General features: G+C 35.0%; 1 protein-coding gene and 2 long non-coding RNA genes across 3 annotated transcripts; all 3 read left to right on the top strand.

The window, feature by feature from the left end:
• The first annotated feature begins 27,820 nt into the window (after window positions 1–27,820).
• Window positions 27,821–34,605, top strand: LOC103504067 (IAA-amino acid hydrolase ILR1-like 6). Its single transcript, XM_008468501.3, has 5 exons — window positions 27,821–28,615; window positions 30,346–30,471; window positions 32,667–32,981; window positions 33,096–33,224; window positions 33,887–34,605. Exons 1-5 carry the CDS (start codon window positions 28,136–28,138, stop codon window positions 34,247–34,249), a joined length of 1,413 nt encoding a protein of 470 aa, XP_008466723.2. The 5' UTR covers window positions 27,821–28,135; the 3' UTR covers window positions 34,250–34,605.
• A 557-nt stretch (window positions 34,606–35,162) lies between these two features.
• Window positions 35,163–41,774, top strand: LOC103504068 (uncharacterized). The gene is made up of 2 exons (XR_540934.3): window positions 35,163–35,622; window positions 40,685–41,774. It is a non-coding gene; the product is annotated as an uncharacterized LOC103504068 (long non-coding RNA).
• Window positions 41,775–66,747: 24,973 nt separating this feature from the next.
• LOC127148547 (uncharacterized) lies at window positions 66,748–69,604 on the top strand. The gene is made up of 2 exons (XR_007819596.1): window positions 66,748–69,287; window positions 69,379–69,604. It is a non-coding gene; the product is annotated as an uncharacterized LOC127148547 (long non-coding RNA).
• Window positions 69,605–72,089: the final 2,485 nt, after the last annotated feature.

The raw sequence follows: 72,089 nt of genomic DNA, 5'->3' as shown, positions 1-72,089 counted from the left end.
AGCTAGCTTTGAGTGCTCACAATCCAAGATTGAGGAACAAAGAAGCGAACTTGAAGAAGTTAAACGCTTGATTGAAGAACAAAGAAGAAAGTCGGAGATACTTGTTCTACAAATGCAAGAAAATGTCCGATAGATGGAAGAAATGAAGAAGATGATTGAGGAAATTAGTCGAGCACAGAGAGGACGTGAGTGCTTGCGGTACGTATTTTTCAACTTTTAAGTTGTTTAATTTGCCTTCGGTGATATATATCTAAAAGAACTTTTATGTCATTGTAGATGTGGACTTGTGGGAATATGGCATATGCGGCCATTAGGAGATCAAAGTAGTTTTCTCACATGTAGTGACCTTTGGGGTCCAGTGTGACAGGTACACTACAACATTTGGGTGTCAAGGAAACGTATAGGAAATTAATTTATGGGTAGGTTGGCCACCATGGATTGAACCCATGACCTCTTTGTTAGATATTGAAACTATGTCTCTCTTTTTACCACTAGGTCAACCTATGATGGTCTATTTAAGATCTATGATCTATCACTTAATGGAAAAAGAAGAAGAAAGAAGAAGAAGAAGGACACAATCGTATAATGGAAAAAGAAGAAGAAAGAAGAAGAAGAAGGACACAATACATGATAATGAAAAAAGAATAAGGAGATAACACCAAAAATGACAAATGAAAAAGAAGGAAGAAATTCTAGAAGAGGAGTTGAATAAATCGTGAACAAGAAGTGGGAATATGAAGAAGGAATAGTAATAACATGAAGAAGATTTGAAGGTATTCAACGTGTAATTCAAAACTAACAAAGGCTTAAATTTATGAAAATACAATGGTGTCTCTATAAACTAAATATTTTGTTACACTGACCGTAATTGATTATGTTCTATACACGTAAATCAAGCTTAATGATATAACTCTTAATAACCATTTGTTATTAGAAAACTAAAATGTGAGAAGGTTAAATAAGTAATTTAACTCTAAATTCAATGAAAATCCTGCAAAATTCAATTAATTTAATCGAATTTTTTCTTTTACGAGGATTTCAAGTCACCTTCTTTCTTAAAATAACCCAGCGCAACTTCCAAATTAATCAAAATTGATAAGTGTTTTGTAACGACCCAACTCTTTATACTAAGTCGAGGTCATCACTAATTAAAAGATAAATAAAATTTCTTTAATTAAAATAGAAAAAAAACCTTAAATTACTCATTAAAATCATAAGCAAATGTATATAGAAATAAAATTTAAAAAAAAATCTTAATTTAGGCCCAATCAAGTTTTAAAGAAAAAAAATAAAAGAAATATAAAAAGTGCATCTGATCAAATGACATAAGGCGGAAGCATGATCTCCATGGCTCGCCACGATCACTTCTTGTCATTCGTCAGTTTCCCTCTGCCATTACCTCTACCTCTGCCTATAAAATTAAATAAGAAAGAGTGAGTATAAAAAATACTCAGTAAAGAACCCACTATAAAAAAATACTCAGTAAAGAAAGAGTGACGCACGAACGGCTTGAGACGAGCGGCTTGACTTGCAACGAAAACCACAGCAGTCGACAGTCGTCGGAGAAGGTGGCGGCGACGACGGGTTGATTGGAGCTTGAGATTAGGGTTTCTTTAGGGTTGCTTGAGGAAGAAGATGGGTGAATAGTAATCCCACATTTTCCAAGGCTATTTAATAATAATAAATATTTTTTTTCTTTTTCTTTTTCTTCTTTTCCCAAATAAATCAATCATATCTTCTCTCACTTCATTTAAAACCCATCAAATCCCTCTTTTAAATCAATTATTTTCCCTCTCTCCAATCACCTCAACTTTTTTCTCTAAAAACAAACTACCAATATTAAATAATTATATTACTTTCGCAATATAATTATTTTAACTTTAAACCTAAAAAAAAATAATTATATACTCCTAAATATAATTATTCAAAATTCTCTAAACCTATACCCTTAAATAATTATATTATCCTCATAATGTAATTATTTTTAACTTCCAATCAATTAATTGTACAATCAAATATATAATAAATCGAATTTCCTCAAATACAAACAATTAGATATTTTTTCAAAATATCTAATAAGTTTCAATTTCTACCAAACAAATATTTCAACAATTAAATAACACCCAAAAAATTTAAATAAATTAAACATAAGATAATTACAGATAAATTATCTTAAATTTGGGGCATTACAAGTTTAGATGAGTTCAATTAGTAATGAAGGTAGTACGAAAGTTGGCTAAACATTTTTAGTAAAATAAGTAAAAACTACCCTTAAAATTTGGTGGTTGTCGTAATTATATTTTTATATTTTCATTTAATTTCAAAAAAAAATGGGCTACATGATAATAAGAACTTAAACTTTCAAATCAAATATGTTAAAATTAGACCAGTAAACTTGTCTAAGATCCGTCTTGTTTGATTTATAGAAAAAAACATTTTTTAAAAGACCCATTTTTATTTACACTTTCAATAAAAACAATTTCTAATGAATTTTAAAAACTATTCTAAGTTGTTACCAAATCCTACATTTTTTTATATAAAACATCTTAATTTTAATTTAAATACATGAAAATGTATTCTAAACACGTCTAATATAATCGTAGAAATTATAATAATTTTATAAGTACATGGGCGCAACTTTTCTCACTAAAAATTTTGAGTGTACAATTCCAAACTATCAACTATATATCAACCTACTTAGAAAATTGTATTTCTTTTTAATTTCTACATTTATTACTTTTGGGACAATTTTGCACGTGGTATTTAGAATAAAAGTAATAAACAAAGTCTTGTGTGGTGAGTTTCTCTCACTGCCTTTTGAATTGATGGTAATAATACATACTCTTGGTTTGGCAGACAATCATGGTCGTACTCCTCGTATCTAACAAAATCGTTTAGGAAAGGTCGCGATGCTAAAAAAGTTTATGCTAATTTTTATGACATTTCTCCCTTTTCCTTTTTGACAAATTATCCGGTGGTGTCCTTGGTAATTTATATGTAAAGGCATCTAAGTTGTACGATAGTATGAAAATTTTATTCATCGTATTAAAAGGAGGTGTCGAGAAAAGGTTCATAGGACAACAAAAATGTACTTGTTTTTACACTACGATGTTCCAACTCGAGATCACATTATTTATACTCACGTGGAGACTTTTGAATTGATTTAAAGGTCCAAATTTGTTAACTCGAATAAAGTTCTCACGAAATCAACATGTACGTCACGATAAATATAATATTCTAAGTTTAATACTTATTGTCTACTGCCCCTATTTATTGTTTTCAATGTTAACATTCTTATTAAAATAGTGTGGAGTCCGTTATAATTAAAAATATATTTACGTAGATAGATCTCTAGTGTGAATAAAGAGAATTTATAACTATCGTATAGTTCTAGTAAGTTTTTTCTTTTTTTCTCTTTTTTTTGTCACAATGAGGTTAGTTGTGATTTACTAATGATGTAAGAGAGAAATAGATTGAAGAATCTATATTTGGTAATTTTTATTTTAGTATAACAATAATGGCAAGAAGAATCCAACATCTCTTACATTGTATGGAAGATCATACCAATTACCGCTACATTAAACTCATTTTGACCTAATAATTATTATGTATTTAACAGTAAGAAAATCACATACTAGTGACTCCATTATAGAATATGTATTTTAAGACAATTTAGATATCTTTTTCGTTAAAAAATTATTCATTCTTTATATTGTTGACTTTTGTACTAAGTATTTTAGTACGTTAGATCGGAAGAAATTAATTCAACCGGTCTCTTAAAAATAATACAAGGAATTTAAACAAAATTAAAAGTTGACAAAATCCTTAGCTTGTGTTGTTAACTAATAGGAATTAAAATAAATCACATTGCATACACATTTTATTTTAGGTTATTATTTAAAGTTGTGATCTAATTTTATTTGAGTCCGATTCTTTATTTTATTATCATTTCATTTTGGTTTAAGGAGGCATGTTTGTAACCATTTTTGTCCTTAACCATTTTTGTCCTTAAGACCTTTCATTCAACACTCAACATCGATGATTTTGTATTATTTTTTCCTTCTTTTATTAACTTTTTTCATATATGTTTAATAGTTTTTTCCTTTCTTCACTTTTTGTGTATTTATATGTTTAATTTAATTTTGGATTTTGAACCTTTTAATATTTAGATTTAGGTATTACTTTATTTTTAAATTTTCTTTTCTATTTACCTACATTTATATATATATATATATATATATATATATATATATATATATATATATATATTTATTTATTTATTTATTTAAAATATTTAATATGTTTATTTAAAAAAATCTAAATTTTTAATTTTTAATTTTGTAATAGACATGTTTATATGTTATTTTAAATTTAAATTTATTATTTTTAGTTTCTTTTAAATTAGAATTTTACCTTATATAAATTCTTTTACTAAAATATTTCTTTTAGATATTTTTAATATTTTATAATTATTACATTTACATAAAATTGAGTTGATTAGAACCAATGTCATTTAAGAAAAATGAATTGAATGAGAAATAATATTTCAAATCAAAATTAAACAACATATGATTAATAAAAGAAGTTTTTTTATAAAATATAACAAACCGACAAAATATTTACACTATATAGAATAATTTTGAAAACGGGAAAATCTCACAACTCATGAAGTGAAATCAAATACGCTGCTTAACAAAGAGGGTCGTCATTTCCTCTTTTATACTTTCTTTTCGATTGCATTTCTCGAAAAAGTTAAGGCCGCGAAATAACTTTATTGAAACAAGATAGTACCTTTCTTTTATCTTACACGTGTTTGAAGTTTAATCTTTCAAGTTTAACCTTTCAAGTTTAACCATTTTTGATGCTGAGAAAAATAAATAGTACAATAGTCTTTTTCAAGCGTAGGTTATAAAATGTTTCTTTTCTTTTTTGTTGGCCCAAAAAAGTAAATGGCTTAGGGGTCATAAACCCAAATACCCAATTAAAAATTGGAATAACAACGAATATAACATGCTTTTGAGGGGTCATTTTGGAAAATGACAAAACTACTTTTCTTTTGATTTTTAGCAAATGACATTTTTTGTACGTGCATGGTATTTTGTAAAATACCAAAATTAATCTATGTTATCTCTATAGTGTAATTAATCTATGTTATCTCTATAGTGTAATTAAAATACCAAAATACCCTCATTTTTGAACTGTAATTATTTTATCTCTATAGTGTAATTAATCTATGTTATGGATTTATGAGCTTTTAATTATTTTTCGACGTGGTAAAGATATAGCAACCTATATCATAACTTGTTCCTAATATCTTCGGACTCAACTAATTGATTCAACATTTTAATAACTTTATTCAATCTTACTAATTTCAAAATAACCAAATTATTAGTTTTCATTTTGGAGAATCTCAATTGATTTTATATTAAAATAACATTAATTTGTTGAATCTCAAAATAACCAAATTATTATTTTGAATTCCAACAATCTCAACCATTAATTTGTTTACCAATTACCATACTTGAATTCAAAATAACAAAATTATTATTTTTCAAAATTGAAGAATCTCAACGATAGATTTTATACCAAAATAACACTAATTAGGAATTTCAAAATAACAAAATTATTATTTTGAATTTGGGAAAATCTCAACCATTGATTTTATTTCAAAATATCTTTACTTGAATTTCAAAATAACCAAATTATTATTTCTTTTATCAATTTTCTTTTTCATGCCTTTTTTATTTAAGTGAGAATTCGCACATTTGTTTCTCAAGGTTTCTTATTAAATTCAAATTAACTTATTATAAAATATAGCATGGTATGTATATATATAATTAGTTTAGTACCATTAATTCGTACAATGGTGGAAATAAATTAAAACTAGAAAACTATTGCATTAGTTGTGTTTAGAAAGATTTTTAAACCAAAACATGTTCATTTGACTGAATAACATTAATTAAATTGTAATTTCTATCAATATTGTTTTGATATCTATAATTTGATGTTCATCTGATCGAAGAAATAACAAACAACTAACATGATTCCAAAGTGCCACATTTTCATGGTATTTTATAGAATACAAAAATACTCACATTTGCGAACCGTAATTATTTCAATATATGTGGTTTTATCAAAAGTCTCTCAAGTGTAATTAATTGGTGATATACATTTATGAGTCTAGAATTAATTTTGACGTGTTAATAAGGTATACAACCACTATCATAACCTCTTCCTAATATCTCGAGATTTAACAATTTTGTTGAAGGATAAAACAACTTTATTTAATTTTTTTTATTTCAAAATAATCATATTATTATTTTTTTTATTGGCTAAATCTCAACCATTTTTTTATTTCAAAATAATCTTTAATCTTTCGACCCTTAATAATTTGGAAATTAAAATTAGTTTTCTTATTAGATCTTAATTTATTTTTAAAATTTAAATATTTAATTTGGAAATTAAAATTAATTTTAATATTAAGATCTTAATTTATTTTTTAAATTTTAATTTTTATTCCAACAAAATAGGCTATGATATTGTGTTTTTTAGATAAAATCTCCCAAATTTCATCTACATTTTATTAATTAAATAATATAAATAATTTTTAAAAAAATAAGCTAAAATTTCCCTAAGAGACAAAGAAGATGCAACTTTTGTATTTTTATTCTACCGAGTGAAGGCTTTTGTTCTTCCACCCCAAGCATATTTTCAGGTTAAAGACTTGCAAATCAAAGATGGAAAATGAAAAATGGAGATCCATGTTTTATCACAGCTTAGGACATTGTGGAAGAGGATATGATTAAAATTTGTTGGAAGGTCCTTAATGAGAGGGCTAATGTTGGCCGTCTTCAAAGAAACTTTTATTTCAATGATCCCCGATGTTAAGAAATCAAAACATATGTCAAAATTTAGGCAAATTAGCTTGTGTCACATGAGTTATAAAATTATTACTAAATCATTGGCCAATAGACTAAAAGACAATTCGATGAGATTATCTCTCCAACCCAAGCTGCTTTTGTTCTTCGAAGAATGTTTATCAATTATGTTATTCTAGACTTCAAATGCATACATGCTATAATAATAAAATAGTTAGGTGCTACAGAAGTTGAGCATGAGCAAAACTTATGATAGGGTAGAATGCTTGTTTCTGTGTGCTATTCTTTTCTCCATTGGCCTCAATAGCGGTTGAGTCCTGAGTATTATGAACTATGTGAAATGAGTTTGATTTTTTGTTCTAAACAACTGTCATGTCATCTCCCAAAGGTCACTCTATACGACCAAGTAGGAACGTGATAGCCTAGACGTTCTATGTAAGTCTCTCTGCGAGATATAACGCAGAATGCCTAGTAAGCAGAAATAAATGCAACCAACAACTTAAATGTGGAATGTGAACTCAAATGCAATAAGAAGAAATCTTTGATATTTCAAATAACATAGTACATTCAATACTTAATACAAAGTTTCTTTCAAAAGAACTATATACACAACTCAAAACAACACTTAGACTCTTCTCGCCTAGCTTCTACATGTTATGTGAGCTGATAGTGGCCACTACCAAAATGATGTGTTTCACGAATGACACAGTAGGCGATCAAGGTTGCAAGTTCAACATTGGATGTCCTTCGTTACCTTGGGAGGATTAAAATAAAACATTTGAAAGGTTAGACTGACATGTCTAGTGTGAGTGGGGTCTTTTATCATAACTTTGATAAATCAAAATTTTCCTTGACACATTATAATTATTTTTCCAAATCATGTGATATAGATAATTTACAATGCAATCAGTAAGACATTTGAATTTAAATCAAATCATTTCAATGCGTTAGGTGATTCACAACATCTCAATTTTATCAACAACATTTATAAATCATATTTTATATAGAAATCATTTTCTTTTCAATTCTTTCATTGTAAATCATATCACATTGTATGCATCTCGCATATAACATAAACACCTCACAAAATTATTCCATTGGTTTAATTACATCTTTGTACCATTTCCTCAGCTCAAGCTTTACCATACTCTTTAGCCAAGTTGCAGCTATACGGAGTAATCTAAACGCATTTAGTAAGTTCCATCTATTCTATTATGCATAATGCGTCTTCCAATGTCGGATCACACTACAAGCAAAGGGTATCCCATACTAGATCACAAAGCAAGTATGAGGCATCCTACTTAAGATCACACATCATGAGTAGAGCATTCTATTCCAAAACACACAGTAAGAATAGAGCATCTTATCTCAAATCACACAACAAGGATAAGACATCTCATTGCATAGAGTACAAAAGATCATCTCCTTTCGCCATTTCAGTTTATATCAAATCTTATGCATTTCTCAAATACACGCAATCTCATCACATTGTTTTAGTTCATAATAAGTTCAAGTCATTTATAAACCACATACATTTTAAGAATTGTAAAGCATAAGAGAAATCATGTTGTTCATGCTCTCATCAGAAACATAATAAAGATTTTAAACACATTTTACAAATCTTTTTTATTTTGAAAGAATTTTATATGAAGAACCAATCACAATCACAACCAGCTAGTTTCTTGGTCATGAGCTCCTTTGCAGTTCTTTACAATTCTTGTTGAATTAGAGCTCGTTTTGGATTTCTAAAAACCTTGGAAATTCTTTCAACTCCTTTGTAAGCTCATGGTAAAAGCAGCTTTAAAATGACCGGATCTTCACTTATTTATAAGTCTTTTTCAATAAAGTTTTCCATGTTGGATGATTACTTCTGTCCGCAATGAGAATTGGTCCAATAATAGAATGACATGTGTCTCTACCATTTCCTTATCTTGGAGTCGAATTGGGTGACAAGGTCAAATTAGTCGCTGACCTTCTTACACAAGGATGACATCACTACTTCCTAATGAATAAAGCTTAAGACACATTATAGTTCATCACATAACCTTCTCGATACATGATGGTCTCATCTCATAGTCCAATCTTATTGTATGAATCTCATTGCATGCATAAGATAGATCGTGATTAGGGAAGTGTCAATTTTTTAGGGAAAGTATATCAATAAAGCCTCAAAAGTGTATGAAGAAACTTTTGGTCAACAAATCAATCTAGACAAGTTAGAATGTATGTTTAGTAAGAATATGAGGCAATAGGTTGCAAGAGACACTAGCAATGTCTTGGGTGTGAGCAAATTTGACTCCTTGGGTATCTATATGGGAATGGTGATCCATGATAGCAAAAACAAATCTCAGGTATTCAATAGGTTGAAGTATAGAGTCTAGAAGGTGATGCAAGGCTAAAAAGAATTGCTATACTAAAATGCTAAAAGAGTTTCATGGCTCGAACTGGGTCGTTGCTACCATCATTTGGTGGGATGTTTGTCGTATGAAATTACATGAATCTTTTAAAGTAAAGCAAAAATACTCTAATGCACAAGGTGTTGTTAGACATGATCTCCTTGCACTTGAAGGAGTTCGTTAGGGGCTATTATGTTGATCAATAACTCTTATGGACAGGGATTTTGATGAGTTAGGAGCCATGGAAGTCGTCAGATGCTAGTTTTTAGAAGTTCAACTCTGGTGCCTCAAGGAACAATTGTGAGGAGGAGGGCAGGATTATCTTGATGGTTCATAACTCTTCTGATTCTCTCATTCTGACGGAATGTGAGAAAGTGTTTTCCATGTGGCCCATCAAGATTCTTGAAGCCTTGGTCGTGATTAAAGGTATGAAAGTTCTTTGTAATCTTATAAATGTCAACATGTATAAGGATCAAAATCTGTTAGAGTTGTTGGATTTTGTTGAAGAGATTGTGGGAGTTGTTATGTATGCCCGTGTTATTTCTTTTGTTTAATGTGGCCATTTTTGTGAATGAAATGGCCCACCATTTGGCTAATGATGCCTTGTTGTATGGTGATTGGATGAGTCTTTTATTGCTAATTCTTCTTTCAGCTTTGAAGAGGTGACTAAGATCCCTTGTAATATTTCAAACTCTCTCTCCCCTGCTTTTTTTTTTTTTTTTTTGGTGAGGTTTGTGGTTTTCGTTAGTTTATTGTGAATGCATTTCTTTTTTTTTCTTTAAAAAATATTAGTTTTAAGTACAAAATTTATAGCAATTAGGAATCAATATTCCAATTCAATAAATGAAGTATTATAATTGTTCAAGCTTAAATGAATTGAAATATGTTTGTTCCATGAACACTATATAGTTTAATATAATACATTAAATAAAAAAAATTGCATCATATGACAAAAAAATTTAGAAAAAAAGCAGCCCCTAGCACCTCTTTTTTGCATATTGCAAATATGACAAATATGACAAGTAATCATATATATCATGGAGCTATCAGAGAACTATCCACTTTTAAATTTGCTACTTTTGCAATTTAAAAAATGTAATGACATAAGCCCTATTATCATAAAAGTTTTTGCTATTTTTGAAACGCCCTTAAGTAAAATAGAATTCTTTTCATTGATGTGACTAGTGATGAAATTGTCGAACCCGTCTTTCGTCCACCTTTGAGGCAAGCTTGCTTCTGTCAGGTCTATCTTTATTTCTTGCTTAGTCATTTTGGTAAGCGGTGTAGTGAAGCTTTCTTTTAGGACTTCAATGTCACCAACCTTCAAGCCTTGTGGGGACTCTACAAATGGTGATTCGCTTTTCTTGTGCCTCGACAGGGGGACATAGTGCAAAATCAGTGGGTTTGAAATCTTTTCATCCATCAAGATCATACTTTTTGTGGTGCTTGTGGACGCCTCACCTTTTCCAGAATGAAAGGTTCCTATAATTTTATGTGGTTCCCTACTTGCAAGTAATTTAAGCTGTAAATTATCTTCTTTGTTTACAAGAGGAATTTCTACAGGCACGACTTCTGGGCTATTGTCATTCTTCAAATAAAACTTTGCATCTGCAAAGTGAGACTCAACCTTTGAGAACGGGTTAGGGTCTACCTCAACCTTCTTTATACTGTCTTGATAAAATTTAAAGCATTGATCTAGTGTCGAAATTACTACTCCATTTCCATGAATCTAAGGACGATCGAGTAACAACTTATAAGTGGTCCTTGAATCTATAACATGAAACAATGCACTAGCCTTCAAGCCACCAATTATGAATTCTAAGCGTATCATACCTATTACTCTTTGGCTGCCCTGGTTGAAACCTTGAATTACCAGTTTACTATTTGAGAGTTCATCCATTAAGATGCCTAATTGCCTCATAGTCAACTTTGGCATTATGTTGACAGCTGATCCATTATCAATGAGAATTCGGTCGACTCTCTGTTCTCGAACATATCCAGAAACATATAAGGGTCTATTATGAAGTTTAGATCCTAATAGTAAATCCTCATTTGAGAAGTCTATAGACATGCAATAAGAAGTACTCTCGTATGTTACAGTTGGAGCACTCGAACTTGATGCTGTTGAATTCAACACTACATTAATAAGGATGGTTTTAGTTTCTTGAGGAAGTGATAACAAATCATCCACATTGAACCTCGATATGTCTTTTGACACTTCTTCCTCCTCTAACAATCTTAGCGGGATGCTTTTTTCCTCCGTTGCATTAATAGCATGACATGCAACAACTCCTGGGTTTTTATCCTGATGATCACAAAGGAGTCTTGTTGCAAAGAAGTCTGCCAAGGTTACTAAATGCTGAGGTCGAGGGAAATCCTTATCTTCCTCGTACACAAGCTTAAGCTTTCGAGTCTTCTTCTTTTTCTTATTCTTTTGAGCCTTATTCCCTTTTCTATAATTTCTGTAGAAGCAAGACTCTTTTTGGATCGGAGTTGACTTTCTTTTCTTTTGGCGGGTCACAACGATCCACCCTTCACCGTCTTCTTCAATCGATCTTTCTTTTTCTCAAGAATCCTCGAGTGTAACTTCTTGATGGAATTGGACCACTACAAGCTCGAAGGTTCCGAACTGAACCAAGCTTTCCCTTTGCTCAAAAAATCAATCTTGGCGAAAGAGCCTCTGACATTATCGTTACTGCAACATGGTTTGTTTGAGCTACCTCCTCCAGGTCTAGCTCAATCTTTTTTTCACAAGTTAACCTTAGAATTAGCTCTTTCAATACGAAACATTTCTCTACTAGGTGACTGATGACTCGATGATATTTGCAGTAGTTGGGATCGTCCACCTTTCCTGCTTACTCAGGTCGCTTACATTTTGACAGTTGGATCAGATGCTTCTTCAATGGTTGCTCTAGCATATCAGCAATATCTGAATCAGGAAATGGGTAAACTTTTTCTTGTCTTTCTTTTAAAGTTAGACGTCGTCTCTCGCTTTCATCATCCTTCTTTTCTTTTAAAAAACTTCAGTGGGATCGTGTTTACGACCATAGATTCTTTCACAGTACTCTTCACTACCTTTTCAACACTCTTCGTCTCCTTCTTATCTTTTCTTACTTCAGGAACAGGAAAATCCTTAGTTCCTCTACTGGCGATGGTCAATTCTATATCATGAGCGCGAGTTGTTAACTCTTCAAATGTGCGTGGCTTTATTTCTTGTAAAATGTAGAGGAATCCCCAATGCATGCATTGGGTGCACAGTTCTATAGCTGACAGTTCGGTGAGTTGATCTTTGCAGTCAAGACTTAGAGCTCTCCATTGGTTTATGTAATCGATGACTGGCTTTCCCTTTTGCTGTTTGATGTTTGTAAGCTTCATCATGCTTACGGTACGTCTGGTGCTATAGAAACGGTTGAGGAACTCCTTTTCTAACTGTTCTCAGCTGTCAATGACTTCTGGCTCCAAATTGGTGTACCACTCGAAGGCATTTCCTTTCAAGCTTCGAACGAATTGCCTGACAAGCTGGTCTCCACTTAATCCTGTATTCTCACATGTTTCGACGAAGTGGGCGATATGCTGCTTTGGGTTGCCCTTTCCATCAAATTGTTGGAATTTTGGAGGTTGGTACCCAAGTGGCATTCTCAAGTTATCGATTCTCTTGGTGTACGGCTTAGAGTACATGAAAGTAGTTTGCGGCGGTCCTCCATACTGAGCTCTAATGGAATTCGTGATCATATCATGTAGTTGTTGAACTGAAAGAGAAGCAACAGAGGCTGATTGTTATTGTGGTTGGTTTTCCTGCACCACATTCTTCCCTTTATCAGTAGCTTTGTCAACAGGAGTTTGACTTGACTCAGCAGTTTCACGAGTCCGCATTTACTCCCTCAAAGTTGTGATTTCATGATCTTGTTCCTCCATAACCTTCATCAAGAAGTTAACTTTCCTCTCCATCTCTGCCATGGCAGCCTCGACCGTTATATCAACCATCATGACAGACATCAGTCATGGTGTGCTTCTTTCTTTGACTTGCTAGAGGCAGAATCAAAATTATCATACAAAGAATTTTCTTTGAGGACAATCCCAGCTTTAGCAGATTCCATCAATTGCTTAAGAATGCTTTGAGCGACGTTAGAACCTTGATCCTACTCTAGAGTGATTCCCTTAGAACGACTGCGGGTGATGGGTCCTGTATAAGCGTTGCTTGCAACAGAAGATTTTGATGTAGTCTTCTTTGACGCCATTGATTTTCTTGTAGATTTGAATAATGAGAGAGAGATGAGAGGTAGAGAGGTCCCACTAGGCGGGCCAATTTGTTCACAGGAGATTTAGGGAGAAATTTGATTCGTGAAGTTGAACTCGTGTTGGTGTTGTATTTATGTTGATTTGATGCGATGTGATTCGATCTCTAGAATTTGATCCTCTGATTCTCTCTCGGCTTGATGCTTATGCTTGATTTGAGGAAGCGAAACACGTGATGTTCTTGAAGTTTGAGTCTTGGAAGAAAGCTTGGATCTTCAAAGGAGCTTCAATCTTTGAGGGTGTTCTTGAAGTTGGAGTCTTTGAAGAAAGCTTGTATCTTCAATCTTCGAGGGTGTTCTTGAAGTTGGAGTCTTGGAAGAAAATTTGTGCTTCAAAGAAGCTTCAACTTCGAAGAAAGCTTGTATCTTCAAAGGAGCTTCAATCTTCGAGGGTGTTCGACTTCAGGAGTTGAAGAGTCTTCTATCTTGGGAGAAGACTCTAGACCTTCTGAAGTTCAAAAAAAAATTCTTATTTGACAAATGAAGAGAAGTCCTCTATTTATAGAGTTTCCTAGTGGGCTTTTATGAACTCATGGTCTGGTCCATGACTCATGGGCTCAATCACATGGATTTGGGTCATATTTTATTTTGTTTAATTGAACTAAAATAATTAATTTGATCCAATTACTCATGATATATCATTAGAATTGTCCAATTTTTCAAACTCAAATTTTGAACTATTGTTACTGCTAACAAATAAGAATTTTAATTAAAAAATAATTAAATTTGAAAATATAAATCCGTATATGAACAAAGAACACATGATTTAATAATGTTCTCCACTAAGAATTGCTCTCATGGAAAAATTTCGATCTCTTTTTCATTTATTTAAGAAAAGCAACTACTTTTATTTTCTTAAGTAAAGCAATTTGTTTTAAGGAATATTTTTAGTAAAGTTTTAGAAAAAGAATCTTCATACTATTATCGAAATTCCACTATAATTTCTCCTCCCTACAGTAATTTGAAAATTATGTAATAGGAAATAACAATTAAATTGAAGGCGTGTGTAACAAAATTGATTGTACTGTATGATGTACTTTATATTAATAATTTATTTCAATTTTCTCTCTCTACTTTATTAAAATTTATTTATTATTATTTATCAATATTAATGAGTTCATTTCCGACCACTATTGACTTCCAAACGTTGATGTTGATTTAGACTGAAATGATTTTCAGCATGAAAGGAGATAGATATTATTTAATTCAATTGCCAAATTGCTTGCTTAAATTTTGAACTTTTTTAAAATTGAAATTAAATCTAAAAATAGAAAATATAAAATTATCGGCAACGTCGGAAGATGAGAAAGAAACACACGTCTTATTCCTAACCATGTTTGATTAAAAGAATATATATATATATATATATTTAAACTTTATCGTTAACTTTAAAACAAATTATATAGGATTCTCTAACTTTCTAATATCACTCTTTGTAACGACCCCACTTTCCGGACTAAGCTGAGGTCACTACCAAATACCAAAACTCGACCATTCAACATAAAATTTAAAACGGACCAGTTACGATTCATTAAAACATTAGAAACCTTACAAAAGACAGTTTCGGGCCCTATTTTAAATAAATAAAAAAAAGTCACAAAATAAAAATATCAAGTCACCAGTTCAAAATTACAAGTCAAAATATTCTGACAAAATACATAGCGGAAGCGATAAGAAAACCAGACGCGTCTATATGGCCTTCACGCATCCTTCCTGCCTCTCGTCGGTCTGCCCCTCGCTGTACCCCTACCTGAAAAGTTAAAGAAGAGAAGGGTGAGTATAAACATACCCAGTAAGGGACCCACTACTGGGCCCGTTAGGGGACAACAGTTAACTTCCTATTCGGGGGTACCCTACATATCAGTCTAGTGGTCCCGTAGAACGCACATATCAGTCTAGTGCTCCCGAAGGATGCACATATAAGTCTACTGCTCCCGAAGGATGCACATATCAGTCTAGTGCTCCCAAAGGATGCACATATCAGTCTAGTGCTCCCGAAGGATGCACGTATCAATCTAGTGCTCCCGAAGGATGCACGTATCAGTCTAGTGCTCCCGAAGGATGCACATATCAGTCTAGTGCTCCCGAAGGATGCACATATCCGTAAGGCACACTACCCCATAGATGAAGCTAACCGTTACCCCTCAGCCCATACTAAACTGTCTACATCAGTCACATCCCAACAGCATTCATATCACAGTCCCGCCATAGGCTTTGTCAGTCAGATAGTATAGGTTTAAACATCTACACCCTCAGTTCTATATGCATTACCAATTCGCACACCATTAGGGAAAACCCTAGATCCAATCGACTAACCAACCAAAAACCGGACTCACTGTCCTTCCCTGTCCAAACTCCATGAACCACATCCAGACCAGTGTTTTACTACATACTGAACCGTAACTTTAAGGCCCATCAACATAAAATCTCAATCCACAATTAGCAGTCACAGTAAATTTACATCAGACAAAATATAATATCAGTACTTAACAGTCAACACGCATGCAGTTATTCAGTACAGTCACTAACGTGCAATCCCCTGTGGATTACTACGTTTTCAGCCTGGACTCGGGGTCCAGTAGTAGGAAAACCCTTACCTGATACTCGGTTATGCCCCTCGATCGAATCCACGCTCAACAGATCAACCTAAACGAAAACACAACGGTTTTAGTTGATGACTTTAGTAGCAGTTGTTTTAAAAGGTCATCCGTTGACTTACCCAAGGAAAGGAAAACTACCTCCAAACAAGCCTACCGCGAGACCCGAGAACTCAAGCGTCAACTCTGTACTACCTTCGAGGGAGAAAAGTAGGGCCATATCTTATTCCAATATTCAAACTCTAATCGGATGTAGCAACATTAGGGAATTCATCGAAAACAATCCTTACCGAAGACTCACCGTGACCCGGAGCGGAGGAAGGAAGGCTTAGGTGGCTTGGTGAAACAAGGAGCTCGGCTCGGCTTGAAGGCGTTCGGCTCGGCTCGGCTCGGCTCCACCTCGGCTCGGCTCGGCTTGGCCTCGGTTCGGCTCGGCTTGTGGCTCGGCTCAACTCGGCTCGCGGCTCGGCTCAGTCGGCTCGCGGCTCGGCTCAGTGCGGCTCTCAGCTCGGCTCACTCGGCTCGCGGCTTGGCTCGCGGCTCGCTCGGCTCGGCTCGCGGCTCGCTCGGCTCGGCTCACTCGGCTCGGCTTACTCAGCTCGGCTCACCCGGATTTGTGTGGCTCGGACTGGAAACGGGTTCGGGTCGGTCAGCTTGGAACCGGGTCGGGTTGGACGAAAACGGCAGCCACGGTTGGTTTATTATCTTCCGGCGAACGAGGGCGGCGGCGACTTGCAGACAACGCACGAGGCACGACGCTGAAAGGAAGGGACACCACCTGCGGTTGGGACAGAGGCGGCCGGCAGGTCTGTTGTTGTGTGAGGCCGAGGAGAGATCGGAAAAAGGATGGGCGCGGCAGACGAAGGCTGGGGCGGTGGGATTCCGACGACGGAGACGAAGGCGGCAGTGCTGGCGCTGTCGGAGAATAAGGAGAAGATTGAAGAGGGCAGTGGTGGCGTTGTCGGATGGAGAAGAGATGAAGAAGATGGAGAAGGAGGAACGTCGGCGTCGGGCGTGGAAGGGAGAGGAAGAAGAAGAAGAAGAAAAAATCGGGGGGGGGGGGGGGGGGGGGGTGGGCGGCGCGCGCGATTAGGCTAGGGTTCTTTTCTTTTCTTTTTTTTTTTTTTTTTTAAAATATATATATATATATATATATTTATATATTAAATTAAGAAAATAATAATAATAAAGTAATAATAATAATATATTAATAATATTAATATTAAATAAATAATAAATTAATATTATGTAATAATAATGTTATTGTTTTAATTTAATAATATTACTATAATATTAAATAAAAATAATAATTATAATATTAATATTATAACAAATAAAATAAATATTAATAATAATAATATAACTAATATTATATTATTATTATATCAACTTACACCAACATTTTAGAATTCCGAATAATTTACATAAAACGAGAAAATTTTACCTTAAATTTTTCGGAGCGTTACACTCTTCGTCCTTTATAAACCTCTCCAAATTATAAATGAATTATAAATTCTTAAAAATATCAGACAAAAATTAAGACTAGAGAAGATGATTTGTAAGTTAAATTGGATCTCAAATATGCCAAGGCATTCTTGATAATCTTTTACCTATAAGTCTATAACATAATTTCTACTCTATAATAGTTTTAAAATGAGACAAAATAGATCAAAGAAAAAAAGATGCTTTGTGGTTTTCTTTTTCTTTTATTTTAAATTCATCCACTTATTTAATCATAATTTATAATATCACAACTTGGTTGTCTGTTTTAGAAAGATATTTTTCGATTTCTCTAGTTTTGTAAATAACGGAAACTAAAAAAAAAATGATGTATAAATTGAATTGAAACTCGAATTCTACCTAACCATATTAGATAACTACCACACTTGTATCATGTTCTAGTTTTAATCCATACTATGTAACGTTTAAAAATATCTATAAATGTAACGACCCGACTCCTTATACTGAATCGAAGTCATTACTAAATATAGAACAAGTGGTTTAAGTCATAAAAATTATTAAAACGCATACGGTTTAAGAAATTTCATTTATAAAAATTTAAACAAGGTAGTCATGCAGAAAAAGTAAAAGCGTTCTGAAGTCTTACTCGGGCCCTATCTACATAAAAGATGGTAAGTAATGAAAAGTACTCAAATTCAAATGCGAAAATCTGAAATAAGAATAAGCGAAAGCGGTAGTCCCTATGGCCCTTCACGGTCTCACTTCGGGTCGCTCGCCAGCTTGCCCTTGCCCTTGCCTCGTCCTCTACCTGAAAACATAAAGTGAAGAGAGTGAGTATAAAAATACTCAGTAAGGGACCCACTACTAGTCCCACTAGGTGCCTGTTAACTTCCTGTTAGAGTCCTGATAACTGGTACCCAATCTCTGGCACGTTCCCGAACACGTGCAATCATGCGCTCCCGTAGGAACGTAACTCTGGTCTTCGGTGCCCCGGGGGACACCTAGGACAGTCGGGATGCGAGGACCCCGTCGAGTCACTCGAGTCACATCTATATCCATGCTAGACTGGTGTCCCGTCGGACCACACAGTCCTCAATAGGTGGTGATCCCGAAGGACACCCATGCAGGTACGACTCTAACAGATTAAGCTAACAGGTACCCTAATTGCAGTATACATACACATGGCATCAGCATATAACATGTCACATAATTCATCTCTACACTCTCCGTCCCGACATTCGTCGTAGCCATAACAGCTCTTGCCACACATAATAGATTATAGCATAACTATATCGTCATTTACATCATACTAACGTTTATCTCAGACAATGTACTGTCTAATCCTTAACATGAAAAGTCGGGGCATACATGGTCTCATACTTCTAAACATGAAGCTAGTAGTAGAATCTCTTACCTGGAGATCTACTTGTCGAGTCCTAACCGCGAGGCAGTACGCTTTCCAAGCGACGAAGTCCTAACCTAGAGAGGTTGCAGTGCTCGAGCCCCCCCTGCTGAAGAATTCCCGCACTGCAGCAATTACTTGGTCCAAGACGTCCCTTAAGGAAAATAACTTAATTTTAGTCCCAAATTAATTTAATTAATGCCCGAAGCATGGAGTCTTACTGGGAAATGCCACAATAATTAATTAAATTACCAAAATTTAGGTGGATGGAGCCAAATTAGTCCTGGCGGCTCGGTTGGAAGAAGACAGGACCGGCTCGGCTTGGGCAGGCGCGGCTCGGCTCGGTACAGGAAGCTACGCGGGCGGCTCGGCTTGCAACAGGGAGGAGATGCGGCTCGGCTACGCGGAAACGCGCGGCGCGGCTTCCCACGTGGACGCGGCTTCACACGCGGAGAGGGCTGGACGCGGCGCGGCTTCAGTTTCGGCTTCGGGCGCGCGGACGTGGAGCGGCTCCGGGTTCGTTCGTCGGCTGGAGGCACGCGCGGCGGATCGGCTTCGAGTGGCGGCTGCGGGAGACGGCTGGGCGCGGATCGAAGCGGCTCCCTTCGGCTCGATCGGAGCGGCGCGGCTGACGGAACTTCTCGGATCGACGCGGCGCGGCGAGCTTCGGCTGCACGGATCGGCTTGATCGAAGCGACGCGACGCGGCTCGGCTATCCTTCTGATCGGAGCGGCGCGGCGTCGGCTGTCCTCCTTAGGTCGAAGCGGCGCGGCGAGTTCCGGCTCGGCTGGCGGCTGCGGATTCGGCTGCAGACGCGCGGAGGATGGTTCGGCTTCCACTCGGCTTGCAGACGCGCGGTGGATCGGCTCGGCGCTTGCTTGAAACTGGCGGCGTGCGGCGGCGGGCGGCGGCGGCGCGGAGAGTGGCGGCGGCTAGGGTTTTCTCCTTTTTTTTTCTTTTCTTCTTTGGGGAGATGAGGGGTCTCACGTCTCCCAACGCCTCTTTTTAAAAGAATTTCCAAAATAATAAAAGAATTTAATAGCCCCCTTTTTTCTCTCTCCACCCTTGACCCTTTCCAAGGCAATTAATTAATTTGCCATTCCACTAATTGACTAATTTACCCCTAACTTCAATAATTAATATAAAAAGAGAAACAACTTTAGTTTAATAAGAATAATATTAACCATACTTAGTATTAATATTAATGGTCAAAACCACAAAAGAAAACCGAAATTGTTGGGCGTTACAATCTTCCCTCCTAAAAAAAAACTTTCGTCCTCGAAAGTTCTAATCCTCGAACAGCTCGGGGTGTTGGGCTCTCATGTCCTCTTCTTTTTCCCACGTTGCCTCTTCCACTCCATGGTTCTGCCAAAGGACTTTGACCAGTGGAATTTCTCGACTGCGAAGCTTCTTGACCTCCCTTGCCAGGACCTCGACAGGCTGCTCTTCGTAGCTCAGATTCTCGCTAATCTGCAGTGGCTCGAAGTCCACCACATGTGTTGGGTCTGCGACATATTTCCTCAGCATGGAGATATGGAATACGTCGTGCACTGCAGCAAAAGATGGGGGTAGCGTCAAGCGGTAAGCCACGGGGCCAATCCGCTCCAATATCTCGAACGGCCCTACGAAGCGTGGACTCAGCTTCCCCTTCTTCGCGAACCTCAGAACACCCTTCATGGGTGCAACCTTCAGAAAGACCATATCTCCCACTTCAAACTCGAGGTCCTTACGTCGTACATCAGCGTAACTCTTCTGTCTGCTCTGGGCTGTCAGCATACGAGCTCGGATCTTCTGTATGGCTGTGTTGGTCGTCTGCACTAACTCGGGGCCTAGCATCCTCTGCTCTCCAACCTCGCCCCAGCAGACAGAGGATCTACAGCACTTGCCATACAGAGCCTCGAACGGTGCCATACCGATAGTAGCCTGGTAGCTGTTGTTATAGGCAAACTCCATCAGATGCAGATGGGAGTCCCAACTTCCTGAAAACTCTAGCACGCAGGCTCGCAGCATGTCTTCCAAAATCTGGTTCAATCTCTCTGTCTGACCATCAGTCTGAGGGTGGAATGCCGTGCTGAAGTCCAACCTCGTACCTAATGCAAGTTGAAGTCCTTTCCAGAACTTCGATGTGAAACGGGCGTCTCTGTCTGAAATGATGGATACGGGTACTCCATGTAGTCTCACAATCTCTGTCATATATAGCTGCCCCCACTTACTGGCAGTGTAAGTGGATTTCCCTGGCACGAAATGGGCCGACTTCGTGAGTCTGTCGACCACAACCCAGATCACCGTGTAGCCCCTTAGGGTCTTGGGCAGTCCCGTAATAAAATCCATCGACACACTCTCCCACTTCCACCCTGGCACACTCAAGGGTTGCAACAACCCTGCTGGATGCTGCCTAGGTGCCTTCACCTGCTGGCACACCAAGCATCTACTGACGAATTCCGCCACATCCCTCTTCATGCCCCTCCACCAATAGACACTCCTTAAGTCCTGGTACATCTTCGTACTCCCAGGATGCATGGTAAACGGGGAACTGTGAGCCTCAGTCAAAAGCTCCGTCTTAACTGCGCTGTCTTCCGGCACACACAGGCGTCCCTCAAACATAAGGCCATCGTCAGAGGATATGGAGAAGTCTTCACCTTGCTCTGTCTCTACCACACGACGCTTCTCTGCCAAGTAAGGGTCATTCAGCTGAGCAGCAATGATCTTTTGCCTCAAGGTTGGCTGAACTGTCAACTGAGCCAACTGTGCGGTCACCTCACCTACTGAGACTGCAATCTCGGCTCTCTCAAAATCCCTGAGTAAGGGGGTCTGCTTGGTGATTAGCGCTGCTGAATGTGCAACTTTCCTACTCAGCGCATCAGCCACTACATTTGCTTTACCTGGGTGGTATAGGATCTCGCAGTCGTAGTCTTTCACCAACTCGAGCCACCTCCTCTACCTCATGTTCAACTCCTTCTGAGTGAAGAAGTACTTCAGGCTCTTATGGTCGGTGTAAATCTGAATCTTCTCACCGTACAGATAGTGCCTCCATATCTTCAGTGCAAAGACTACAGCTGCCAACTCCAAGTCGTGGGTAGGGTAGTTCTGCTCATGAATCTTCAACTGGCGGGAGGCATAAGCAACTACCTTACCTTGCTGCATCAGGACACAGCCCAGTCCCTTCTTAGAGGCGTCACTATAGATTACAAAGTTTCCCGAACCATCGGGCACTGTCAGGACCGGTGCAGTCACTAGCTTCTGTTTGAGCTCCTGAAAGCTCCTCTCGCATGCTGGGCTCCAGACAAAAGGGGTTCCCTTCCTGGTCAACTGGGTCAACGGGCTGGCTATACGTGAGAAGTCTTCCACGAACCTCCTGTAGTAACCTGCCAAGCCCAGAAAACTTCGAATTTCACTAACCGTGGACGGTCGGGGCCAGTTGGTCACCGCTTCAATCTTTGCAGGATCTACTGAAACTCCCTCACTGGAAACCACGTGGCCAAGAAACGTCACCTTCCTTAACCAGAATTCACACTTGGAGAACTTGGCATACAACTTGTTGGCTCGAAGGGTCTCCAAAACCTGGTGTAAGTGCTCCTCGTGCTCCGCCTCAGTTTTTGAGTAAATGAGGATGTCGTCAATGAAGACTATGACGAACGAGTCTAGAAAGTCCTTAAACACCCTGTTCATCAAATCCATGAATACTGCAGGGGCGTTAGTCAAGCCGAAAGACATCACAACGAATTCGTAATGTCCGTACCTCGATCGAAAGGCCGTCTTGGGAATGTCACCGTCCCTAATCCTTAACTGGTGATAGCCTGATCGCAGGTCGATCTTGGAAAAGACGGTGGCTCCCTGCAACTGATCGAACAGGTCATCAATCCTGGGCAAGGGGTAGCGGTTTTTGACTGTCACCTTGTTCAGCTCTCGGTAGTCAATACAAAGGCGCATCGACCCATCCTTCTTCTTCACGAACAATACTGGGGCTCCCCAAGGCGACACACTGGGCCGGATGAAGCCTTTGTCCAGCAACTCCTGTAACTGGACCTTCAACTCCTTTAGCTCGGCTGGAGCCATTCTGTAAGGGGCCCTCGAGATAGGGGCAGTGCCCGGCTCTAACTCGATGGCGAAGTCTACTTCTCTGGGAGGCGGAAGTCCTGGAAGTTCATCTGGGAAAACGTCGGGGTACTCCCTCACCACTGGTTCAGACGATAGGGAAACTTCTGGCTCTCTAATATCCACTACGCTTGCCAAGATGCCCCAAGTACCCTGGCTGAGTAGTTTACTAGCCTTCATGGCTGAGATGACCTTGGGTATACATACCATGCCTGCCCCCCTAAATTTGAAGCTAGCCTCGGAGGGAGGGTTAAAGACAACTTCCTTGCCAAAGCAGTCTATATTTGCATGGTTGGCTGACAGCCAATCCATGCCTAGTATCACATCAAAATCCTGCATGTCTAACACTAGCAAGGTCACGTCTAACATACGATTCGCTATCTCTACCCGACATGCCTTTATTTGTTCTTTGGACAACAGGACCTCCCCAGATGGAGTAGAAACTGACAAAACACTACCCAAGGGTTCTACCTCCAAACCCACATGCTGAACGAAAACGGAGGATATAAACGAGTGGGATGACCCAGAGTCAAATAGCACAAAAGCATAATGCCCCAAAATTGGGAGCGTACCTGTCACCACAGTGCCAGCTCGCTCGGCCTCCTGCCGGGTAGTGGCGAAAACTCTCCCCTGCTGGGCCGCAGAAGGCTGGGGCGGTGTCGTCTCAAAGGGTTTCCGAGGACACACATCAGCAGTGTGCCCCGGCTGTCTACATCTGAAGCAGACTCCACTTCCAGCTAAGCAACGACCTCCGTGGACTCTCCCGCAGGTAGTACAAGCGGGTAGCTCTCTCAGAGTCCTCCCGGCTGCTGCAAGCTCCCGTCGGTGTCTCTGGAAGACACCTCCTGACCTCAGTGTTCGCTGCGGTGCTACGTCAGGCTGCGTCTCAACCTTTCTCTTCTGTCCCAAGGCTGACCCTCTGCCGGCAGCCTTAGACGAATCGGCTCTCTCAGGCAGGCTCAAATCCAGTGCTATACGTAGTGCATCAGCATGCGTGGCTGGGCGGAGAGCTCTGACAATGCCCTGAAGGTCTAGCCTGAGTCCTCTAACGAATTTCTCTGTCCTGGCAGCCTCATCCCTTACCATGTCGGGAGCAAAGCGGGACAGCATATCGAACTCGGCGTCGTACTGCTCCACCGTCATGTCGCCTTGCTCCAAGTTTAGGAACTCTTGCAGCTTGGCGTGCTTCACATTGGCAGAGAAGAACTTAGCATAGAAGTTCTCCTTGAACTGCTCCCAGGTTATTTTGCTGACATCGCCCCCCAGCATTCTCTCAGCGGTCTCCCACCAGGCGGTACCCCTGTCCTCCAAGAAGAAGACTGCACACTGCACCTTCTGGTCTTCTGGGCACTTCATGTACCGGAAAATAGTCTCTATGGACGTCAACCACATTTGGGCCTTTGTGGGGTTGTCCATGGATCCGTCAAAGGTCTTAGGATTATACTTCCTGAAATCCCGTAAGTGTTTCGCCTCGGCCGACAGTTGAACTGGTACTGGTTGAGCTTCCTCAGGGGCTGGAGGAGCGACGGCCTGGGCCTGAACAGGGGCGGCCTGGTTCTGCTGGGCGGCAAGGAAGGGCGCCAAAGCAGCTTGCAGCATGTCCTGATAACGCTGCTCCATCGCGGCGAGATCCGCCTGGGTGACCGGTGCGTTTGGGTCGACTGCCGGTGCAACAGGTGGCGCCTCCGGCTGGCCACGACCGGCTCCTCTGCCTCCCCTACCACCTCCTCGGCGTGCACCCCTACGTGGCGGCATTCTCCCTAAAATTCACCAACAAACTTTTCACCACAAGAACTTAACACTCTATATCTAGGTCTTAGACTATTCAGGCAAAATTGAAATCTTAACATTAGCAAGGCTTTAGACATACCTGGCGAGTGCCGAAGGACCGTATAGCCATAGGGTGAAGTAAAACCAAAACAAAAAAAAAAAAAAAAGACTTACATCGTAGGTCAGTCTATAGAACCTAAAACACTATGCTCTGATACCAACTGTAACGACCCGACTCCTTATACTGAATCGAAGTCATTACTAAATATAGAACAAGTGGTTTAAGTCATAAAAATTATTAAAACGCATACGGTTTAAGAAATTTCATTTATAAAAATTTAAACAAGGTAGTCATGCAGAAAAAGTAAAAGCGTTCTGAAGTCTTACTCGGGCCCTATCTACATAAAAGATGGTAAGTAATGAAAAGTACTCAAATTCAAATGCGAAAATCTGAAATAAGAATAAGCGGAAGCGGTAGTCCCTATGGCCCTTCACGGTCTCACTTCGGGTCGCTCGCCAGCTTGCCCTTGCCCTTGCCTCGTCCTCTACCTGAAAACATAAAGTGAAGAGAGTGAGTATAAAAATACTCAGTAAGGGACCCACTACTAGTCCCACTAGGTGCCTGTTAACTTCCTGTTAGAGTCCTGATAACTGGTACCCAATCTCTGGCACGTTCCCGAACACGTGCAATCATGCGCTCCCGTAGGAACGTAACTCTGGTCTTCGGTGCCCCGGGGGACACCTAGGACAGTCGGGATGCGAGGACCCCGTCGAGTCACTCGAGTCACATCTATATCCATGCTAGACTGGTGTCCCGTCGGACCACACAGTCCTCAATAGGTGGTGATCCCGAAGGACACCCATGCAGGTACGACTCTAACAGATTAAGCTAACAGGTACCCTAATTGCAGTATACATACACATGGCATCAGCATATAACATGTCACATAATTCATCTCTACACTCTCCGTCCCGACATTCGTCGTAGCCATAACAGCTCTTGCCACACATAATAGATTATAGCATAACTATATCGTCATTTACATCATACTAACGTTTATCTCAGACAATGTACTGTCTAATCCTTAACATGAAAAGTCGGGGCATACATGGTCTCATACTTCTAAACATGAAGCTAGTAGTAGAATCTCTTACCTGGAGATCTACTTGTCGAGTCCTAACCGCGAGGCAGTACGCTTTCCAAGCGACGAAGTCCTAACCTAGAGAGGTTGCAGTGCTCGAGCCCCCCCTGCTGAAGAATTCCCGCGCTGCAGCAATTACTTGGTCCAAGACGTCCCTTAAGGAAAATAACTTAATTTTAGTCCCAAATTAATTTAATTAATGCCCGAAGCATGGAGTCTTACTGGGAAATGCCACAATAATTAATTAAATTACCAAAATTTAGGTGGATGGAGCCAAATTAGTCCTGGCGGCTCGGTTGGAAGAAGACAGGACCGGCTCGGCTTGGGCAGGCGCGGCTCGGCTTGCGCAGGCGCGGCTCGGCTTGCGCAGGCGCGGCTCGGCTCGGTACAGGAAGCTACGCGGGCGGCTCGGCTTGCAACAGGGAGGAGATGCGGCTCGGCTACGCGGAAACGCACGGCGCGGCTTCCCACGCGGACGCGGCTTCACACGCGGAGAGTGCTGGACGCGGCGCGGCTTCAGTTTCGGCTTCAGGCGCGCGGACGTGGAGCGGCTCCGGGTTCGTTCGTCGGTTGGAGGCACGCGCGGCGGATCGGCTTCGAGTGGCGGCTGCGGGAGACGGCTGGGCGCGGATCGAAGCGGCTCCCTTCGGCTCGATCGGAGCGGCGCGGCTGACGAAACTTCTCGGATCGACGCGGCGCGGCGAGCTTCGGCTGCACGGATCGGCTTGATCGAAGCGACGCGACGCGGCTCGGCTATCCTTCTGATCGGAGCGGCGCGGCGTCGGCTGTCCTCCTTAGGTCGAAGCGGCGCGGCGAGTTCCGGCTCGGCTGGCGGCTGCGGATTCGGCTGCAGACGCGCGGAGGATGGTTCGGCTTCCACTCGGCTTGCAGACGCGCGGTGGATCGGCTCGGCGCTTGCTTGAAACTGGCGGCGTTCGGCGGCGGGCGGCGGCGGCGCGGAGAGTGGCGGCGGCTAGGGTTTTCTCCTTTTTTTTTCTTTTCTTCTTTGGGGAGATGAGGGGTCTCACGTCTCCCAACGCCTCTTTTTAAAAGAATTTCCAAAATAATAAAAGAATTTAATAGCCCCCTTTTTTCTCTCTCCACCCTTGACCCTTTCCAAGGCAATTAATTAATTTGCCACTCCACTAATTGACTAATTTACCCCTAACTTCAATAATTAATATAAAAAGAGAAACAACTTTAGTTTAATAAGAATAATATTAACCATACTTAGTATTAATATTAATGGTCAAAACCACAAAAGAAAACCGAAATTGTTGGGCGTTACAATAAAGATAATTTTTTTAACAAATGATAATGTTTAATTAGTCTTTCTTAACTTAATTCACTTAAATTAAATATGTTCTTTAAAAAGAAAGAATAAAAGAAAAATATTTCTTTTTGTTTGTTGCCGTCCACTTAATTATTGAATTATATATATATATATATATATATATGACTAGATATCATTGTTTTCTTTATATGTATATATATATAAATAAAGAAAAAACAAAAAAGATTTTGATACACCTTATAGTTCATCCCTTTTCTCTCTCTTTTCTTTTTCCGTCCACATAATTATCCAACCATATATCACTCCATCTTAGAATTACGTTTGTCCTTTTTTATTCTTGAATTTCTCTACTTTTTGTAATTGACATAGAGACGCAAAAAGATAATTGAAGTGAGACTAAAAAAACAGTGAGTTGTAGGTTAATTTGTAACTAAAAAAGTATTAAAGCATTCAAGATAAACACCACATCCTAATCTTCTTCAAATTTGTACTGAACAATTATTTTGAAACCATCAAATGGCATTGATTTTTAACGAAAAGAAAGATGAATAGAATAAGATAGAAATGAAAGCGGTGGTCCTATCAGCTTTGATTCGACGCCCTCTCTTGAGTAACACATCATATTCTACCACGTGCGCCAAATTCGCCTGCCCCTTTTTCCCTAACCACTTTTCCATTCCCACGTGCTTAAAATCCTCCCCTTCTCTCCTCCTCACCGCCCCCTTCTCCCTCTCTCTCTTTCTTTTACCATTTCCTCCTCCGCCGTTTCCACGCCGCCGGAATCTCTCCTCCTCTCTTCCTCACAATGGCCTCCTCTCTTAGTTTTTTCTCAATTTTCATCATCGTCATTCACTTCTTCTCACTCTCCTCATCCTCTCCCGCTGGCGGTGATCATGCCGGCTCTCCTTTAGTTGGCGCCTCCTGCGCCTTACAACCGCTCCGGATTTCTACTTCTCTCAAGAATCAGAGTATTGGAGCGTTGGTTTCTCAATTGGAATCTCAGAGTTGTGAGGTATGGACGGAGGCTTGCTCTGAGGCGATCCTGAGTTTGGCGAAGCGGCCTGAGGTTGTTGATTGGTTGAAGAAGGTTAGGAGAAGGATTCATGAGAACCCGGAGCTTGCGTTTGAAGAATTCGAAACTAGTCAGTTAATTCGGGATGAATTGGACCGGATGGAGATTAGTTACGAGCATACGTTGGCTAAAACTGGCGTTCGTGCTTGGATCGGAACTGGCGGACCGCCTTTTGTTGCTCTTAGGGCTGATATGGATGCTCTTCCAATCCAGGTTCTTCTTCAAAATCAGATTTCGTGTTTATGCTTTTGATCATTACTTTTCGTTTTCTAATCACATTTACGATCGATTAATTGGCTTGATGAGTCCATTGATCTCTTCCGCTTGAAATTGAGTTGAAAACAGAGACTGAAACTGAAAAAGCAAAAACCTAAACTCTGTTTTTAGAGGTATTCTGTTCTTGCAATTGTTCTTTCTCTTTCAAAATCCAGATATGAAATTTGCTTTCAAACATATTACATAACAGAAATTTCAACGATTGAAATTTCAACGATCTCACTTGTTCGATTTCACAACTTCTTACGCATAACAATATTTTTAAGAAAAGTAATATCATATTGTTCACATTTGATTTACGCTAATTTGTTGATTGTGCGTTGAAAACACATCGTTATAATGCTTTTTAGTCAATTTCATATACAGTACAATTTGATTTTTCTTTTTATAAAAAAAAACTAAGCATCATTCTCGAAAAAAACATAGAGTTTGTTTGGATTAATATAGCGTCAGTGAGTGTGTCAGGGCATAAAGAGTTAATGGTATACTGTTGATTTGTATTTCTCTCTTACTTGCTTTATTAGTTTTTTTTCCTCACGTGTTTAAATCTTTTTTTTTATATATTAAATAAAATAGTCTAACTTCTAGAGAAAGAATAAAGGGGGTTCTAATGAACATGGTTTACAAATATGGTATTTTATTATTATTGTTTTTGTTTTTCTTTAAGAAAAAAAAAAAAGTCAGTGCAATCCTTATCTCCATGAATTTTCCCTCTTAAAGGATAGGTGCAAGTGGTGGGCATCGCTTGTACCCTTCGGTTGAGATGGGACATAAAATTTATGAAATCTTAGGCAAATATTTGAGATGTTTTAAGACTTTATGTTTGGTTTTAAATAACTCTAATTTCAATTAGTGATATTTGCATGTTTTTCGAAATATTTCGTCTTTTTCTTTTCTTTTCCTTTTTCATGTTTAACGATAAGCTTCATCTTATAACTTTTCATGTCAAACACGACAAAAAATTTTACATTGCTTTCAGTTATTATATGTCATGTTAGTGCATTTATTTATTGTATGTGATGTTGGTGCATTTTGGTGGGATTCATTCATATTAATGTGTAGTCCACAAATATCAATAATTGTGATGCTAGAAAATAATTTTTAAACATAAATTTTCTAACTCCAAGATATGAACTTCAATATTCATAACTCAACTCAAGGATATTAAAGTTTTTTAGGTGTGTAAAGTTATAGTACAAAGAGTCCATAAGTTTCATAGAATTGATGTTAATAAATTGGTGGGGACCATAACAGAATTTAATAATGACACTTTACCCTACCAACTCCTTTCCAAGCACGTACTCCCAATATTTTAATTGTTTTTGAGTTATTTCCCTATCAATTAACATGTTTAATGAAATCTGTTACGATAAGATTATTTCATAATAACACGAATGCTTCTAATATCATAAATTGAGGTATCTTTTTTTTCATATATCCAATTATGAGAAAATCTTTATTGGCCAAAAAATTTCTCTAATCTCATACATCTGACACGTATGAATTTGTCTTGTTTAACTTTGTATGCTTATTTTACTTCTATTAGAATCCTTAAATTTGATTGGTGAGAATAAAAACTATTGTAGATACTGTTTATTTATGAGATTTGGTATTAAAAATATGAGCATATACATATACATATATATTAAAAAAAGACATGGGTGTAGGAAGCTGTGGAATGGGAGCATAAAAGCAGAGTCGCAGGCAAGATGCATGCGTGTGGGCACGATGCTCACGTTACAATGCTTCTTGGTGCTGCCAAGATTCTAAAGGCTCGTGAGCATCTCTTGAAGGTTTGCCGTACATCACCTCACCTTTTTTTTCCTTCAAATTTCTAGATAAAAATCATTTTAAACAATCAATAACTGATTAATTGTTTTTTTATCATGAAAAATTAATTATTTATGGAACATTGACAATTTAATGTTCTTAACGTTAAACAAACATTAGCTTAGTCTTGATATTTTGAAATTTATATTTATTTGATCTAAGTACATGAATTAAACCATTAAAATCCAATATATAAATTATTACAAATTAGAGAAACTAAATTATTATCGACTAAGTTTTATTATATTTTTGTCTCTTTGGTTTAGCTATCGACCATGATAGAGCTAAGTGGTAATTAATACATATTTGTTTTCTTTTAAAGTTGGAAATTACAATATTCCACGTCTGTGAAAATGATACTTTAAATTGCTGGTTCTTAAAATAGTGGACAGATGATTTTTTCCAAAAAAAAATGAAAAATAACAATGAGTTAGGCAAATTGACTCTTATACAGTTGCAGAAATTTATTATTATTATTATTATTATTATTATTATTATTATTATTATTATTATTATTATTATTATTATTTAAGATGGACAGTTGTAGAAATTTATAATTATATAGACTACTACAAATGGTTATTAACAATTATAAGTAAATCACATTAATATTCTTTTGAAGTCTTCTCGGTATAAGTACACATACACTGAATTTGAGTTAGAAACAAATTTAATTTAGCTTAGAAGGATAGTTGTTGTAAATATAGCGATCATCCTCAAAATTCGTATATATAACAAAATTTATATCTAATTCATTTAGATTATTTGCGGTAAACTATAATACTAATAAAAATATATCATGTTATTAGTGTTAGAAGTGTTGCACATTATTATTACCTTTGATTTTATATGCACAATTTTACTTCTTTTGGAAGACTTCTAAAGAAAAAACATTGTTAGTCACAGTTTTATTTTAATGAAGTTGCTTATGTATTCGAAGTTTTTTAGTTTTCATTTTTCTTTAGTTAAATACTTAAATATAGCTAAATTTTGCGAAACAAAAACAAGTTTGTGAATTTTTTTCATAAGTTCTTGGCTTTCATTGTGAAAATATGTCGGTAGAAAGTAGACAGAGGTATAAATGTTGTAGGTATAATTTCTCAAAAAAATTAAAAACAAAAAAGTTTAATGGCTACCATATAAAATTGTCACCGCCTCCTCCAATAATTTCTCTATTTTAATTTTTTTTTTTTTACTTTAACATCCGCTAGAGCTTTGAAAAAGTTAAAATTATTCTGAAATCAGAATTTACACCCTACATAACTTAAATGGTAGTAGTTTGAAGTGATACGTAAAAAAGGTTAAACAGAAAATTGCTTCTTGAAAACGACTCTCAAACAACCACTTCAAGTTGCATTTTACCCTTGTTAACTTTTGTCATCTCATCTTTTCTTTAGCTCTTAATTCCAACCATTTTCCTCAACCACTTGATAAAAATAGAATATATATATATACATACATACATACATACATACGTACGTATACATATATATATTTACAAGGCTATCCAATTTCATGAATAGAATGAACTCTTCAAATATGGACAACTAGGCTGTGGCTAGGATTATTCTTTTATCTTGTGGGCTATACTAAAATATGTGGCTACCTTCTCTCCTTATTTCTTTTGATAGTAAGTTATTCGGATTTTTTTTATTAATATTGTATTTTTTAAAAACTTTATTAGAAAAATAGGTTTATATTATACTAAAATTTTGTAGTTTTATTTATCTGATTAAATTTTATTATAAAAATAGAGGATCCTTCTCTTTAATTTGATGCTAAAAAAATATAAAAAATAGCATCGTCAGTGGCGGTTTTGCATGGCTCCATATTAACTTGGGCCTGAGCCAATGAAGATGGGTAAAGAGTTATAATTACCTCATCTTTTGGGTTACTACTAAAACTAATATTTCAAACTAATATTTCAGTATTGAGTTTTAAAAAAGAGAACCGTAAAAAATGATAAAATTGATAAAATATTTACACCAAAATATTTAGTAACCGTTTTTTTCTTGTCATAAAATAGTTTATATATTTTATTATTTTGGAAAAAATTTCTTAAAAAAATTTGATAACTATAACAATAGTAATAATAAATCCTAATTTATTTACCCTTTTAAGAAAATTCTAATGGGAAAGTGGTTCTACTATTTTACAGGGGACAGTAATTCTGCTGTTTCAGCCAGCTGAGGAAGCTGGCAATGGTGCAAAGAGAATGATTGCAGATGGGGCTTTAAGAGACGTTCAAGCCATTTTTGCAGCTCATGTATCTCATGAACATCCCACCGCGGTTATCGGATCCCGTCCCGGTCCTCTGCTTGCCGGCTGTGGCTTCTTTAGGGCCGTGATTACTGGCAAAAAGGGTCATGCTGGTTCCCCGCATCGCTCCGTTGATCCGGTCCTCGCTGCCTCTGCTGCCGTTGTCAGCTTGCAGGGGATTGTGTCTCGTGAGGCAAATCCTTTAGATTCGCAGGTGCGGCATCAGACTTTTTTTTTTTCTTTTCTGTTGTTTTTTTTTTCCTTCATGTTTTTAGTATTGAATTTTCAATATTGAATCGTCGATCTGCTGGAATTTCTCTTTACTCAGGTTGTGTCAGTGACGTCGTTCAATGGAGGAAGTAATCTGGATATGATTCCGGACGCCGTTGTTATTGGTGGGACCTTCAGGGCTTTCTCCAACTCAAGTTTCTACCAAGTTCTTCAAAGAATAGAGCAGGTTTGTCCATAAAAGTTTCAAAATCCAATCCAAGTTTTAGAAGTTTTGAACTTGTTTTTCCTTTTGAAATTGAATTCAAATGATTTAATGGTGGAAAAAACAAGGAATTTTTTTGAAAACAAAAGGTCCAAAACCATGTACTTATCATACATGGTCTAAAATGAGTGATTTTGACCCATTAAAAAACCTTTGGAAACCTTTAGCCACTTAAGATTTGCTTTAAGTGACGTCGCTTGAGATAATTCGTCCAAGAGTACTACTTGGGGAAATACATCACTTTAAAAAGTACTCTCTTAAAATATCATATTAAATCAACTTTCGACTTAATTTAGTTCTTGTAATTTAAGTTTACTTCCATTTTGATCCCCATTTTTTAATTATCTAATTTTAGCTTCAGTGTTTTCAACTAAAGTCATGTAGTTAGATTTGTATTCATTTTCTCCAAAACATAAAAAAAAAATATAACTTGTGAAGTCGAGATTTATTTTTGAGAGTACATTAACTATAATTAAACAATAAAAATATTAAGAAGTAAAATAGAACAAAATGAGACCAGAACGAGAAGAAAAAGAAAAATGATTACTTTTGATTAAAAAACCATGCCAAATTAAGTTAAATTCTAACTAATATTTTTGTTAATGTCGAACAATCGTACCTTGCAGGTAATTGTGGAGCAGGCCAGTGTGTACAGATGCTCGGCAATGGTTGATTTCTTTGAAAAAGAATACACCATATACCCACCAACTGTTAATGACGAAGCAATGTATGAACATGTGAAGCAAGTGGCAATTGATCTTCATGGTTCACAAAATTTCAGGATTGTCCAACCAATGATGGGAGCCGAGGACTTTTCCTTCTACTCCGAGTTTGTTCCTGCTGCCTTCTATTACATAGGAGTCAGGAACGAAACTTTAGGTTCGATCCACACAGGCCACTCTCCCTACTTCATGATCGACGAAAACGTCCTCCCGATTGGTGCTGCAACTCATGCAACCATTGCCGAAAGGTACCTGTACGAGCACTGAGAATGACAAGCAAAGTTGTAGGGACTACTTTCCATGGCACTCTTGTTGCTTCAAAAGAAGTTCTACTCCAAAAAAAAAATGTGATTAGTTCCACCCTCCAGAGAGTTTTCGGACTATGTTATGGCGGGGGGTTGTGAAAGGAGAAAAGTTGGTCGCTCCCCGTCCTATTGTATATTGATTAGGAGACACGAGACATCGTAGCTACCACGATATATTTTTGAATTTTTATTTTATTTTATTTTGTGTCATGGTTAATGGTGTTATATATGACCCTATAACTTTTTAACAACTTAAATTGAACTTGCCAAAAGGCAATGGTGGTGATGAAACCAATTACTAAATATTTTTTTGGATAACCTTTGGTTTTAGATCTTTACTTTATCTTGGTAGCATATCTTTATCATGGCTTTCACTAGCATTTAAATTTGTAGTCAAATATGAACGCAAGAACAAGTTCTATAAAAATTATAATTCTATTTAATAATTCATACCTAAACAAAATTCCTAGTCAAATTATAATTTTTCTTAGTATTAAAGTTTTGAGTAAGGTTTCTAAAAGCATCTAAAGCAATAAAACAAAATAACTCATAGGTGAAGTAATATTTAGAGGTGAAAATGTCTCTAGAAAATAGAAAATAAAAGAATGAAACTAAAAAATTCAATCTTTAGTGATAAATTATATACTTTTGTTGGTAAAAGTTACTTTATAGTAGCACCTTAAACAATATGTCACAAATGGTGACCTTTAACAACAACCTTTTGATGAACGTTCCTAAAAATATCTGAACACACTTATACAAACCTCTAAATATTAAATAGATTTAGTAACATATTAAAGTGTCACTAAATATATAAAATATTATATTAGAAGACGGTGAAATTTTGTTTTCCCTCCCTAATTTCCCTCCTCGTTTTCGCACTTACTCATTTGTTATGATTAGTTTTGATTTTTCTAGAAAGAGATTAAAAAACATATTAATTCTTCTACCTCCAACCCTGAATTAGTTTTGTCTCTTTTATGCCTAAGGACGCCCATCCCACCAATTAGTTGCTGCCCACACACCACACCACACCACCCACCAGTCGGCATCCATCCACCACCCACCAGTCGGCATCCATCCACCACCCACCAGCCGCCATCCACGATCCGAACCACCACACACACCACGCGAACCACCACGGGAACCACCACCCACGATAATCTGCACGCGATGCTGCTCACCTACAATCCGAACGCCGACCAACTCTTCACCCGAATGAGATCCAAACGCCTGCAATCCGAACGTTGATCATCTCTACACGCGAACCACGTCGTCGGTCACCTGCAATTCGAACAGCAGCCATCCCTTTTCTCAACTTCATTCGACTTCAAGGTTTGTTCGTGTTTTTATTTTCCTTTGAGATTCTATTGTGTTTGGGTTGCTGAAATCATAATTAATTAAATGTTCACTTTTGTAGTATTAATCTTTATCTTTCTTTCATGGTAACTGAAATCTCCATCTTTCTCTCATGGTTGTTATTTGTTGAATTGGTGAAATCGATTGTAGGTTTTCTTTTCATCTATTTTTAGTTATTTAGTTATTTCATTCCCATCAATTTTCATTTTTGTAAATAAATTTTGGTATATCAGTTGAACTAGACCATGCATCTTGTGGACGGCATTCATCACTGTAATTCACTCTACTAAAACTTAGACATTGTGCACTTGCATTACTATAAGTCTGGCAACAATGAGCTCGATCATAAAATCTACAAATTCAGACACTACCCAAACCCAAACAAGCTTTAGGGTACCAATTTTTGGACAAAGGATGGAAGCCCAAAAGATTTTTAATTTTGGCACACTTATTTCAGCAACCCACTTTTTAAATTTAATTCATATATAATTTATTTTTAGGTCTAACAAAGTATAACAAAAGTCCAATCAATTTGTATGCTTGTGCTTGAAATGTTGGTATTAAAAAAAAAGAGGCAAATTAACAAATGCCCACAAATTAGTTTGCATAAGCTTTTGTAGTTGCTCTTTCTTCAAATTTCTTGTATTGTACCCTCTTTTGATCTTCTTTTTTTTTTGCATAAATGCAACTCTTTGTTTGTTTTATTTACATTTTCATTAAATATATTAGTTTCCATTTTATTAAACACTTACATTCTATTCTTATCTTGTTAATGCCCGTAACTAATTATTTCTCTTTCTCACATATGTATAAATACCATTTTGAATACGCCATAAATAAAATGAGAAAGTAATTTATATCTTTTTACTCTTCCAATATGGTATCAGAGGAGATTTAACCCCTCCCTTCTCTTTCCTTTTTTTTCCCACCTTCAAATAATTCTCCCATTAATTTTCTCTTCTTCTTCCCCGACCCATTCCATCCCATCTCATTAATTTTCTCTTCTTCTTTCCCGATCCATTCCATCTCCCAACCACTTTCCCCTACTACACACTCATGGCCAACCCAAACTCCCAATCTGAATCCATCCACCGCATCTCGGACCCAAGAAAACCCTCTTCCAACTTCTGATGGCCATCAAAACCCAAATCAAAGATACATCAATCCTTATTACCTACACCACAACCACAATACTAGTTTGATACTAGTTATCGAGCCATTAATAGAAGAAAATTACGTTTCTTGGAGCCGCGCGATGATCATCGGATTATCAGTAAAAAATAAACTCGACTTTATTGATGGTACCCTTCCCCAACCAAATGACGATCTCCTCCCTTCGTGGATCCAGAACAACAACATTGTCATCTCTTGGATCTTCAATTCAGTATCCAAACCAATCTCAGCCAGTATTCTCTTTGCAGATTCAGTAAGAAGTATTTGGCTTGACCTCAAGGAACGTTTCCAATGGAAGAATACCCCTCTCATTTTTCACCTAAAGAGATCACTTGCAACCCTTTCTTAGAATCAAGAATCGGTAAGCATGTATTTCACCAAGTTTAAAAACCTTGATTGATGAATTAAACTCATACAGAAGACCTACCTGCACCTGTGGAAATTGTCGTTGTGGAGGAAATCAAGAAGTAGCAAATTTTCTCCAAATCAAATATCTCATGGATTTCCTCATGGAACTGAATGATTCTTATGCCCAAACCCGCACCCAACTACTCCTCATGGAACCCATTCCATCTATCTCTCGAGCCTTTTCCCTTCTACTTCAAGAAAAACAACAGCGAGCTACTGGTTCTTTCTACCCTGCTATCAATACTCCAGCCATTGCCCTTGCTGTATCCTCAAATAACCCCAGAAATAATTATGCACACAAACAGCGCAAGGACAAACCTATTCGTACTCACTGCAATATCCTAGGACACACTATTGAATGATGTTATAAGGTACATGGATATCCCCGTGGATATAAAACAAAACAGCAGAGAATCAACAATAGTAACTCCGGATCTATATCAAGCAACATCACAAATTCAGTCACAACTCAAACTAGTAACGCTTCTACAAACTTCAACAGCGTCACAAATCCAACAGAAGCCTTGTTGCAGTGCCAAAATCTTCTCAACCAACTTCAGTCTCAACTTACAGCTCCATCAAATAATTCCACCAATCACATAGCAGGTACCCTCTTTAATTCATACTGGATTATTGATTCTAGAGCATCCATTCACATATGATGTTCTAAAGAATTTCTCACAGACATTAAACCATGTTCTGCTTCTATTAGCCTGCCAAATAAAAATACTTATCAAGTCAAGAATATTGGTACTGTAAAGCTGTCTGATACACTTATTTTGAAAGATGTTCATTATATGCCTGACTTCACCTTCAACTTACTTTCTGTAAGTGCAATTACAAAGGAACCTTCACTCTCTGTTTAATTCTTCACTGACATTTTTATCATTCAAGACAAGTACACTTCGAAGAAGATTGGCATTGTTAAACTCTTCTATATGTTTTCCATTCATCTGTGTTGTCACTGCAAATAAAGCATCCTTATGGCACCAATGGATGGGTTACCCTTCTACTGAGACCTTAAGCTCTTTACATATTCCTTTGTTTTTAAAACCATCTACGGTAGACAAAATGTCACAATGTATTATTTATCCTCTGGTAAAACAAAGAAAGCTCTCTTTTACTTCTAATAACCATTTGTCTTCAAATGCTTTTAATCTAATTCATGTAGATATTTGGGGACCTTTCTCAATAGAAATATATTCTGGATATTCTTCTTTTCTCACCATTGTTGATGATGCCACTCATTACACTTGGGTTTTCATGCTCAAACTCAAATATGATGTCATCTCCATCATACCACAGTTCTTCAAACTCATAGAGACCCAATATGGAAAAGCAATCTAGCAAGTGAGATCTGACAATGCTCCTGAACTCAAATTCACCACTTTTTTTGAACAAAAAGGAGTGATACATCAATACTCATATGTATAAAGCCCACAGCAGAACTCTGTCGTTGAAAGAAAACATCAATATATTTTGAACTCAACTCGTGCTCTCTACTTTCAGTCCCAAGTTCCCCTGAATTTTTGGGGAGACTGCATCCTCACTTCTGTTTACTTGATTAACAGAACCCCATTCAGGTTACTACAATGGAAATCCCCATTCCAGAAACTAAACAACACCGCCCCTGACTACAACTCGTTGAAAGTTTTTGGCTCTTTATGCTATACATCATCACTACCCCATAATCGTTCTAAATTCCAACCGAGAGCTATTCCTTCTGTCTTCATTGACTATCCCCAAGGCATGAAAGCCTACAAATTATATGACATTGAACACAAAAAGCTCTTCATCTCAAGAGATGTAATCTTCCATGAAACCACTTTTCCCTTTCATAACATCCCAAAAAACCAAATATTCGTTGATCCCCTATCGGGCTTCTCACTACCTAAACCTTTCCATGAATGTAACTTATATTCACATACCACATTAATCCCAACCCCAACCCTACAAACCAATACCACACCTACAAGAGACTGAACCTAATGATTCTGAAAACCAACAGTCGATGAACGATGAAAATATGGTTGGAAACAGTGACATCAATGAAACTACTATATCTTAACAAGATAGACAACCCAATGCCAATGAATAAACCACCATCAGAAAATCTACACGAATAACCAAACCCCCTCCTACCTACAAACATATCATTGCAGCCTACGTACCACACAATCCCCACCTACCTAGAAATCCACCAAATATCCCATAAACCAATATTTGTCATACCAAGCCTTATCTCCCATATATAAATACTCTATCTTTCAAGCCACCACCCAAAAAGAACCAAGTTTTTACCATGAAGCAGTAATATCCTAAGAATGGCGTGAGGCCATGAAAGCAGAACTGGAAGTTATGGAGATAAACCAAACACGGAGCATTGTTCCCTTACCTAAAGGCAAAAACTCCATTGGTTGTCGTTGGGTCTACAAGATCAAACATAAAGCTGATGGATCCATTGAAAGATATAAAGCACGTCTTGTGGCAAAAGGATTTACTCAACAAGAAGGTGTTGACTACTTTGAAACCTTTTCACTTGTTGCCAAGATGGTCACTGTTAAAATCTTACTAACCATAGTTGTCTCAAAAGAATGGTCGTTAGTCCAACTTGATGTAAACAACGCCTTCTTACATGGAGAACTGTTTGAAGAGGTCTATATGGACCTATTGTTAGGCTACAAGCCACAATATGAAATTTAGGGAGAGAAACTAGTATGCAAACTCCACAAATCCATCTATGGATTAAAACAAGCCTCAAGACAATGGTTTACAAAGTTCTCAATTTTTCTAGTTTCTTTGGGATTTCAACAGTCAAAAGTTGACCACTCTTTATTCATCAGAGGCAAAAATGACTCATTCATAGCTCTTCTTGTTTACGTAGATGATATCATCATCACCGGTGCAAATGCACTTCACATACAAGAATTAAAAAGAGCACTTAACCAAAAGTTAGACTATGATTGGCTTTAAAATCAAATGTAATTTGAATTTTGAAAAAATGAGTGCGAATTCATTCTCAGGAGGTCGAATTAGTTAGGATTGAAAAATGGTAAAAAGTAAAAATATTGACTTTTAACTTTGATTTAAATGTTCAAATCACCATATTGCCCTTGGACTAAGTTAGTGGAAAAATCCAACATTTTGTTGAATGATCCCACTAACAATTTCTAGGCTAGGTGGGATAAGTGGTTACATGAGACGTAGACACCTAGCCCACTAAGTTCCACTAATGGTTAGTGGAATATTAGGTGTTAGAGATTTTATGAACAAATTACGTGCACTTTTTTATGTAATTTGTTTATAAATAGCCTCTTTTTCAATTAATTGAGACTTTTGGTAAATTTTATAATTTTGATTTATAAAATAATATCAAATTTGTTCTTCTCTTTTAAATCTCAACTCTTAACTGCTACTCTAATTTCCATTTTTTCTCTCAATTTCCTCCACCTTACAGGTTCCACAACCCGATTTTAAGTCTAGAGAATAACCGGTCAACACTAGTGGTGGTCTCGGCTTTAAGTTCGTGAGAAAATTATGAGCATAGGGATGCTTCAAAGATGAGTTTTTCTTTTAACCCTAATTTTATATAATCAAGGGAGTTTCCAAGCATGTTAATTATTAAATAGTTTAGTTATAATTAGATTAAAATTGATTCTTATTCCACTACACATGTCTCTTGGTTTTTTCTTTTTTTTGGTGGTATCAGAGCATGTTTAATTTTACTCAATTGCATATGGTGGGTATCAAATTTAATATATAAATTGTATAATGAACTAAAATGGATATATTATGGTTTTGACCTTAAATGAGGTGTTATTTGTAATATTTATTGTAATTGGTACAGTTTTGTGACTTAATTATTGTGGTCGATGATCTGTAGTTTTTTTTCTAAGAGTCTTTAGAGTCCAAATTAGGCAGTAATTGCTTTAACTAGAAGAGAGAAAATAAAAAAAATCGAAGAAATTCAAAAGACAGACCCATTTTTCAGCTTCATACCCGTTTGGAGCCCTGAACTGATCCAGAAACCCGCTCAAAAACCCGATCCCAGTGTGCGACCCATTCTATCCCTCACCCGACCCGGCCCTGCCCAAGCCCAGCATGCGGCCCACCATTCTTTCGACCCAGCCTAGCTCACTCCTACCTGCTTCGCACCAGATCTGATTTAGTTTGCCTCTTCTCTACTTGCGCCACTTGTCTGCACCGGGTTTTTGCTTGACCGGCTCCGACCCAATCCATTTGCTTTTGACCCGCGCACGCTGAAGGTTATTTCAGTGGTTTTTGGGTCGATTCACTTGTTTCTTGGGCTAGTTCAAGGAGTTTTTGGGTCGGTCCAAGTTGATTTTAGTGGTTTTCAAACCAATTCGAGTGGTTCAGAATTATGTACTTCACAGACTCATTATTGTAATAGTTTATTATTTAGCTTAACTTTAAGAGCCAAAGTTAATCTATTTCAAGATGTTTTTATTAATTAGGCATGTGATGTATGTTTTAATTAAACTTGAATTGTATATGTATAAAGTATGTTATAATAGTTATAATGTATAGTATGCATGTTAATTAATTAATATGGTAATTGATTAATATGATTACTTAATTGTTTATTTAATTAAATTAATTTTGATTAAATATGATTTAATATAATTAAATAATTATTTATTGATTTATTTAATTTAATTTAATATAATTTAATTAAAAGTTAAATAAATTATAGGGGTCTTTTAAAAAATATAAAAGAGCGGAAAAATATTTACACTCTATAGAACAATTCCAAAAACGGAAAAAGTCCAGAGACCCACTGCGTAAAATACCAAAAATGCCCCGTCAACTATGCCAATAACGCGTGTGTAATATAATTGCGATTTATACGTGATCGTTTAAATGTGGTTCAATATATACGCAATAGTTTAGATATGGCTATAATTTATACGCGATCGTTTAGATATGACTATAACTTATCTTTTCAATTTCATCGTTTAATTTTGTTACACGATCGTTTAGATTTGAGGACCCAAATCTAAATGATTTTTCTTTTAAATTTGGTACACAATTTTTTTAATTCTTTTGCTACACGATCGTTTATTTTTTTTACATGATCATTTACTTTTTTTACACGATCATTTACATTTGGTTACTCCAATTCAAATGAATTTTTTTCAAGAATTTTTATACACACGATCTTTTATTTTCTTTAAACGATCGTTTATATTTCGTTACTCCAATCTAAATGATTTTTTACAAGATTCTTTATACACAAATTTTTATTTTTTTTGCATAATCATTTATTTTTTTTTACACGATCGTTTACATTTGGCTAGTCCAATCTAAATGATTTATTTTTAAGATTCTTTATACACGATTTTTTAGATTTTGCTATTTTTTTGTACACAGTCTTATACACATTAGATTTTCCTATTTTTTTTGTACACAATTTTATATCAAGTCGTTTAGATTTGGTTACCCAAATGCAAACGCGTAAAAAAAGAAAAGAATAAAGACGATAGAAAGAAATCGCAGCGAAAAATAAGAATAGAAAGTCGATGGAAAGAAATCGAAGTGAAAAAAAAAAAGGAAAAGAAGAAAAACGATGGAAAGATTAAACGACGTAAATAAAAAATTGAAAAATAAGAAAGATGATGGAAATAAATCGCAGAAAAGAAAAAGAGTAAAAAAGAAAGACGAAATCGCATGGGAAGAACAAAGAAGACGGAATAGAGGAGGAAGACGAAGACGAATCGCGAGGAAGAAAAAAAGATGGAAGGACAAATTTGAAATATTTAAAAAATGGCTAACATTATGGGCTTTATTACACGGGCCGTAAATAGTTTGGTTTTTTGTTACATTTACAATAGTTTCCCTAAATTAAAATCCATATGAATTGATTTCTTTATATAATGTTGTATGTATGTTATCGGTTTGTTTAAAGTTTTTATAAATGTTAGAAAATGAATTAAACATTTAAAATCTATAACAAAGATAACATGCATGCTTATCTAGGTTATGCTCACTTAGGTTAAACATATCAACCAATCTTCATAGAATTAGGTTGATATCTTGTAAAATTGGTTACAAGATGCTCACTTGATTCGATTTTATCAACAAGTAAGATAAGATGACAAATGTTAGAGATTTTTAAGTTGACGATATACGAACACCTACTACCTGGAGATCGTAATCAGTTCTTGAGTCTTGTTAACCTAGTTTTATGAGCATGCGTGAGAGATGTGAAATAATAACACTAGTTTATCACCTAGACATCGTAGGTTAAAATTCGGTATAATGGTTATGTTGGGATGTCTCATGTAGACTTTGGAGATGTTTAAGTTAGCCTAAATTTGATCTTAATTTTATAAGTACCCTTAAAAACTATCATAAAACACTTCAGGTAGAGAAAGTAGCGTAATTTTAGCTCTAGCATTCCTAAGAGTTCACACCGTATGCAGGGCTTTTGGGTATGCATAAAGCAAATTCGCTTCAAAGAATGTTTCCATGGATCAATATCAAGGTGAATAAGGGAAGTACTTCATAGTTAGTGGGTGAAGGATATGTGACAACACACCCCATGATCTCTTCCATTAGGTTGCACCATGAGATTCCTATAATGCGTCTACCCTGAAGCGACGTCTCTTTTAAAGGGTTGTATCATAGGATTCCGAAAATCGCAAACTCCATATATGGATAGGAACTTTTTGATCAATTTTCATATTGACTTTTCACTTACGAAAGCATAATGATTCTTATCTTTGAGATCCGAAAATGGAGGGTTACACTTACGAAAATAACTAAGTTGTTAGTATATTCTTGACTGAAGTAGCGATAAATAAATGGTATAGAAATATGAGATATTCAAGAATTGGCATCGAGTCAAGATTGTCTTGGTTCAAAGGAGGAATAATCAACTACCCTTCAGTGGAGGTTATTTTAAACCATTGAAGTATCGTTACAAAACATAATAATGATGGGTACGTTATTAATATTTACTAAATTAATTGGTTTCTAAAGGATTATAGTTTTTTTTCTAAATAGAATATGTTTTATTTGTTAGCATGAATAACACAATATTACAACTCTTAGCTTCTTAAAAACTTAATGGCGATAATTATGCTACTTGGAAATCAAACCTAAATACAATACTAGTCGTAGACGATTTAAGATTTGTCTTAATTGAGGAACGTCCTCAAGCTCTAGCTCAAATGCTAACCAAAATATTCAGAAAGCACATGATCGATGGGTTAAGACCAATGAAAAGGCTTGTGTCTATATTGTTGCAAGCATGTATAATGTTGTGGCAAATAAGCATGATTCCTTAGCCACGACTAAAGAGATTATGGATTCAATATGGGAGATGTTTGGTCAACCTTCATGGTCCCTCAGGCACAAAGCAATTAAGCACATTTACACCAAGTGAATGAAGGAAGGGGCCTCTATTAGAGAACATGTCTTCGACATGATGATGTACTTCAATATCCCTGAAGTAAATGGCGACCCCATCCATGAGGCAAATCAAGAGAGTTTTATTTTGCAATCTCTTCCAAAGAGTTTTGTACCATTTTAGACGAACGTATCTCTGAATAAAATAGAGTTCACTCTAACAACTCTTCTGAATGAGCTCCAACGATTCTAAAACCTTACCACGGATAAGGGGAAGAAAATGGAAACAAATGTTACTACCACAGAGAAAGAGTTTATTGGAGGATCGTCCTCTAAAACTAAAGTTGGGCCTTCACAAATGAAGAACAAGGGAAAGGGAAGACTCCTAAGAATAGTAAGGGAAAGAAAGTTGTGAAAGGTAACTGTTACCAATGCAACTAGAACGTCCTTTGGCTGAGAAATTGCCTGAAGTACCTTGCTAAGAAGAAAGTTGAGAAGGAAGCACAAGATAAAATATGATTTACTAGTTGTTGAAACATGTTTAATGGATTATAATACTTCAACCTAGATACTAGATTCAGAAGTCACTAATCATGTTTACTTCTCATTTCAGAAAACTAGTTCTTGAAAAACTTGTAGAAGCCGGGAACATCCTCAAAGTTTAGAACAAGAGAGGTTGTCTTGACTGAAGCAGTGAGAGATATGAATTTTTTTTTTTATAGATATATCATACTTAAAAATATTTTGTATTCTTCTCAAAAGTTGAGAAATTTAATATTTATTTCTTGTATTTCGAAACAAATGTGTAGAATATATTTTGAAATCAATGAATTGTATGTTTTTTTCCTTGAAAATCTATTTAGTTTGTTCTACTATACTTATTAGCAACTTATATAAGTTAAGACCAATTGAAGCAAAATTTATCTTTAATATTGAATTGTTTAGCATAAAAGACAAAAATGTTTCTTCTAATACCTATATATGGTACTTAAGATTTGGTCACATAAATCTTAATGTGATTGGGAGATTTGTTAAGAGTAGTCTTCTAAATTAGTTAGAAGATAACTCTTTACCTTTATGTGAATCTTGTCTTAAAAGGAATAATGACCAAAAGAGTTTTTATCGAAAAAGATCTCATAGCCAAAATACCTTCAACCTCGTACATTCGGACCTTTGTGGACCAATGAATGTCATAGTTCAAGAAGGGTATGAATATTTCATCAATTTTGTTGATGATTATTTAAGGCTTAATCATATTTACCTATTGCATCACAAGTCTGATTCTGTTAAAAAGTTTGGAGAATACAAGACTGAAGTTGAGAATCAATTAGGTAAAATTATAAAGACACTTTTATCAAATCGAGGTAGAGAGTATGTGGGCTTAAGATTCCAAAACTATTTGATAGAGCTCAGAATCTAGTCACAACTCTGCATCTAGTAGGCTTAAGTAGAACAGTGTATCAAAAAGAAGAAATGAAGCCTTTTTGGACATGGTTCGCTTTATGATGCGCTTTGCTCTTTGATCCTTCAGAAAATAAGGAATTTGTATCGAAAAATGCCACATTCTTAGAGGAAAACCTCATGAGGAATCAGCAAACCACGTAGCAAATTAGTATTGAATAGGATTTTCAAAGACGTTATAGATAAACCTAGTTCATCAACTAAAGTAGTTGATAAAACTAGATAATCTATTTAGTTACATCCTTCTCAAGAGTTGAGAGTGCTTTAAAGTAGTGGGAGGGATTGATCATCAGCCCGACCATTATTTGGTTTTTTTGAAAACTAAATCGTCATACTTAATGATGGTTTAGAGGATCCATTGACTAAACAAGTAATATTGATGTAGATTACATAATTAACATCAAAAAATGGCTAGCTATGCAATTTCAAATAAAAGATTTGGAAATGCACAATATATTTTTAGGATCCAAATTGTTCGAAATTGCAAGAACATAACATTAGTCATCTGTCAAAGCATCTTATATAGACAAAATGTTGTTAAGATATAAGATGGAGAATTTCAAAAGGGTCTATTACATTATAGATATGAAATTCAAAAGTCTAAGAAATAAAGTTCTAAGACATCTCAATAAACTGGGGATATGAGACATTCCCTTTGCTCTATTGTTGGGAGTTTGATATATGCAATGTTTTGCATTAGACCTGATATTAGCTACTTAGAAGGGATGAATTGTCGTTAAGTATATCCTAAAATGGTTTAGGAAAATTAAAATACTATGTGCTTGTGTATAGTGCTAAGGATCTCATCCTTATCAGATACACTGATTCTGATTTCCAATGATGATAGAAACTCTATATCGGAATCAGTATTCACTCTAATGGAGGAGCAATAGTGTGAAGAAGCGTAAAGTCAAATGGTACTACCTTATTCGAGTAATTATGCATCGTAGTAACGTTATAGTAACCATGATACTTGTTAAGCAAATCATGGCTATTTGGTTTACAAGTCCTTCATGACTAAAGTGTTTGAATGTCACCTACATAGATTAGGTCTACGAAGTTTGTGCACTAGGACAAGTGGAAGAATATTTAAAAGTATACCCTAGTTTATTGTATTCATATATTTATTGTACTCATACGAGTAATTCTCTTATGGTTAAACTCAACATTGTTTTCTCACACTAAGAACTTTAGTCTAAGTGGGAGTTCGTTGGAATTAATGTCATAAAACTCGTAGTTGGTAGTTTAAATTATATTCTATTCAATAAAATGACTATTGAGGATTTATTAGTGAAAATTGAATAGTACTATAATTTTAAATCCAATAAACTAGGCTATTTAGTATAGACTTGAACTTTAAATAGAAACATAAACGTAGATCAAGTTCGACTATTCGAGTATATAGCCCAAACGGTCAATAATGTATGAATAAGGTTGGATGTCTTATTCTGAGAACATTATGGATGCGGCCCACTTTGTAGTTAGTACAAACAATATGATCCTGAATTATTCATGTAGAGACATGGAAATGAGGGCATCCTATATAAATTGTTTACATAAAGACGGGAACCAAGAAATAATCACTTTTAAGTTATAGCACCATTGATTATATAAAACTAACTATTTGATTATTGATGACCTATGTAATTTAATCTTAATCCTGAGCTAAATATGAACTTCTGTTTAAATTAAACGAAATTGTCCTTTGATCTACCTAGGTCAAGGCAACTTAATAGCTCTGGCTCAATAAGCCTTCCATTTTAGGAGTAAAACCAGATGGATAGATAGGGACATATGGTACAAGATGGAATTCACTTAAACCTACTTTAAGGTCAGTAAATAAGTTGTTTCCTTAAGGACATAAACCAAGTCCTGAACAAAGAGCCCCACTGAGGTTACAAACAACCTGTGAAGGATTAACTTATTGATCATGGTTATATCAAATGGACAGAAATATATCTATAGTGTGAGGAAAGTGCATTTACGGGACTTCAGTGGAATGACCCGTCAGTTAACGAATGTTGATTAGCTCGGTCTAGAAGGATTTAGCCAGTTACTCTGGGATCGTTGGAGCCCATGATATATAGGTTCATTAGGTTCCCTTGCTACCACATATGGAATTAACTTAGAATAATATGATGGAATAATTTGAATTGTTCGAATAAGGTAAAGAGAGAGAAACCGACGAATATATGTGATATAGCCATCGGTTATCTGTTTGAGATAGAGCTTTATGTTTAAATGTGATTTAAATATTTAAAATATGTATACAGATTCATATTCGGAAGCTCGAAATTGATGGAAATAGTCAAAGTTGTAAAAAGTCAAATTGATGGAAAAGTCAAACTTTGATCAGCTTTATATTCAAATGTGATTTGAATTTTGAAAAAATAAATATAAATTCATGCTCGGAAGGTCGAAATTAGTCAAGATAGAAAAAATGGTAAAAAGTCAAAATGTTGACTTTAACTTCAAAAAAGTCAGACTTTGACTTTGATTTAAATGGTCAAATAACTATATTGCCCTTAGACTAAGTTAGTGGGATAAGTGGCTACATGAGATGTAGAAACCCAGCCCATTAAGTGTGAGGCCTGATTCAGAAAATGGCGTCTTGTTGGGGGAAAAAGCCTTGCTGGGAAGTTGTTTAAGTATTAAGACATCTCGCGAGGAAAGATGTGAAAGAAAGCAAGCGATGGGAAGAGAAAAGTGTCAGCCAAAGGACTATATCGCATAAAGATAAGTAACGTGATAGGAATAGAGTGAGAAGGGCGATGAGCTGAGCGAGGCATTGGCAAGATACCGCAAAGTATCGGTGTCCTAGAGATTGAGGCAAGAAAGTAAACGTCTTATCAACGACGTGACAACTTGCTGTGAAAAAAGAAACAACGGTAGCTTTTTCGGGAAGAAGAACAGAAACAATCGGACAAGAGTTTGGCTTTCCAATGAGATAAGGTGTGCGATTGTTAAGTAGTTGACACTATGCTACCAATATGATTGATGAATCTTATTTCTGCGATTGTTAAGATCCATTCTTGTGAACGTTTTTTGAATGTAAGGTAAAAGGAGTAAATGTTTCTACAAAACATGAATATTCTTTGAATGATGGGAAAATGTGTTTTACAAGTAATGGTAAATGGTTTTTGAATATGATTTCTAAACCACTATGGACCTTTGTTTTGAGAAGTAGTGTTCATAGTGATGCATGTTGAGTATTCTTTCTCTATGTTGATGATTACGTAATGTATTATAAACTGTGTTAATCTTTGCTATGAGTAAGCAGTGGTGTTGTGCTATATGGTTGTGGCATGGTTTGTCGTATGACGCTGGACAAAATCTCAGGTAACTCGCGTGATATTAGCAAATGCGAATCCCAGGTCAGCGATGGGAGAATTCCAAGGTCAGGGAGAGTTGTGAGAAAGATGTGGCGAAACATTGTTGAATATCCTAGGTAACTCGTGTGATACTGCGAGAGCGAATCCTAGGTCAGAGTGGGAAGATTCCTAGGTGTCAAAATGGACTTTTTGTGAAATGATTCTAGTGTATGGTGTTATAGTGCTCGTTGAGAGCAAAATGTTGAGGGAACGTTGGGGGAGTGCAACTCCTAGGTCTAAGAATGTGCATATGAAGAGACGCTATTGGATATCCCAAGTAACTCGTGTGATACTGGCGAGAGCAAATCTCAGGTTAGCGGGGGGAGATTCCCAGGTATTAGAATGACATTACGATTGTGATCGTAATGTAGTTAGTAATTCATAACATGGTTTGAATAGTGGTTGTTATGCGATATGTGTTATCTGTTTGCTTTGACGTACTTCATGTTTTATGACTTACTGCTTATTTTATTGTAGATTTCTTATGATTTCTCCAAAAATATTTTCTCAAATTCGTTACTCACTAAGTTTGTTAACTTACAACTTAAGTGTTTTCCTCCCTAGGTTGTTAAGCGTTGAGGCCATGCGAAGTGGTTGTTCTGAGGTTGTGTAGCCAAGCTAAAGTGGGAGGATAGAGTGTCTACATAGTCTTACATGGCATGTAGGCCATGGAAACTTCTATTATGCCTAAGGAGCCTATTAGAAACCACATTTCTCCTTAGTGCAGTTGGTTGAACTCAAAAGGCAGACGACTGCAATATCTAGGTTGGTGAAGGCCTAGCCCGATGAGCTAGAGAGCCAAGGAGTTGAGTCAGGGAAAGAGTAGCCCTAACATAATCTGCTAAGAGAGGTAGTTGAGCAACCTTGGTGGAGGAGAAAGTGTCACCTTTACACCTCTAGGTACCCTATACATGGAGCAGCGTTAGTGGCGAAAAGCAAGAAAGAAGACTCTAAATGATGCCCTTGGGGAGAACTGCTAAGAACTAGAGGAAAAAAAGGCTAAGATCGAGAGTCTTATACTTATGAACACCTTGGTGCAGAAGAGGTACCTTGATGGAAGAAGAAAGATACGAGAATACCAGAGAGTTTAGTTGTACAAGTAGAGTATAATTGGTAATATGTAACTTGTAAGTCTTAAGTTAATAAAGAAAGGAGTTTGAGCTATTCGCGGTGCTATATTTTATATCTATTATTTTCTTAAGTATTTCTGCTGTAAAATAAGTAAAAGTTTCATGGCTCAAATGTAAGAGCTTCGCTAAGAGACAAGGGAAAGAAGCAAAAGAAAGAGTTGTTCCGCTTACTAGACGTTCAACGTATTACCTCGCGAGAAGTACGGGATTAATGTCTAGGCGAAACACTCTAGATGGTCGCGTGAAGCGGCATTTGGGGCGAGGCGTGACACTAAGTTCCATTAATGGTTAGTGAAATATTAGGTGTTGAAATTTTATGAACAAATTACATGCAATTTTGCATATATTTTGCTTATAAATAGACTCTTTTTCAATTAATTGAGACTTTTGGTAAATTTTGTAATTTAAACTTACAAAATAATATCAAATTTGTTTTTTTCTCTTAAATCTCAACTCTTCACTCCTACTCTAATTTCCATCTTTCTCTTAATTTCCTCCACCTCACGAGTCCCACAACCTGGTTCTATGTCCAGAGAATAGCAAGACAACACTAATGGTAGTCCCAGCTTCAAGTTTGTGAGGAGATTACGAGGATCAGAAAGCTTCAAAGGTGAGTTTTTCTTTTAACCTTAATTTTATATAATTAGGGTAGTTTTCAAGCATGTTAATTACTAAATAGTTTAGTTGTAATTAGAGTAAAATTGCTCGTTATTTCGCTGCACGTCTCTCATTTTCCTTTATATATAAAATGTATAACTTACAATTTTCTTGTCATAATCTACATTTCTACCTATACTAATATTACATAACAATTATGCAATTGTTTTTAAAATATTGATCGACATGGCAGTGATAAGCTTATCTCAAAGGCATCATGACTTTAACCTAGAAAGTGAGAAAATATTTGAAAAAAATGTGTTAAAAATGCCTAGTGAGTTTCAAAACATGATTTTCCAAAGAATCATGCTCAAAATTTTAAACCTATAAACCATTCCAAACACATAGTAAACTGTAGAAACTTTTCATAAGTATCTCAAACATTCATATAAACTTTACCATATTATACCAGTATCCTACTTTACATTTATAACAAAATATAGGTGCTTGTTCGTAATTTGCAATACAAAATTAATTCGTGAATATGTCATGATGCGTAATTTTCAATACCAATGCTTTGCTTTTTCTCATAATATTCAACGGTTAGCACACGTTTTCCTCTCTGTGGTCCAAGTGTAAGCGAAGAGAGAGGTTTCATGGTAAGGTCAGGGTCGAACACAGAGTGTTGGTGCTCTAATTCGGTTAATCGCACGTTCCAATCCTATAAATAGTATATTTTATTCGAAGTAGTTACACTACTATGCAATGGAGTTAGCAAGATGGAAATGGCGATGAGGTAGGTGAATTGTGAACTCAGGTATCAAGCATGGTGATGCAGGAATATTTAACTAATTAAATATAATGCAAGGAAGATTAATACGTGGAGGCGAGACAAAGCATTTATTAACTTCAAAATTAAGGTGAGCAACTTCTCAGTGTTTTTGCCATACTTGCTCACATTTCGGAACCCAAATGCCTAAATTAAGCGATGATTTGTATCTAACCTTTTTTATTGAATTAAAAGCAACTCATCCTAAATTGAAGCGAGCAATCTCTCAGTGCCTTTACCGCACACACTCGCATTTTTTATATGTATGCTAAGGAGAAGTTTGACGACAAGATTGCATTTGTACAATCTTTTGGCCACCTGTTTAGCTAAATATGGGTCATCACGCCTCAAATGAAAACAGTCAATACTTTGTCTTTCCTCTCGAATTGGTGTTGATTTGAAAAGTTGGCAACAAAAAGTCTTGTTCTATTTCACCACCTGAAATTTGGTAAAGGGTTTTAAAGATGATTTTGTTTGTAAGAGAAACTACCAAATAAAAGTAACTTGTAATTGATGCATAGAGGCATGCAGAATATCTTTACAAGAATTACATTTGAAATGGATTGGACACACACATGTATAATGTATATAGTGGTGTTGGTTCGACCAAAAAGCTATGGAATTTACTAGAGATGAAATGTAAGAATAAAGTTCAAAGAAATTTATAATCAATAAATTTTTAGATTACGAAATGGTCGATTTCAAAACACAATGATTAGTTAGGTACTTCTATATGATATTCATGTTAAGAATATGACTTTAAGTGATTTGTTCCAAATAGCAGCAATAATTGAAAATATGCAACACTAATTGAGAATTTTCAAAAATTATCTCAAGCATAAATGTAAAGAGATAAATCTTGAAGAACTCATGGTTTGGTTTAAGATTGAAGAGAACACTAGAAAGTCAGAAAAAATGTATTATAGATGTTGCAATAGACCCCAAAGCCAACATTATGAAAAAATAGACCATAAAGCGTGAAGAAGATGAAGTTTTGTCGTGAAGGTTCATGATGTTACGCGCAAGTGCACATACCGACAAATTTACAAGAGGGTTAGAGGAGACATGTGCCTCCCTCAATTTATCGGGTTTTATATTTTTAATATATATTTTAAATACCTTTTAATTAAGTATATACAAAAATTTGACACACTTGTCATAATACGATAGTTGTTATTGCTTGGTGTGGGCTCTAGATAAGTTGTTGGTCACATGTTCAAACTTTTTGTTGTTACTTTTTCATACTTGAATTTCTTTTTTAAACAAGTTTCTTTAAATTCTAACACTCTTGTACTTGTATCTTTCTTTAAAGAATTTTCTATAAACCCTAGCGCTATGGTAGGTAGAAGCAACGAATTTATTTATTTTATTAAATAAATAAAAATCCTTTACTTATTTTACATAATTTTTTTAACTTGTTAATATATTTAATTTGGATATTATCACGAACTTATAGATGTTAAGTTAAATTTGATCGAATATGAGACATGTGCAGTGAAAAAACTGAATCAATTTTACTTTAGATACATCTAAACAATTTAGAGATTCCCATGCTTAAAAACTACCCTAACTAAACTAATTAGGTTTAAAGGAAAAATACGTACTTTCGTAGCTTTCCGTTCCAAAAAAATTTCCTCACGAACTTAAACTTATGACTACCATTAGAGTTTACCTACTATTCTCCATACTTAGAATTGGGTTGTGGGACCCAATAAGTGGAGGAAATAAGTGAGAGATATGGAAAATGAAGGTGAGAAATAGGTTTGAGATTCGGGAGAGAAATACCAATTTGGTATAATTTTTGAAAAATAAAAAATATCAAAATTTTCAAAAGTCTTTCAAAATTTGAAATAAACCTTTTAAATAGCCTAATTACATGAAAAAATGCATAGAATTAGTTCACCAAATCTCAACACCTAACATTCCACTAACCATTAGTGGAACTTAGTGGGCTAGTGATAACTTGTAGAAATACAAGTTTTTCTACAAGTTATTATAACCTTTTATGTAAAATAATGAAGTCTTATCACATAAGAATATGAGAAAATAAAGGAAAAAGTAAGTGATTTGATTAACTTGTGGATTGCGTCTTGGAAAAGAACTTCATCCTTGTTTTATTGCGTTTGTACGTAGTGTTTTTATTGAAGGATAATAGGCAAAAAAAAGATTTTTGCGATAAGGATGTTTCCGCAAGGAGACGCATCCAGTCAACGTAGCGACAAGCAATCACGCTAGGCGATCTGATGCACTAGCAAACAAATTTGATTGGCGCGAAAGTCTAAAAAAGGACAAATGACGTCTGTGTGGCGCTAATGTAGCTTTTCAGAGGCATTAATGATGCATCGATGTCCTATCAACATCAATCCTTGCCTATAAATACAAGTCTCTACTACAGACTTGGGTGTGCATTCTTGGCTAGGGAACAAGCTCATATTGTCCATCCTCTTTTTCCTTAAGTTTTAAGTGGGAGCTTAAAACGAAAAGAGAGAGAGAGAGAGTTCCTTCCGCTTCTTAAATAAGCAAAAATCAGAGTCAAGGAGTATGAGAAATCATACTTCAAGGCTTGACACATTTTTTTGTATTCCATTTTATCTTTTCACCTTCAATTCCATCCCCCTTTCTCAATTTCCTTCACCTAATCGGTCTCACAACCCGATTCCAAGGCCAGAGAATAGCAGGTCAACACTAATAGTGGTCCCGATTCGAGTTCATGAGGAGATTATCGAGGAATCAGAAAGCTTCAAAGGTATTACCTCTTCTAACCCTAATTCATTTAATTAGGGTAGTTTATGTTGTATATTAATCACTAATTAGTTAGTTGCAATTAGGGTAAAGTTTCAATCTTTTTCCACTGTGCATATACCGTATTCCATCAAAATAAATTGAAAACAACATACCTTAAGTAACAAAGTCAACATCTCATTTATGGCCATCAACTCAACTGTAAAGGACAACTCCATGTGATCCAACTTCATCTTTAGGCACTTGGAATGCTGACTGCACTCACATGTCACCCGGGCTTCAGTAGACTGTTGAAGAGCTCGCTCAACTGTCTTAGGTGCTTTAGTACAAAGTCTAGTAGACTCATTTGGAGGTACTAATGCCTTAGTCACAGTCTACTTCGTAAATGCAGCATGGGTCGATGGATCTTGTCCAAATGAATAAGATAAACATCATGACCAGGGGGAGGAATAACATGAGCAGATGGATTCTCCTCATAACCTTCGATTGTCGAAATTTCAAATGTCTAACCCAAATATGCTCATTCCTTGTAAGTCGGTTCCATCTTGTATATACAGGCCTAAATAAATGCGAGGAAAAGAAATAATGGCCAAACCCTAAAACCCATAACCATGGACTGATAACCCAAACCCTAAACCTAAACTCTAAACCCCTTTAGTAAACACTAAAACTTCTTATCATGCTATAAAAAAAATGAAAATGACTTATCATTTGCGACTCAAAAACCTGTGTCAAATCACCTTCAACTTAGGTGAGTACGAGATACTTCATCGCATGATGTGTGGTATTGCATCAACAGAAACCCTACTCACAACCCAACCACTAAGTGACAAAATTATCTCATTCGTCCAAACCTACAAATTTTACAATTTTATAAATAAGACAAGCATGATTAATTATAATTATAAACAACAGTTACATAACAAAATTAAGAACTTGGAAAGCGAGTTGGAATCCATATAAGTTACAGGACAGGTAATTTGTTATTCACTAGCTTCTTTTTGTACCTTGCAACTTTCCCATTAAGTGCACCCTTCAAGCTGCCTAGTCATGTCTTAACGAAAATGAAGTTACCTCAGTCACAGCTAATTAAGTTCTCTAAATCAACTACAAGACGCAACATGGTTCAATCCATATGTTGCCTTATTTCTCTCCTCATCACTGCCAACTCGATGAAATAGAATATAGACATATTCACCACACCCTCGTCACTCTCAAACTGAAGATTTGGGTAATCTTTATCCAGCTCAAACCCAATCATGTTTGGCCTATCACCTACATATAACCATCTAAGCCTAATAGCTTTATTCTATTCGAATTCAACAATGTGTCTCGACCTATACCTTAAATCATAATAGTGTCAAACTTTTCTTGCCCGAAAGAGACCTTCTCACTCAGTAACCTAAAACTAATAACATCATCAGGGTGATCCTTAACCTCTCTCAACATAATGTAATGGTAAAGAGGTGCATTGAACACTAACTTAACTTCCAAAGAATGACCAAATCCAGTTTTCTTAAACATGTATAATTGCTTAGGTGTTAACTTAGTTTTTTTTTTTTTTTTTATATTTGAGACAATCTTGGCAAAATGAGAACAACATGTCAAATTAGCTAGCTAGAAAAAAATCAAATGTGCGAATTTTGGTGACTAGAGGCATGTGTCAAATAGAAAATATACAAAGCAGGACACAATTATAGGTAATTTGTAAAAGGAAACTTGAGCCTATCTTAGGCCAAACTCAATCAAGATCGGTACAAAATATTGAAGGACTCGAGACATTTAAACTGGGGTGCCACAAAATTAGAGTTTTTTTATGCTTTCTTTGAAGAAACAAGGGCCAATCTTGAGAAAAATATATCCCGAGTTCTTACACATAATGCATAAGAAATGCAAACCTTCAAATCTCAAGACTCATTCAATGGATTTTGGGTCAATTTCATCCAAATCTTGATTGAGATGCATGTTCTTATTGTTAGAATTTATGTTCTAAAATCCGTAGTTTTTGTTTAAATTACATTCTATTCAATATTGTTAGAACTTATTAGTGAAAATAGACTACTATAATCTTGAATCCAATAAACTAACGTCCCAAGGCTATCAAGCGTAGACTTGAACTTTATGTAGAGACATAAAATATGGATAGCCCACATGGTCTATAGTGTATGAATAAGGTTGGGTGTCTTATTCTGGGAACATTATAGATGCAGTCCGCTTTGTAATTAGTATAAATGATGAGATCCTAAATCGTTCATGTAGAGACATTGAAGTAATCCTATCTAAATAGTTTACATAAGATTGGAAGCATGAAATAGTCACTTTTAAGTTATAACACCTTTAACTATATAAAACTGACTATTTTGATTATAATAACCTAGGTAACTTAATCTAATCCTGAGCTAACTATAAATTTCTATTCAAATGGTATTACCCTTAGATCTGCATAGGTGAGGGCAGCTCAACATTGCTGGCTCAACAAGCCTTCCATTTCAGGGGTAAGATCAAGTGGATGGCTAAGAACATAGGATGCAAAACAAAATTCACTTATATCTGCTTTAGAGTTAGTAGATAGGTTGTTCTCTTAAGAACTGAATCCAAGTCTTGAACAAATGGTCCCACCCTCTCATTGGTTCGAGAGGGATTTGGTTTATAGGTTGGACCTAAAACCAATTGTTCAATAATGGATCAGTGGGATTTAAGGAGCAAGATGTAATATCAGGGTAAAATGGTATTTTGACCCAATCGAGATTACGAACAACCTGTGAAGGATTAACTTACTGATCATGGTTATATCAGATGGACAGAAATATATCTATAGTGAGGGGAGTGCAACTACGGGAGTTTAATGGAATGATCCGTTAGTTAACGGATGTTGATTAGCTCGGTTTAAAAGAGTTTAGCCAGTTAGTCTTAAATCGTTGGAGCTTGTGATCTATAGGTCCATTAGGTTCCCTTGCTAGCTTATACGAAATTAACTTAGAACAACATGTTGACATAATTCGAATTGTTCGAATTAGATAAAGAGAGAGAAACCGACAAGTATATGTGATATAGTCGTCGGTTATAGCTTTGAGAAGAGCTTTATGTTTAAATATAATTTAAATATTAAAAATATGAATACGGATTTATATTTGGAAGTTTGGAATTGATGGAAATGGTCAAAGTTGTAAAAAGTCAAAATGTTTCACTTTAAAAAGTCAGACTTTGACTGGCTTTATATTCAAATATGATTTGAATTTCAGAAAAATAAATGTTGATTCATGCTCGGAAGATCGAATTTAGTTAAGACGAACAAAATGGTAAAAAGTCAAAATGTTGACTTTTGATTTGAAAAGGTCAAAGTTTGACTTTGACTTTAATGGTCAAATTACCAAAATGTCCTTGGACTAAGTTAGTGAAAAATCCAACATGTTGTTGGATAATCCCACTAACACTAAGTTCCACTAAATGTTAGTGGAATATTAGGTGTTGAGATTTTATAAACAAATTACATGCATTTTTTCATATAATTTGCTTATAAATAGGTGTTTTTTCAATTTTGTGAAGACTTTTGGTCATTTTGTTAATTTTATTTTTACAAATTATTTTTAAAGGATTCTCTCTTCCAAAAATCTCAACCCTATCTCTCCCTCCAAATTTCATTTCTTTCTCAAACTTCCTTCATAGTGGTAGTCCCACAACCCAGTTCTAAGTCCGGAGAATAGCGGGTCAACTTTAGTGGTAGTCCCGGCTTCAAGTTGGTGAGGAGATTACGAGGATCGGGGAAGCTACAAAGGTATGATTTCGATAATCCCTAATTTCGTTTAATTAGGTTAGATTATGCATGTTAATCTTTAAATTAGTTTAAATGCAATTAGAATAAAACTTATGGGATGAAATTAACGAGTTTCATTGAATGAAACCAACATGAAATAACAACGCAAAAATATGCAAAAGATTTAACGGTATAGTTCATATCATCAAATTTCACAACAAACCCTAACTAAACAAAACTTAGAAGTACAGACCAAATGACAAAATTTATTAAAAGTGGAATACATAATTGAAACTCATGGATACATTGAACAGGTTTGAGCACTCAAAATTAAGTGAATCACAATAATTTTGAGAGCAAAGAAATCGAAAACTCAATCGCAATGAGCACCTAGATTTGTAAACAGGAAGATGAATGGTTTTTTAAAACAATAGGGTATTTTCATAACCGTAGAGTAGCCTTTATTTTGAATTTCCAAAATTTATAATAAAATCTCGATGTCAAACTCGACCAAGAGAGTCCAAGAAGAAACATTTTGACCACTCTTTAAAGGATATGCTATTTTTTAAATGTGAAACCTAAAGTGCACTATTTTAGACAATTTCTCAAAATAAAAGGACCCACTTAAATATTAAGAATGTTCGTAGATAGATAAGAGAAAGACAAAGTAATGGACTCTTTTTAATGTTTGTCAACCTTGAAATCTTGTGAGATCATCATGCGTTCATTTTATTAACCTTTTTTTCTTCTTCTTCTTCTTTTTATTTTATTTATTTAAAAAAGAAAAAAAAAGCCTAAAAGAATTAATATTGATTTGATTTAAAGTGGGTCGTCTCCTTGCACGGCTTTCATACTTTTGGCTTTGCCTTTGCCTTTTTCCCTCACCTCTTCCCTTTTTCTTCTCCATTTTGTCAAACACCTTTTTTTTGCCACATGCTTTAAGCAAGCTAATTAAGGGTTTTTCTTTCTTCTAATTATTCCTTCTCTTTATTCTCTACAATTATTTTGAATTTAAGAAATGAAAAAATAGCTTATACATGCAAAGTTTGCAATTAATTTCTTAAGTTCGTGTATATTTTCACGTACATACATACTTGGGATAAGTTTAGGAAATTATGACCATACGAACCTAATCTACTAGTGAAGTAGTGGTCGTTCTTAATTTATTGATTGACCCAAGAACTTAGAGGTTGAAGATTAAGTCGAATTTAATTATATATTACATAATTACTCTCATTTAGGGATCAAAATATGAAAAAACCCCAAAAGGAAAAAATGAATATTGACTTGGAGGAAGTAATGTGTAGATGCTTGGGAACACAAGACCACTTACTCTGATACCAACTTAAATCACATATTTATTCAAAAGATTTAAGTTGATAGGTTGTGAAGAATTTAATCATACATAATTTTACTACCGTAACTCAATTAGTACTTCTAATTAGAGACCAAGAACATTTTGCTTTGAACTCCATATCCCTATTACATTTTAAAGGAAAAAATAATTGTTTCAAATAATAAAACTGCTATAAATATTTTAAAATATAGCAAAATATCATTGTTTATCAATGATAGACACTAATAACATCTATATATTACTTATCTATCACTAATACTGACACATATCTATTGGTATCTACTAGTGTCTACTATTGATAGACCGTAACATTTTTTTTATAGTTGTAAACAAGTAGATTCATTTTGCCATTTTTGAAAGCATAAAAAAACAAGTCGATATATTTGGGTTCTATTTGATAAGCCATTATTTTATTTTAAAAATTAAGTTTATTTCCTCTCATTTTCTTACAATGATCCTTAAATACAAGATTTAATTATTTTTCAAATTTCAACTAAGCAAAAACTACACATTTGTTTTTAGTTTTACAAATTTGGCTTTTTCTTTTTAGTTGTTAAAAAGTAGATACCAAAAACAATTATTAGAGGTGGGATGTGTTTATAAGATTGATTAGTTGATTTTAAAAAAATAAAAAAATAAAAAAAGATTACCATACGAAATCTTAGTAAATGGTTGTTAATTTTGATATTGATGATTGGTTTATTATACTATTTTGATTCAACGGTGATATTGTTCATTTTTCTCAAATTTCTAACTTATTATATTATTCTTAAATATTACACTTTTAATGAATATATTATTCTTAAATATTACACTTTTAATGAATTTATGATTAAAAAGTACAAATATTGATTTTAAACAAGTAAGGTTTGAGTTTAATAGATCCTTACACTTTTATTTTTCATGTGACTGATCAATCCATAATGGGTTCAAATTTCTTAAAGAATCATATTCAATTAATGTAAAATCGAAAGGTGGAGATACTATATTAAGTCAAATTCGTGCTTCATAGATCTTCCAATAATTAAAAAAAGAAAAGTGAATATAAATAAACACGACTTGAAAGACACAGAATATTTAAAAGTTTGGAAATTAATCAAACAAAAATCTAAAAAATCAACTATTAAACTTATAACATAATCTGAATTGATATGGAGAATCCATCCTTTCACCAATTTAGGGTAAACACAAAGACATGGAATGAGTGCAGAGAAAACGACTTGGGTTTTACATTTAGTAATAGGGTTGACCAAAAAGGGGAGCTTTTGGGACTACCAAATGTAAATGTTAGGAATTGTGAGGACTAGAAAATAAAAGTAAATAAATAATAATAATGTAGGGCCATAAAGTAGATGGAGTGAAATCTCTTAAGAAAATATTGGTCAATATAAGATCCTGATTTTATGTACAAATGGGTCCTTTTTCTTTTTATCCTTAATTATCAACACCTTTGAAAAAAGATTTAACCATTGTTGTTAAATAATACAATTTATTTTGAAAATAAAAAAATATTTTGAGACCACCAACTTTAGATCCGCTTGTGTAATGTAGGGTCAAAACAATTTAGTTGTACTAGAAAGAAAATTTTATCGTAATTTGCATGTATTGATATTTGAACAATGTTTGTTTTAATGTAAATTATTTAAATATTGTTAACTATTATGGATGATTTTGAAAATAAAAAAAGAAACAATAATAAATAAATCATATTAATAAAGGCAACAACAAAAAATGGATCGGAAGTTGAAGATGGGATATCACCCTGAGCTAAACGTAGGAGAATAGTAATAATCCACCGCTTGTCATTTGAAAAAATACTAAAACTATTTTTTTTCAAAAATTACAAAACAAATAAAAATACAATAAATAGAAATTTGCAAAAACACAAAATACATCTATATATATATATATAGAATGTCAGATACTTCGTAACTCTAAAATAAATCATAACTGCACCTTAATAATTTTATAAACACAATTACATATACACACCTATCTAATCAAGTTCAGCAAATAACCCTTCATCTCCACTTTCCTTTTTCGACTCTCCATCTTCCACCTTCCTTTTTCCAAGTCTAGATTTGAGTTGCATTCCATTTTTTCAATTGAACAAATTCTAAAATTATACCTTGGAAGAGGCAAACCCTAATTGACACCCTCTTTTTTCCACTTCATCTTGTATTTACATTTGAAGTATCAATCTCACTTTCAACTTCATCATGCATTTTCAAGAAGAAGAATAGAAACATATTGCAGTCTCATCTGAAGCATGCAAACACTTGTCTTCATTTTCCATCTTCCATCTTTGATCTTCAAGTCTACAACCTACAATCTTCAGCATTTGGGGTTGAAGAACAAAAACCTTCGCTCGAAAGAACAAAAATATAAACGTTGCATCTTCTTTGTCTCTTTGGAGAGATTTTGGCCTATTTTTTTCTAAATTATTTAATTAATAAAATGTAGCTATGATTTAGGGAGATTTTATCTAAAAAGAATACAATATCTTAGCCTATTTTGTTGGATAAAAAATAGAATAGTAAATCCTTTTAGAATCATTTTTTTTCGTGCAACTAAAAGAGACAAAAGAGAATAAACTATGACGAATGCAAGATGCAAGTGATCGATTGGGAGTTACAAGGTTGACTGGAAAAGGGACTAAAAAATCTAAAATAATCGATACTTTAAGTAATAAAGAAGAGGTATTCCATTTAAAAAATTAAGAATTATTTCAAATGCAAGATTACAATAACGACGAACAAGAGACTGAAGATACAAAAGAAAACGAGGAAAAATAAACCAATGAAGAAATTGGCTATGAGTTAAAAATTTAAATTTCAAAGTAAAAAAAAAAGTTTAAGATTTAATACGAAAACAAATTTTAATTTTTAAATTATTAAATATTAAATTCGACTAATAAAAAATACTAATTATATGGTTATTTTGAAATTAAAAGAAACGAATAAAGTTGATAAAATCTTCAACCAAATTTTTAAATCTCGAAATATTAGAAAGATGTTATGATAGGGGCTGGATACATTATTAGTACATCAAAATTAATTAGAGACTCATAAACGCATAACAAAAATTAATTATACTGGAGAGACTTCTGATAAGAGCATAGCTATTAAAATAATTACAATTCGCAAATATGGGTATTTTGGTATTTCATAAAATTCCATACACTTGTGGCATTCCCGAAATCTTGTTAGTTTGTACTTTATTTCTTCCTAAACACAATTAATGCAACGAATTTTTAATTTTAATTCCTTCCTACCATTGTATGAATTAACGGACTGAACTAATTGAGTATATACATACATATACATATATACATACATATACATACATACATACATATACATACATACATACATACATACATATATATATATATATATATATATATATATATATATATATAGATGCATACATACATACATACATATATATATATACAAATTTACATACATACATAAATACATATATACACACACATATATACACGATGCTATATTTTTAGAATGTAGTTAATTTGAATTTATAAAAAACATTGAAAAATAAATCAACGAGTTCTCGATGAAACGAAAAGGGCATGAAAAAAGAAGATTGAATAAAGTAATCTACATTTAAACAACTGTTATTACTTAAAATTACAGAAAGTTAAACATACAGAAACATCATGATCCGATTAAAGTATAACTATTATTGTAAATATATAAGTAAATAAAATTTCAATTATATATATAATCCACATAAGAAAATTCGGAAGAAAACAAATCTCATAAATACTTGCCACATAAAATTCATAAATATTTCAAACGAAAAACACTAACTGAAAGTGAAAAAAGAATACTCAAGCTCCACGTGGTATTGGATTTGTACATGCCCTTAAATTGTATTGGATTTGATGACCAAGATGGAACATGGTTGACAACAACAGAAACACCATTAGAGGAGGAATTAGAAAGAAAGGAAAACAACTACAACACACATCTTTGTCATCGACAATATAGTAATAATGTTAGGATTGCTGCAACCATTATGATACAATGTAAGTTGTTAAGTTAAATATTCAAAAGAGGAAAAATTTTAGATTGAATTAGAAAAATAAGTTGGTTGAAAGATGTGTTCAAAGAGACATACACTTCAATCAAGTGGAAGTTATGATAATTGTTGTTTTCATTTCATCCACCATTGAACTAGAACCCTTAAACAATGTTTAGGGTTCATGACAATAGATTGTTCCATAAAGGGGATGAAGAAAGATTGACTATGAGTTAAAAAATTCAAATTTTAAAAATAAATTAAGATTTAATACGAAAACTAATTTTAATTTCTAAATTATTAATAGTTAATTGAGATTCAACGAATTAAGGTTCTTTTGAAATAAAAACAAGGGTGAAGATTCTGCCAATAAAAAATAATAATATGGTTATTTTGAAATTAGAAAAAATGAATAAAGTTGTTAAAATCTTCAACCAAATTGTAAAATCCCGAGATATTAGGAAGATGTTATGATAGGGGTTGGATATGTTATTAACATGCCAAAATTAATTATAGACTTATAAGTGCATAACACAAATTAATTATACAATGAAGAGACTTTTGATAAGAGCGCAGATATTGAAATAATTACAGTTTGCGAATATGAGTATTTTGGTATTTTAAAATACGATGCACATGCCACACGTGCATTTTTCCAAAAATCCAAAAAAAATGATTTTTCCATTTTCAAAATATCAGATGAAAACAATGTTAAATCTCTAATTATCCCAAAAATCAATTAGTTAGCCAGTCTCAAATTGTGAAAAAATAAACATGTTAAATCTTTAACTCTAATTAGCAAAGGATCCAAGTTTCACGCAGGCACACTCAAAGAATTCTACATATATAGATCAAGTTAATTATCAGATAACTTGATTTTCAAAAGGAAACAAAAGTAGATTGAGGTCAACCTTTTCTATAAGTACATTCTTAATGTTCCATATGAGCTTTGCACATTTTCTTACTCTTTGACTTAAGCATGTGTAAGTGTCTGTGTCAAACTTTTGAGAATCTCAAATTGAAAAAAAAAAATTCAAGAGATCTCGCATTCTTTATAAGATAGATAAGCATACTTTTTCAATTGTCAATTGATCTTAAGAAGAACCTCATGTTATCTCGAATATGGTATATCATATGTCAAAGTCCAAAAAATATTGTGATCTAATTAAGAATGAACTCAAAAGATGCACCATCTTGACTAATAAACACCCAAAAGAAAAAAATTCAATTCTTTTTCATGTGTAGTGATGTGGAATGTGATGATTTGAGATAAGGCAACGTAGGATGAAATGACTCCTACAATGTTAAATCTGCAAAAGAGAAATAATTGTGCACCACACTACAACAAACTGGGCTTTTAATAGCCCTTGAAGATAGCCCAATTTAAATTGGGCTATTGAAAAGAAAAAATGAAAAAGAAAAAGAAAAATTGCTTTGCACGCCCAAATTCAATTTCACGCCCAAATTGAAATTTCACGCCCAAATCTCTTTTGCTCTGCGCGCGATAGGGTTTTCGTTTCAATCCATTTCTCATCTTTTTTGCTTTCATCTGTGCTTCAATCTGTGCTTTCATCTGTGCTTCAATCTGTGCTTTCATCTGTGCTTCAATCACGCCCAAATTTCACGACGACGCTTTCATCTGTGCTTCAATCGATTTCAACCGACGACGACATCGCTTTCATCTGCGTCTGTTGTCTCTCTGTTCGTCGTCATTGTCTCTGCCCGTCGTCTCTCTATTGTTGATTCTCGTCTCTGCTCGTCGTCTCTCTATTGTCGATTATCGTCATTGTCTCTACCCGTCGTCATTAGCTTTGCAATGAACTGCTGCTGAAAAGGTATATATATCATTGCCTTAATGAGAACAGTTTGACATGAAATGTGTTAGAAGAAATTATTGTTTTTACTTATTATTCTTTTCAATTGGAAGATGCATAGGTAACTTTTCTTGGGTAACTTTTCAATTCGGAGATACTTATTATTCTTAACGGAATTCTCATGTCTGATTGAAGCATTTGATATCTATCTGCACAATTGTCATTTTAGCATCTTTTTCTGCTACTTTATTTCACGCCTTTTCTCATATCTGCTATAGAATGTGCTTGTTTTGTGAGCTTGTATACTTGCTTGAGCTTGTATACAAGTATAGCTTGTATACTTGCCCGTTTAAGATTGTGGCCGCATCATGGCCGTTGCCATCAGCATCTCATTCCATTGCCAGCCTTACCTTAGCCATTCTCCTGCCTAGAAATGAACCATTTTCAGCCCCAGGTTTAGAAAGTAGGTTCCATATTCAATTGGAGAAAGGTCAGATTTTCTTGAACGAAATTCTTAAAAGTTCTGATCTACAACTGGCAACATTTTGTCCTATCAAATCAACAAAGTTAGAGAAATTTATTTAGTTGGTATAGGAACTTAGTTAAATCAGAATAGAATGAATTCATTAATTTGTGATTTTAGGTCAGTTTTCTTTTCTTTTTCTTTACAAAAAGGTGTGATTTTAGGTTTAGTTACTTTGGCCATATACTTTGTAAGTTGCTGAAGAGCTTTGACACTCATCCTCACTTTTTTTACACAGACAAATAAAAAGGAAATATATTGATAAGTTTCATATTGCTTTTCTTTTTTTTTTTTCCTTCTCAAAATCAATTTATTTGACAACTTTTCTAAATACTGCTTGATTTATTTTCTTGTTATTTACCATTCATTAAAGGTAAAAACCCAAAGTAAGTTTTTAAGAGAGGAATGATATAGAAGATTATTGGAGATTATCAAATATTGGAGATGTTTTGTTAATATATATTATTTCTTAATGGTTTTTTCTAGTACAACTGTTCAAAAAATCTTTCAGTCCTTGAGTTTTTTCCATTGTATTTATCTCTAGAAAGTACGGTTCAACTTAGCTTTGAGAAATTGTTTAATTTGGTCTTTTGAGTTTCTTTGTTCCATAGGACCCTGTTCCATAAAAGTTCAAATACCAGATTTGGTGGATCTAAATAGATAAAAAGGGTAATTTACCCAGCTCTTATGATAAAAGTCTTGGTCTAACAGAAACTCATCACCATTCTAAAATATATTGTATGGAAAAGGTGGAGCAAATCAAGGTGAAGAAAGAAGGGAGGATTTGAGTATCAGATAATGTTGGTGGTGCTTTGTCCACCAACCATTCCTGGCCTTTGTGGACTCATTATTTTTAGAGTACATTTCTGTTTGGATGGTTTATTGAGGGGGGGCACTACTGGCCAACAAGAGGTAGAAAATTAAGGACCCAAAAGCCTGAATAATTGGCCGTTTCTACTTTTTATTTGTTTGGCATTTGCGTGATTCTCTCTTCCTTTTATGGCACATGAATTCGGCAATATCCTGAACCCTCACCCCTCCTCACTTTTCGTCTTCTCGCATCTAATATAGGTGATTTGTTGTGATCTCTTGACCCACGTACACACAAAACAAAACCGAGAACATGGTCTATATTCCCTTCTAGTTTACTCACTTTGATATTTTGTTTGGATTTGATTCTTACTTTTGAATTTTGTGTTCCAGTCTTTCAGTTTGAAATTTTTTGTATTCATCCTTGAACTTTGCATCAAAATTATATTTTAATTATTTAAAGTTATTTAAAGCCTTGGATTTGTTATTATAGTTAGTGCTTGGGGTGCAAGCTATTTTAGTTTGGATTATAAATGATGGGTAAAAAATAGTTTACACTTTTAAAGTTAGAAGTGAGTCATAATAACGACTATTAGAATAGAAAATTCAAACATTTGAGTAGGATACAAGTATACAAGCTTTTGTATACAAGTATACAAGTATACAAGTATACAAGTATACAAGTATACAATTAACAGCAGACACACAGTAATGACATAGGCGATAAAAGCTTTTGTCCAAGCTTTCCCTAAAAATGGAGAAAAGGAAAAATTCTACACTTTTGGCTGAAGATTTGATAACATGTTCTACTCAATAAAAATAACATCTTATTTTTTATTTAATATTTTTGGTTCATTTTCTATAAAATGTTTTGAGGTGATTATTTTAGTCCTTTTGTTTTATTTTTAAGAGATGGAAATACATTTTAATTAAAGTTAGGAGGACTAAAATAAATAAAAACTAAAGTAGGAGGACCGAAATATATACAGTAGCAGCTTCAATTTGCTGTTCATTTCCCTTTTCTCCCTTCAACAACTGTCTCTAATAAATCCTAACCTTTTTCTTTCTTTCTTTCTTTCTTTCTTTCTTTCTTTCTTTCTTTCTTCTGTCGTTAAGTCAACAAAGCTAGATATTGATTGTGATGTATTACAATTACTACAGTTTACAACATGTACGATTCTAGAATTATCCTCCAAAGGTTTACAACTTGAATACACATTTAGACAGTAGGATATATATATATGAGCCATCGTTTTAGACTGTGTGTTTGGAAATGAATTTATAAAATGCTTGTTATTAGATTTTTGGTCCAAATACGTAGGATATGCATGGGAGTAATATTACCTAAATCTACTTTTGAATTGACCAATAAAGGAAATGTTGTTAAAATTGATTTTAGACAAATATAAAATCATATAGAACTTATTTTCATCCATTGGTTTGATAAACGAGATAATTTTAGTGGGGTGATTATAAATTATTGTGAAAGAAACAAACTATTCATTCATTAGTTTGGGTTAATGTTTTGATTATTGTTATTTGTTGTTGGCAAGTTAAAATGTTCTTGCACTCTGAAGTTGATTAATATCAGAATTTGAAGTCAAGATGGCTATTAAAATCTTTGCTTGCTTGCTCGTTCACATTAGTTTCCAATCTTCATACTTTTACTAGGTCTTCAACGAAAAAGGTTGGTCTATGATACAGTGAAGGTTCAAGTGGAATAACAATAATAATTAAAAAAAAAACATGCTTAGGACCAAATTTATGGATTTGGATAAAAGAAGGCATCTTTTTCATAGACTTTTTTGGGTTAAAATTTGTCTATTGGGTTAAAATTTGTGTTGGATCAAGTTATAAAAGGACCTTGTCTTAACAGGATTACCTATATATCCTGACCAACCATGATTACCCAACCTAGTCAAGTAGTTTCTTAACAGGACTTTGCCTTGCCTTTTGCTTCCCATGCAAATGGGATTACCTTGTCTCAAAATAATCAAAATATTTATGTTGTGACGATTAATTAATAAGAGTACTATCTATGGCTCGGGAGAGATTGTTGTTGCTGAAGGAAGATGGTCTTCTAATGATCCAACTGCTATGGTCCATCATATTCCTATTGGTCCACATGCAATTAGAGTATGGATTGATGTAGCAAAGAAACCAAACGCATATTTGTGGAGGCCAACATCAGAAATGACATGTATTGAAGAAGCTTTGGGAAGTACAGTTGCATGGCCATCTGATAAAGTGATCATTAGTATGTTGTCTAATTCTAATATTTTTTGTCTACATTTTTTAAAGATTTTCTATACTTGTTTAATTAATATATGTTTTACAAATTTATGTAGGTGAATGAAATGGAGTCGTCTTCACCAAAGGACTAAAGATTGCACACTTATGACGAACTTTGCTTGTAGACTTATGATGAACTTTATTTGTATTTTGAAGGTTAATTTGTGCGGTTCATACATTATTTACTAATATGTGTATTTTGATTGGTAATGTGTATGGTTGGTACATTTAGAATGACTACATTGTTTGGTAATTTTAGTACATTATGAATGGTTTTATAAATTTTTGAGAAAAATGTTACCTATATTTTGATTGGAAACGATTAAATAGCATTATTACTGAAAATCATAGCTATAAATACTATACTGTCGAAAAAGGCTATTATAGTTAAAAATTATAGTTATAAACAATATACTATAGCATCGACAAAATGCTATTATAACTGAAAATTATAGTTATAAATACTATATTATAGCTTCGAAAAAAGGCTATTATAGGTGAAAATTATAGTCATAAATACTATATTATAGCATCGAAAAAAGGCTATTATAGCTGAAAATTATAGTTATAAATACTATACTATAGCGTCGAGAAAGCGCTATTACATATTAAAGATAGCACATTATTTAAGCTATATTAACTTATTATAGCTCTAACGAAAAACGCTATCAAATGTTTTTATAGCAATGTATATAAGCTATATCTTCAAACTCTACGATAGCACTAGTTATAGCTTCGAGAAAACGCTATAAAAAGACCCAGACTTTTAATAACATGGGCTGTCAGGACTCTCGAAAAACGCTATAAAAAGTCTATTATAGCGTTTTTCGTTAGCTATCATTTATGTTATTTCTTGTAGTGCCAATTTGGTGTATTTCATCCAAAAATATTGGAACATGTTAATAAAATTGAGAATGAGTAAGGAGCCTACAAAAAGTAAGCCCCCGCACAAAGGTTTAGGTCGAGGTTAGCCTCAAAGTTATAGACAGACCTTGACCTTGAGGCAAAGATGACAATTGGACCAAATGGTACAGTTAGCTTTTTTCATGTACTCGTTTGTAATCTTGCTTGACTTCTTAAACTTGTTTCTTGCACATTTTATCTTTAGATGGGATTTGGCGGTCCTTGTCCTGGTTTTACCTTCACTATTTTTTTAGGCACAAAATTATCCATAATAATTTTCATGCACTTATTTTTGTTTAGAAAAACTAATATATTAGCTAATTTAACTTTTAATTCAATTGATAAGTATCATCTAACACTACGAGAGACGGGGTACTCCCGACATATAAAAATGTCGGAGAAATTGAAAAATCGTCGAGAAAAGATATGTCAATGTTTTTCGCGGCATTGGGCCACACATCGGAAAAAGTGAGTCGAGAGAGGCATTCCGACACGTAACCAACACGGCGTCGGGAATGCCTCCCAATGTCGTATTTTCCGACGCCATCGACGGCGTCGGGAATACTTCTCCTGACGTTGTTTTGGCGACGAAACCACTGGCGTCAAAAATTTGGGAATGATTTCTTCCGACGTTTTTGTGCATCCTATTTCCGACATTTTATACGTCGAGAATTTCTTTTTATATATATTTTAAAAAAATATGTAATTTTTAATTTTTTTTCTCCTTAAATATTTTTGTAAAATAATGACATTCATATTGCTCAAATCGGAAAATTAAAATAAATTCAATATAAATTATTAAATTAAGAAATAAAAACACAAATTAAAAAAAAAAAAAGATAATTAATAAGTTTAAAAAACATAATTAATAGTGTTCATAATACAAAAAATGTAATTCTCATAATACAAAAAACTGCAAACAAAATCGTATGTCTCCTAACGAGGCTCGTACGTGCCATTCTACAATGATATAAAAGTAAGTAAGTTTAGTACATATATCTATATGTTCACTGTATACTATTATTGCAAAAACTTAAGAACAATGGAGACATATATACGTACCGTAAAGCTAGGGATCATGAGGTGGTCCTTGTTGTGCCCGAGTCAAGTCTTCTATCAACTTTTGCATTCGTTCCACTTGTGAAGCTAACGCTGCGTGATTTCTATCTTGCAGTTCAATCCATTCCAAAACTTCATTAAGTTTAGATTGTAATTCAATCTCTTTTTGTGTGGACGACGAACAAAATGTCGTGGAACTGCTTGCACTCGTTGTCTTGCGGGCCTTCGACTTGGGTCCCCAAACAAGGCCTTTTGAGTAGCCTGGCCGTCTACCCAACACCTGAACGTATATCTCATCCCCAAAGAGTAGCTGACTACCCTCTGGGGTAGGTTGGGATTGGAGTTCCAACATTTGATTATGCAACAATTTTTAAAACTAAGTTAGGTAATGCAAAAATATACAACGAAAGAGGATATAATTAATAAAGGCATAAGTGTTGGTTCAATAACTTACATGCGCTTCCTCTACGGCCTGTGACACGAACATCCCAGCTCGAACGTGTGTTTCTCAAAAAAACTCCACACGGTCGATCGACTTCCCTTTCTTTTCAGCGAGCTCGTGCTGTCGTTGTAGTAACGACTTTAACCCACTGCTATGATTGTAAGGCTGCTTCTGCCTAGCAACCTTGTTTGTCTGTGATTGCTCCTCCATGAAATCAATTATATTGTTTATTTCTTATACATATTAAGAGCTCTCTTTCTTTTCTTATCCTGTATTGAAGTATGTTTACTCATAACTAGAAACTCCAACTGACCTAGTTGTTCTAATATTTCATGCCCATTCATCACCACTGGAGAAGTCCTA

The sequence above is a fragment of the Cucumis melo genome, chromosome 3 (genome assembly GCF_025177605.1).
Source record: "Cucumis melo cultivar AY chromosome 3, USDA_Cmelo_AY_1.0, whole genome shotgun sequence".
Lineage (NCBI taxonomy): Eukaryota > Viridiplantae > Streptophyta > Magnoliopsida > Cucurbitales > Cucurbitaceae > Cucumis > Cucumis melo.
This window is presented reverse-complemented; position numbering and strand designations above follow the sequence as displayed.

Excerpts from the sequence above, each read along its gene's own strand:
- LOC103504067 (XM_008468501.3), top strand. The coding sequence starts at position 28,136 with ATGGCCTCCTCTCTTAGTTTTTTCTCAATTTTCATCATCGTCATTCAC. Across the intron at positions 32,982-33,095 it reads CAAATCCTTTAGATTCGCAG|GTTGTGTCAGTGACGTCGTT; the intron begins GTGCGGCATCAG and ends CTCTTTACTCAG. Across the intron at positions 33,225-33,886 it reads TTCTTCAAAGAATAGAGCAG|GTAATTGTGGAGCAGGCCAG; the intron begins GTTTGTCCATAA and ends CGTACCTTGCAG.